Source organism: Megalops cyprinoides, chromosome 4, assembly GCF_013368585.1.
Source record: "Megalops cyprinoides isolate fMegCyp1 chromosome 4, fMegCyp1.pri, whole genome shotgun sequence".
Taxonomy (NCBI): domain Eukaryota; kingdom Metazoa; phylum Chordata; class Actinopteri; order Elopiformes; family Megalopidae; genus Megalops; species Megalops cyprinoides.
The window spans coordinates 14,599,822-14,654,568 of record NC_050586.1 but is presented as its reverse complement, the minus strand read 5'-3'; the positions used below and the strand labels follow the sequence as shown (position 1 = coordinate 14,654,568).

The 54,747-nt window shown below is 41.8% G+C and overlaps 3 protein-coding genes across 5 annotated transcripts; 2 read left to right on the top strand and 1 right to left on the bottom strand.

Annotated features, from left to right (window-relative positions):
* Positions 1-664: 664 nt before the first annotated feature.
* star (steroidogenic acute regulatory protein) lies at positions 665-5,896 on the top strand. The gene is made up of 8 exons (XM_036526584.1): positions 665-732; positions 1,108-1,215; positions 1,576-1,703; positions 1,957-2,115; positions 2,616-2,800; positions 3,372-3,465; positions 3,856-3,937; positions 5,701-5,896. The coding sequence occupies exons 1-8, from the start codon at positions 669-671 to the stop codon at positions 5,883-5,885; spliced, it is 1,005 nt and encodes a 334-aa protein (XP_036382477.1). The 5' UTR covers positions 665-668; the 3' UTR covers positions 5,886-5,896.
* A 407-nt stretch (positions 5,897-6,303) lies between these two features.
* ash2l (ash2 like, histone lysine methyltransferase complex subunit) lies at positions 6,304-17,837 on the bottom strand. 3 transcript variants are annotated; one of them, XM_036526581.1, is made up of 17 exons: positions 17,762-17,837; positions 17,126-17,192; positions 16,745-16,890; positions 16,500-16,588; positions 16,178-16,272; positions 15,803-15,898; positions 15,595-15,690; positions 15,047-15,122; positions 14,634-14,669; positions 11,524-11,617; positions 11,005-11,222; positions 10,610-10,777; positions 9,466-9,659; positions 7,970-8,062; positions 7,543-7,641; positions 6,717-6,776; positions 6,304-6,436 (listed from the first exon to the last, which is right to left on the bottom strand). In XM_036526581.1, the coding sequence occupies exons 1-17, from the start codon at positions 17,818-17,820 to the stop codon at positions 6,329-6,331; spliced, it is 1,794 nt and encodes a 597-aa protein (XP_036382474.1). In that variant the 5' UTR covers positions 17,821-17,837; the 3' UTR covers positions 6,304-6,328. The 3 variants fall into 3 exon arrangements, with proteins under 3 accessions (XP_036382474.1, XP_036382475.1, XP_036382476.1); XM_036526582.1 differs by having other exon boundaries at positions 14,634-14,651; XM_036526583.1 differs by lacking the exon at positions 14,634-14,669.
* Positions 17,838-20,285: 2,448 nt separating this feature from the next.
* On the top strand, positions 20,286-29,560 carry elmod3 (ELMO/CED-12 domain containing 3). The gene is made up of 13 exons (XM_036526804.1): positions 20,286-20,358; positions 21,814-22,779; positions 23,778-23,849; positions 24,055-24,132; positions 24,373-24,445; positions 25,734-25,796; positions 26,144-26,232; positions 26,343-26,466; positions 26,633-26,755; positions 27,017-27,147; positions 27,457-27,533; positions 27,767-27,894; positions 28,386-29,560. Exons 2-13 carry the CDS (start codon positions 22,744-22,746, stop codon positions 28,622-28,624), a joined length of 1,233 nt encoding a protein of 410 aa, XP_036382697.1. The 5' UTR covers positions 20,286-20,358; positions 21,814-22,743; the 3' UTR covers positions 28,625-29,560.
* The last annotated feature ends 25,187 nt before the right edge of the window (positions 29,561-54,747 follow it).

Genomic DNA, 54,747 nt, shown 5'->3' with positions numbered 1-54,747 from the left:
ACTTTTTTTTTATAACTTCCTGCAGCCAGTTAGTTCTAATCCATCCAAAAGTCTTATCAATGTACCTAATCTGTCAACAATTTGTACACAACCTTGCTGGCCACTCAAGTAGCTGAACATCCAAATATAGTGGAGGGAATTTACTGTACTGCAAATTCTTCATTTCTCAATGGATTCAGTCCTACCCTCACCATTGGCTCATCACTCATGACACAAACAAACTGTAACCTTTGAAGACAGCACTTGGGAAGATAAGAACCTCTGAACGGATGTGATGGTGTCTATGTGGTGCGAGTGTTCTAGTTTCTGTGGCTCTTACCTTGAGACAGGGAGAGCTCCCTCTCACATTTACTGGTGTAAGGTCTGTTTACCGGTGTGCCAACGTGCCCATGTGCGTTCTGTCTCCGCGCGAGGGAAGTGTAGCGAGCACTAGACGTTATCGGAAACAGAGTGTTTATGGAAGCCGCAGACAAGCTCACTGTGTACGTATTGCATCCTTGGCCTCCAGGGTTGGCATTACAGTTGAATGATGTGTGGCTTTATCTGACAGCACCGCGGCCTTGCAGTCTGGTTATATAGAGGCCGACGTCTGGCAACTCCCACAGAACCTCTACTACTCGCCTTCAGCACGCCTGCAGTTTTCCCTCCATTCAGTGACATACAACAGCATGCTGCCTGCGACTTTCAAACTGTGCGCCGGTATCTCCTACCGCCACACAAGGAATATGACAGGTAAGTAGCAGCCCTCTGCAAAGATTCAGATCTGTTGCTTTACAGTGTAATTGTACAGTAAATGTGTCCTAGAGAAATACTGTGTATGAGGAAGGGTTAGAACATAAAAAATACTGTGTATGAGGAAGGGTTAGAACATAAAAAATAGAGAACATGTTGGTAACTTGATAAGTATGGGAAATATATTCTAAGTAATAGGTGGGGAAATTCAACATGATATACACTCACTCTTTTGTTGCCATTTTGAGTTACAAAACCTACACAAATATTTACATTGATTGCCAAAATCCCTATCCTTACATACTGATGTAATAACATAGTAATAGGGACAGAACAAATTTCTGTTGTAATTCTCTGTTCTTTGTCTCTGTGCAGGACTGAGGAAGACGGCCATGGTTGCGATTAAGCACGAGCTCAGCAGGCTGTCAGGCCCGGGTCCCAGCAGCTGGATCAGCCAGGTCCGCAGGAGGAGCTCTCTGCTCAGTAAGGCCCCACACGCCTCTCACACATTGCCCTCCCAGCAGCAGGTCAGACACCTTTCAGACAGCATACAGTTAGACGGGGACAGTCCCTTTACCACAAGCTTCCACTGATGAAGACTGAAGTAAGGTGACTGAATGAGCTTAATTAAGGTATCCTACTCGGTGACTGCAGTCAAAAAGAAACACTCTGAAAGCCTGACTGCACATTTAACAACATACACACTCCTTCGTTATATCAGACAATTGTTATTCTATCAAAGGCTCTCACCATATCTAATGCGGTCATGACGCCTGGCTCTCAGGAGCTAAATGAGCTTCATAAAAGAAATTCACAGTCGACTGTGATTGTTTGCTGGTGCAGGCAGTAGGATTGAGGAAAAGCCCTACAGTGAAATGGACATGTCCTACATCAAGCAAGGGGAGGAGGCCCTGCAGAAGTCCATCAGCATCCTCAGTGACCAGGATGGCTGGCAGACAGAGATCGTGGCAGTGAGTACCTTGGGTGGGATCTGAATGTATCTGAGGGCGAAAGGTAACCTCTCACTGGATCAGTATAGCCCAGATGTATAACAATGGCATTTGTTCTCTAATTTCAATTTACGCATGATGCACAATTAGAGGCGTTTCAAATGTATTGACCTGAGAAATTCAAAACAATCTGACTTCCCCACTCAGGATCCCTCTGCCCCGCTCCTGTTCTGTTTTTGCTTCATACCTTGGGATCTTGCACTTGCAACTGCAGGCAAATGGAGACAAGGTCCTGAGCAAAGTGCTGCCGGACATTGGGAAGGTGTTCAAGCTTGAGGTGTTGCTAGACCAGCCACCTGACAATCTGTATGGAGAACTGGTGGACAACATGGAACAAATGGGCGAGTGGAACCCCAACGTGAAGCAAGTGAAGGTAAGAGAAGCAGTCATACCAGTCATGGTGGTGACAGAAAGACTGATCTTTGTGTTTTACCTTGTGGATACGGTAATTTGAGCAACATTGCTAAGTGAAATTTCACACATAGATCAGAAAAGCTCTGTGGCCCAATTTCCCTACCTAATGTGACTAAAAATTGAGTGGGCAGTGCTGTAAATACTGTTTTCATAAGGAAAAAATCAGCAGTACACACCATGTAAAATATGTTCATTTATCACATGTACGCTGTTGAGATGTCTTACCGCAAGACTGGCTGGTTTAGGATGAGATATGTTGCAATATTTTGAAAGAACTCAGTTTGTCTGACTCCTTTCACAGAAAACCCCCTTTGTATCATTGGATCTGGTTTTCCCAGTCTTTCTTCTTTGGTACAATTACTTGTTTGCATAATAACCACTCCCTAAGTGTTAAAGGCCTGCAATGGCAGCAGTGAAACATTTCCTTTATGGCCTACAACCTGTCGGCTACAACCCAAGATTCTCCAGAAGATCGGCCAGGACACCATGGTCACCCACGAGATGGCGGCGGAGACCCCGGGGAACGTGGTTGGGCCGCGGGACTTTGTGAGTGTGCGCTGTGCTAAGCGCAGGGGCTCCACCTGCTTCCTGGCAGGAATGTCCACACACTACCCAGGCATGCCAGAACAGAAGGGCGTCGTCCGGTAGGCCATTTACCATGTATCATTGTGTCCATCGTGACTATTACCATCAAATATTAGCGCTAATTATTTATCCATTCACACACTGAACTATGACATAAGTAAATAATACAGTATTTGCAAAAGAAAATGTACGCCTACCTCCTTGGGTCACACAGATTGGACAAACTGAGCAATTTACACAGGTTACAACTTTTACTTGTGTCCATCCATAAGCTTCGCAGTTCAGGTTAAATGCCTTGCCCAAGGGTATCATAGCAGTGCTCTACTGTGGAACTGAAGCAGCAGCCTTTAGGTAACGTGCCCTGTTCCTTACCACTACACCAACCACCCTGCTGCCCATGCCACAATATCAATAATATCCATGTCTGCACAACAGCCATAGTGCAATTATATTCATGTTAACTGGAAATAAACAGCATTGAACAAAATTGCCCATCACTGATACTTCAAATGTATGTTCACAGTTCAACAACAGCAACATCCTTCCCTCCCTGAAATGTTTTGGTGCTTTGCCTGTTTCCATATGTTCTACATGCAACAACACCCATCACCGTTTTCTTTCCCACTACAGCGCAGAGAACGGGCCAACATGCATTGTTATGAGACCCAGTACCGAAGACCCCAATAAAACTAAGTTTACATGGCTGCTCAGTATAGATCTGAAGGTAAGAAGGCTTTGACTTTCTGCATGCCAGACCATTACAATATACTGCTTGCGTTTGCAGCGGGATGGTTCGAGTTTGGTCCTACCTAACAAGGATGTGGACCAGGCACATTGCTTCTGTGATTTAGGATCAAAATGGAATACGTTTAAACTTTGGTCTGCTTCAGATAAGAAATTCTTGGGTTGACTGCAAGATTATGGAAACAATAAAAAATGACTACCCAGCTACAGCCATCAGTGTAAACATGTAAATGGGATGACGTGAGATAGACCGTGAGATTTGTTTATCCATACTATTATGTGGTCCATCAACAGTTCCCATAATTTATTCTTCCCAGTTTCTCTGAACTTACAACTGTGCGTTTTCCTCCTGTTCTTCTTGACCTCTCAGGGGTGGATCCCGAAGTCTATAATCAACAAAGTACTCTCCCAGACCCAGGTGGATTTTGCGCAGCACCTGAGACACAGGATGGGCAGCAGCAGTGTGGTGGCAGTGCAGGCCTGCTGATGCACCCTGTTCTCCTGCAATTCCGCCCAATCCCCCCCCACCCCACCCCAAAAACCACCCCGCCCCGGTGAGGCACGTGCACACTGGCAACAGCTCTGCCCGGCGTCCACATCAAGGCACGCACTTACCTGTTCACAAGTACAGCGAACAGCACTCAGGAGCTGGATTGCAGCGACTGCACCCCTCCAAATGAAGAACTCACAGCTGCAGTTTTCCTCTAACCTGGATCATGTGCCATTCCCCACCCGCAGACTGCACCATGCTCAAACTGGTGTTACCACTCGTGCTTCGCTTGTTGTACGTTTGCCTCACCAAACACAACTTCGACCTGCTTGAGGATTGGCAACCATGTTGTATTTCTTATGATTCTTCTATGTAGAAACTGCACTTTGTAATTTTATTGCCTGTATTTATTGTAAACAAACACCCATGTAAATCACCCTGGCTCAGCTAATAAATCATAACAGCAAAATCTGTCGAACATACATTGTCATGAATACTGCATACTACCTACTGTATTCTCAACATTACATCCAATTAAAATATAGATAAATCTTCTAACAGACAACTTAAATGTATATATAATCCATCCAACATCTATGCTCAACATGTAAATTACCCAACAAATATATTTTACCATATTTATGTTCAACCCCTTCCACATCCCTGACCAACTCCACTATATAAAAAAGTCACAGTCATCCAATATGGCACACCCACATATAAAAGTGCATCACAAGCTAATGCAAACAGCTGTTTGTTATTTATCATTTGAATACATGACTCACTATAAGGAGACTGCATACATGCCATCCACAAAGAGCAGGCAGATCTGTATGTTTAATTTGAGTCGGGGGAGGCAGTGAGGCATAGTGGTTAAGGAGCAGGACTTGTAACCAAAAGGTTGCTGGTTCAATTTCCTGCTGAGGCACTGCTGCTGTACCATTGGGCAAGGTACTTAACCCAGAATTGTCTCAGTAAATATCCAGTTGTATAAATGGATAACATTTAATGTAAAACCAATGAAAGTTGCACTGGATAAGAGCATCTGCTAAATGACAATGATGCAATGTAATCATGGCTGAATCAGCCATGTGAGAAAGCTTGTCACTTATATGTGCCATAAAGACAGAGCGTTAATGTGGATACTCTAGGCTCTACATACCTATTCGAACAGATTTCTTTATGAATAAAAGGAACTCGTCTGTAATTTGCTTAAAAAAAAAAAAAAAGAATTAGCACAACTTTGAATAAATAAACAACACGCTGCAGACTGACTGCCATAAGTCTAAGCACTTATAAAGTAATAAGTTCTCCAACTTGCAAAATCTCACAAAAGCCATATGCATCATTTATGTTTTTATTTAAAACCAGTTTCAATACAAAATAATGATTAAAAAAACCTGACAACCTGTCATATTTAACTTAAAAACAAGGCTTGTGAACTCGAAACAGACGCAAAAGACGTGAAACCATTCTAAGCCAGCATACAGCACAAATGTCTGCTTATGACTGTTTAAAACCGCTGTGGAAACATCTGTTGTCTTGAATATGAGGGAGGCCTTGTGCCCGCCAAATTCTTCACTTTTCCTTTGTTTAGAAAATAAAAATATCAAATGCCTTCCTGTGCAGAACTGACGGGCTGCTGTTTGCCAGGGCGAGCAGGTGTTTGGCAATTCGCATAAGTGAAAGGAACTCTGCAGCTCTTTGACAATTGCCCCCTGTCAGAATCACACATGCCAAGTTCAGAAGTAAAAGAAAAAACAAAAAAAAAAAAAAAAATGGGGCCTCGCATATGGCTAGTTATGCACATAATATTTTCCTATGATGCATTATGTTTTTTTGTTCCAAACATTGTGACTGGTTCAGATGTGCACAGGCCAAATGCAAAATTCATTTTTTTTTCCATCTGAAGTGATGTGGCTTGGGTATAAAATGCAATGGCTTGTTTATCTGAACATCTGCTTTGCTCACATTCCTATTTAACTTAAAATGTATGCACTGCATAAAAGGCTTACTGAGTTTACAGTTTGTTGATACACTTAGGCTAATAGGGTGATGTGAACCATTAACACAAGGTGGACAAATGTTCCTGATGTTGTTCCAAGCAGAGTTATAGTATGGGGAAAGTCAAGTAATCTACTTTAAGCCATCTGATGTATGGTAGCCAACCCCTGGTGATCTGAAGTATCTGATTCACCTTGATCTAGACCATTGCACCTGAGTTCACACACAGCCCGCAATTCAGTTACATATTCACATGTATGAGTGTTTGGTATGAGGAGAGTATCTTTCTGATCCTGGGTCAGGAGGGGTTATGGTGATGTTGGTGGTGGTGGTGGTGGGGGGGGGGGGGTTAACCTTCCCAAGGGGGGCTACGACGACCGTCCACCTCGGTCTCCACGTGGTACAGCATGTCTGCTAGCGTGTGTTCAATCACTGCTCCCCAGCCCATGTCACTCATCTGAGAAATGACAAAAAGAAAGAATACATAGGTCACATCTCCAAGTGCATCAGTAATACAAATGTGCATGTACTCCTGGGGCACTTTAGATAGACAAAACAGCTTGTTATAATAACTGAAGTAATAACAGCAAAGTTATGAGGAGCAGAAGGAAAAAGCACATTGCTGAACACTAATTTTAAAATGTAATTATAGAAAGTATGCTTTTTAATATCAACAGCTATGAACAGAAGGTCAGAAAAAAAAAGACAAAAATGTCCTGTAAGAGAAAAGAACTCACTGGTTGGTATTTGACATCTTTTGGAGGGTATTTGAAATGTGGTCCAAAGTTTACAGACACCTAAAACAGAGGCAGAGTTTAGATCTGTGTACTGTGCATGTATATTGTGACACTTTCAGTTCACAGGCAATATGCATTTGGAGACTGCTAAACAATCTATTTATTTTAAGGTAATTAAGTTCACATGCTTTTCAACACAAAATGCGAGCTGAGAGGAACGCTTTCTATTTTTGAAAACTACATCTCGGAACTATGCAACTGACGTCCACAGAACATTCCTTTCATCTGCATTCAACCAGATGCTTTTCCCATCCCGGTGGCACAAGGAAGGCTTGGTTAAAATTTATTTAATAATCAGCTTCTTCCCCTGTAGCACAGAGTGGCTGGCCCTACTGCTGGAGGACCCCAGACCAGCATGTCATCCTCTACCACCCATGCTTAACCACAATGATGTCAATGTCCTCTACAGGCAACACGGTCAGGGAGGTCTCGTATGCTCACATTAAAGGCGTGCTGCCCTTTTCTTTCTTTTTTTTTTTTTTTTTTTTTTAAATATACACTGAACCTGAGAGCTGGCCTCAAAGGCTGAAATATTGGTGGCAACCAAGAATAGCAGGCCTCAGCTGACATCAGCAGCCGCACAGCTATAGGATTGCTACAGAAGCACCGCAAAACCACTTCAGTGCGCCAATCACCAGTCATCAGGAACAGGCAAGCCTACTGCATGATGGGATTTCTGAGATCTCGGCCACCCTGTGCCTGAACCCCCGTCATTGGTCTTCCACAGAGGAGCAAGAACACCAGGCTGGCTGTGCAGGAGACTCACTGTGCAGCTTCTGTAGAGGGAGATGGCTGGGAAGTACATTCCTTCAAACAGCTTCTCAAAGGCCACACCCTGGTTCACACCGTTCTTATAAAATATCATCTGAGAAAAAAGAAATTCAGAGAGACAGGTTAAAGGAACTTAACAGCAATGCGTCGCTTTGACTTTTTGCAGGTACTTTGCCCATTATTTCAAAACCCTAGCTGCAGTAGTAAAGGTCAGTTACTAAGCTTCACATCTCCAATCTGCTCATCCTGTTTCACCGTCTCACATTTATGAACACTTACTGCTGCATTCAGATGTCCAGATTTCAATAGGTATGATTGTGGATTGTAAATGTTAAGGTGGACAGGTGGATTCTTCAGTCTTGAGAGACACAGGTGCTGTGCGTTGCTGGGGAATAAGGCACTTGCCAGTGGTAAATACTCACTCTGCTGGGGCTCACAGCTTTAAGGCTCTTCTCTGCCTTGTCAACATAGTCCTTCTCTTCAAAATACAGGTAGCTTTTGAACTTAATCAGTGCCTGTCAGGAAAAAAAAATCATCAAGAGGAAGCATGTTAAATCAACTGCTCGTCACACTACTGAATGGCATGACAATGACACAATGACCGCAACTATATGCAAGCGGTGCTTGAGATGAATTCTTATACAGATAATGAATTCAACTGGACAACTAAAGAGTGAAGAGGGGAAAAAAAACACAGAGGACCCTGAGACACACAAAGAGCTGACAGCACATATTTGCAGTAATGACAAAAATATGTCCACTGCTCACAGTAAGAGAATCTCGCTTTAACAGGAAACGTATTCAAAGATGTTTCACAGCCCTTGGCACAAAAACCACACTGTCTTAAAAAGTATGTAACAACAATGTTATGAACGTGTCAGAGAAATCAGCTACTAAATTTGCAAAAACAATGATCAAGGAAAAGACATTTATCATCTGTTCTACAAATGAATGGATGTCAAAATGAATTCTTGTAGCAAATAAGCTTAGCGGTAACTATTGTATGAAGAGTATTTAAATCAATCTACACACTGTTTCTTTGAAATATCTTCAAGCTACGGTTAGACTAAACTGTGCAGTAGCTAGCCGTTGTATTTGATTATAATGAGCTGATATATGTAACTTAGCAGTACTTTGAGCAAACACATGGAGGCATAATTGCTTCCACACCAAAAAAATTATAAAATCATAAATCCTACCTTTGCATATATTTAATTAAAATACCACCAAAGTAGGAGAAAGGTTTCACGTCCCTGTTGAAATTAACTACTGCCCAGGAAGTCACATATTGTCATTGTTTTCCCACCTTTTCCCAGATTTAGCAGAGTGGACTGCTCTTAAGAGCACTGTGCCTTACATTCAATGTAATACACAGCAACTGCATTAACTTAACCAAAATGGTTCAAATATGTATCTGCTTCATGAAGCACCAATAGATTTTCAGTTATTTTTTAAATCTTTCTCAACAACTTGGCAACATGGATGACATCTGTTATATACTGTAAGCTGTGAAAGCCAAAAATGTCATTAAGCTCAGAACACACATTCAAACACACAAAACAAATTAATGGATCACTTTGTAGCTGATATTGTGTCCAAAAACTGCTCCAAATGCACTTGCTGCACTATCTGTAAGAGAGCCCTATTTGCGATGATACCTTTCTTATTGAATGAGACAATTCCAATGGGGAACACTTGGAAGGGATATACTAAACATTTTTAATGAATGGTATTAAATGCCAGCCAGCCTGAATTCTTTCTTCTAGTCAATCTCAAGGTTAAACATTATTTCATGCAATCTTAACCTACACAGGTCCCATACTGAAAAGAGGTGGTGCATGAATAAGTGGAACAATGTGCTTAGGACACTTCGTACATGGGTTTAGAGACATTCCTACCCAAAGCCTTAGTGCTGTACCTTGTCTTTGTAGGTGTCAGGCAGTGCCTTGGCAGTCTCTGTGTTGTCTGGAAGCTCGATGAAGAAGCCCAAGATGTCTCCTTGCCCGTAGCCATCGGAGTAGTGCTTCCCTATGGACTGGTGGAAGCGGGTCCCCTTCTTACTGCGCCAAGAGTAGCTGAATTTGTCATAGCCCAGCGGGGCTTGCAGGTTACCTGTCCATGAAAAAAAGCTGTGTCAGCTCTAATGTCTCCCCAGTAAAGCACAGAACACCGGACTGGAAGCATGTAGAAGTACCATCCCCCTTCCTGATAAGATACCATTTAGTGTCATTACCTCACATTTTTGATATAACTGTATTCGTTCCTGTAATGCACACAAGACATGGATACTAGTTACTAGTTATATAACTGTATCTTTACACCAGCTGTTTTCTGAGAGGACTGGTTTCACACACTATTTTCCAATGGCTGGTTTACAAGCCAGCTGGCAGAAATCATTTTCCAGGTGAAAATGACAATGCTTTCTGCCTTGTTAGAACAGGAAAAGCAACGGCAGAATTCTGGGTGAAGTCTGGTTTGGAATATGAAATGAAGGCCTAATAAAAGCCATAGCCGCGTTCCTTCTCTCCCCTCTGGGGTCCAGTGAAATGAATACAAGCAGAATGAGTCAGAGTCATGGCTGAAGTCACGTCACGTCTCACCTCCCCTGAACCCTGCTGAGGCAACCTGCTCCAACCTAGACCCAGACTTCACCTTCCTCGCAACCCCACGGACGCACCCGATTACAGCGGCCATGGAAATCTTCACTGTCACCTCTCAGCTCCGACACATCTCACAGAGAGAGTGTTCTCACAAAAGTATAATTTTAGGCCCCATATGAAAAATAATTGACTGTGTAACACTGACATCACTCAGTGCCTCTTCCTACAAAGAGCGAGGGCAGTGTGGGGGGAAAGGACTGGAAGCCCTCCAACTGCTACACACTGGGACTTCGCATGAACTGCATGAAATGTTCTTTTCCCAAAACAAAACTGGCCTTAAAAATACAAAAATTTTTCCTCTGGGATCATATTTTTCCTTTGAGCACTTGGTGTCGCTGACGTTGTTTGGCTCTGGCCATGACGTGGGACTCAGGGTGGGGCAGAGTGTTTGAAGTTGCTGACCTAGAGGTTGAGACCAGCCCAGTCGAGCGGCCGTATCCGGGGGCATCTCGTCGATGGACACCTCGAAATACCAGGCCCCCTTTCTCACTCCGTGGGAGGCTCGGACCATGGAGTAGCCTTTCTCCCCTGTCACCGTCAGGCGATCGTCCGAGATCTTCAGCTGGGGCGCTGCACACCAAACGCACACCAAATGTAAACAACAGCCTGAGACACTGGAAAACATTTAGTGCCTTTTACAAGCCAGCTAGACTCAATTACATGGTAACAGATGGAAATGCTGCTCCTCATTTCTATTTATTAAATGCGAACGCATTTCACATATCACAGCACTGGCAGCTCTTCCTGTATGGCCTCCTCTGCCCCCGCGTGGACATGCAGGGGGGAACAGCGCTCACCTCTGTCATGCAGGGCGAGCAGCACCCGCTCGTACAGGCAGGCCCGGTACAGGTCCCCAGGGATGGGCTTCCCCGCCCAGCAGTCCAGCTCCAGCTTCTCTGGGTCCGGCGCGTGGGGGTCCGGCTCTGCCAGGATGTAACGGTACCCGTCCTTGTTGAAGGGGTGCTCCAGCGGGTAGCCGTGGGGGGGCAGCCGCTGAGCGGAGAAGAGCGGATCGCTGGGGAGCGCGAGATAATACAAAGACTGTGACCGTGACAAAGCCTCTATTGAAACTGTAAACAAAACACAAAGTTTTATTTACATGTCAATATATCAATTATAAACAAAAGCACAGCATACTGCCGTGTTAGCGCAATGCCATTTAAATTTGTTACCATTATACCACAGATCTAAAACATTCACACAACCAAACCTCCCATCATCTCTTACCCTTCGTACCACAGATAAACCAGGCTGCACGGTATAAATCACCTTCCCCCCAACACAAGTGCAGTGGGGGAGGGGATCCCCAGGCTTACCTGCGGGTTCTTTTGGCGGTCCCCGTCGTGCCCCCGTCTTGCTGCTTGCGCTTGGCTCCTCGGCCCTTTCCCGTCCCGCCAGGGGCCAGTGCACCTTTCACAGAGGCAGAGTCACTCTGACAGGTCCCACACTGCAAGCACTGCATCCTCACACAGCACCCAAACTGAAAGCACAGGTGCGCACACACACACCCAAAGCAACGGTGCGCCAGCACGTGGCACAAAGGCAGGAGAGCGGGGGGGTTCTGCCGTTTGATACTTAACAGAGAAAGAGCAGCACCGAAAGGATTCTGAGCCAAATTACATTTCTTGTATAGAATGAAAATTTATGATTTCAAGTACAGCATGTTGTGACTATGTCTGATATCTTGTAATCTCTGGGATCCATAGCATCCAAAGCTCAGCCCAGCATCTGGACTGAGACATACAAGAGGCTGTTCCACTAGGCCCATAATTATAACACTCTAATTTGTTAGCTATACAAGTAAAGGCATTTCTGCTGTTTTTTTTTTAATTCCAAAAGTTACATAGGCAGCCAAGGGCACCCACACATGTACCACAAAACATGAAATAAACAAATTCACCCAAAATTCAGTGTTAAAGCATTACAATACATATTCGCTACATGTTTGGCTGCAGTGAATTTTAAGATATTAGTCCCAGTGATGATTTGCCCCATTAGCAAATCATTAAACTGGGACATCCAACACAGCTTTCTAGCACCACATACAATAGATTTTGTCACGCTTAAGAAATTCAGCCACTGGTCCTAATCAATGAGCCAATCAGAGTAGTGGGTTGTGAGATGAGGACCATTTCCACTTCTGTGAAGTATACATCTAAATACAATATGTAGACAGTGCTTTCAGCATTCCCATTTCAAACATGAAGTGAAGGAAGCATATATAAACCATATACACAGCACTACAAAAATCACTACAAGAAACCATGAATGAGATACTTATAACTACTGAGTATTATCACAAACAGCATGTCCCGTGTTTTAAATTATACTGTGACATGCACCTCTATTCCGGCTAATTTTAAAAGACCTCTAGCAGATGATGCCTCCTTTGCTATCTCTACACCTCTTGTCTGTAGAGTGTCAAGCATAGCAGAGGTTTGACCTGAACTAACCCGGACAAACTCACAGATTTAGTCCTGTTTTTGTGCTTGTGTGTACTGCCCATAAAGAACAGTAATCTGACCCCAAGAATCACCAGTGCTGGCTCAGCAAGGGTTGTTGGGTTGCTGAGGAGAAGTCTTTAGGACTTGGTAATTGAAAAAGACCAGTGAAATGTTAATCACTGATTCAAATTCAAGAACTAAGTCAATGTTTCTGACCCCATGTGTAATGATATATATCTATAAAATACACAATATATGTGATACAGCAATTAATCAAAATGCTATGGATGCCATGTGACAATTCCTAAGAAACTGATCAAATCAAAAGAGAAATTATATCTGCATATTCATAAAAACTGTATCTAAATCTACTGCGACCACTGATTGATTTGTAAATGGATCTGAATAATTTTTTTACTCCAATTTTGCCGTTTAAACTGACTTTAGACTAACGTAACCTTGCTTCCTTCAGTATGGCACTAGACGGAAAAACTGAGGTATTGCCAAAGGCTTTTCAATCACAAAACGGCATGCAACAGACCCTGGTTAACCCCGCTGACAGGACAGATCTAGGGAAAAAGCAGCAGTTATGAGCGTGAAGAATTGGACACAACTCAGCGACAGACACCGTCAAAGACAAGGGCAGGAATCTGGCATTTCTCCACAGATTGCATGTGTATGCTGGATTACAAATGACAACTCACAGACAGGAATAAAGCATGACCTAGGGAACCTGCAATCATCATCTTTGCCAGTCTGATTTATAGATCAATGTTTTGATTTGACTTTTAAACTAAATCCACAGCACACATTAATTAACACTGCAAGTGTAATGTGTCAATTGTGATGTATAATACTGCACTACAGATTCATTGACCCTTTCAAAGAAACTGCAAAATGTAATGATCATCCTCCTCATTTACTTAAGCTTTACCTAAGTACAAACAGAATCACTCTGAGCCAGTCAGGGCGCAAGACTGCCAAATTCTGGCCCAAAAAAGAATTGCTGAGACAATTAAAATGCGCACACACATACTCAAATACTATCCTTAACTTCACATGAAACACAAACCAGGGTGGCTTCCTGCAAAGTGAAAATCTGAAAACTGCACTACAAAAAAATCTGACAGATTTTTAGAATTAATCTGAGGTAGTGGCAAAACTGGACAGAAATGATCTTGAAACAGAGGAAATACCTATAAACTGCTAGTTGTCCTGAACCTGTTCTTTTGCATGATCAACAAGTGTGCTTTGTGTAAGGTCCACCCATCAGCATCTAAGTTCTCTTTACTTGAGTGTAGCATTGACTTTCTAATGCTTGTGCCATTACTGTCAATATTTTAAACAAAACATTGACATTTTTGATAAAAAAAAAAAAAGATTTAACAAAATCATCATTACAAAAAAACAATGTCCAACCTATTTCTGAAACTGAAAATCATTTATTGTAATGAATTGCATATATTGTGAAACAAAGTTAATGCTACCAAATCACATGAAATCAAGCAAAATGAGAACTACTGTGGCTGTAGATGGGTTATTCTTATCTAAACTCACACACCTGACAAAAATGCAAACCAACCAAATACAGGTTCAGGGGTATTTACTGTAAGATTTCTGCCTCCCCTGTTTCACGCTACACTGGTGAACAGATATTGCACCGTGAACTTTATACCACTACACTAATGGAAATGCCTGTATTTTGATTTCTGGGGCAGTTTGGGGTGAAATGCAGCAAGGTCCGAACGTCGCTGGAGACGTTCAGTAAGGGTGTGTGCAGTAGCAGCAAGAGAAGGCAGCAAACACAGAGACGCCGGGATTAGTGGGAGCACTGGGAGGCTCAGGGGAGGGACCAGGCCCAGGAAAAGCAAGCAAAATGAAATCACAGTCAACCGCTAAATTAAAAAAAAAAAAAAAAGACAAAAACGACTTAGTAGCATAAAACAGCTTTAAATCCAGCTGCTAAAACACTGTATATTCACCTGAGAAGGCTGATCCACCTGGAACACAATGCACAGCTGTTTAGGGTTGCAAACAGCTATATTCAAGCATTGATATCAAACATAAACTAACTACAGTAATCTTAATATTCATTCAATAATACTTATTTCATTGCAGATAATGCATGGCATGTGTGGGGTACTCACGATGGTTGATACTGTTTTACAAATCTTGCAAGGGGTGCTTTGTTTTCAATTACAAGTAACTATATCTGACTTTGATTTCAATCTACATATGCAGTTCCTTACAACCAAGACAGCAGTTTTATCCACAGTCCAATTGTGAATACCTTGCAAAAATATACATCTGTTTGTCCATACATCTGAACAGAGTGATCAGCTTGCTGGTTGCTCCTAGGTACAGACCTGAGATGTTTACGTAGTTTGAATCTTACCATTCAGTCCTCCCCCAGTAGTAACAGAAGTTGTTTGTTTTTGATTATCATACGATGGTCCAATGTTGGCAAGATCCTGCAAACGACAATACACAGCAGGAGAGGAGTTATAAACCGAGACCATTTTTAAAATGTTATACTGGGAGAGTGCCTGTTTCCTGTGTATTTAAACGCTATAACTCTTTGAAAGATGCATTGGCAGTCATAAAAATGTCAATGGACAATGATTTCACAAAATAATTTTGACTGAATACTGTCTCTCAACACAGAAATTCAAAGTACAATATCACACATTATACCATTTAAAAATGTGAAACCTGGCCTGAGCAAACTCTATGACCATTTCAAGATATGCATCAACTTTCAAAGGACTATGAAAGGATCGTGTCAGAGGGTGTGTAGACTGTGCAAGGGACGACCCAGAAGAAAAAAGGCTGCCAAAATGTAAGGAAAAGATATCAATCATATATACGTGAGGAGCGTTATTAGCACAAACACCTTACTTTATGGACAAAAAATAGGAGACAATAAAAATACTGAGGCACTACCTGGTCAAGGAGTCCAAACTTAGGGTAGTCCTCTTCAGCATCTTTGCTCCCTGGGTCAGGATGCTCTTTAACCAGAAAAACATCCCGCTCTTTACTCTGAAATCAAACACAGGATCAGACATTATCTAGCATCCTTTTGGCATGGTCTTTGCCTTCCTAGAGCAGTAACAGGCATCAGCCCTTGGGTGGCGTGGGGACAGTGGCTCACCATGGTCTTTACTATGTTGTTTGGCCACGTCAGTTTCCCAGGTCTCTGCCGGGTCGTCATGCATTCCCAATATTTGTCGATGAATGGTATAATGTCCTGCAGGGGGAATAACAGGAAAAAAATCATCTAAAAGGCCTGCAGACAAAAACCTTACAGCATTACATGTATTTGGAAACGCAAAACAAGCATGCAATCCCCATATCTTTCCCCAAAATCAAATTCACATAGAGCTACATTAGAGGAACAGGAATAGAGTTCAGCCAGCTTGCAACAGTTGCACCCCTTGTGAAATCCTACATAAATATAGCATATTAAACACAAGGACAAATGGTATCAGTAAGGTTGCCTGGACTGTCTTCAGCAACACACGCTGACCTTATCTTTGGAGAACATGGTCTTCGGGTGTTCGTCCTGAGTCCGCGAACGCCATGTGAGATTGGCCAGAGCAGTGAGGCACATCTCCTTCAGATCTGGCGAGAGGGGCAGCAACTCTATGTTAGCATCACTAAGGTCGACAGAGCTTTGGGCTCAGAAATCTACAGCACCTTAAAGTCCCAATCAACTTATCACATATGGTTTCTTCATTTAAGGGGAACAATCAAAGAGCATAGCCTTCTTTCACAGACAATACAGACATCTAACATTAAGTCCATCTCACTAAGTCCAGTTGTAGATGCCTGAGTATTTTTGGACTTACTGGCTTGTTTCCTCAGGAAGTAGGTGTTGCCACTATGATGACACACATTGCAGTGGAACACATAGTTGGTCATGAATGAGAGGCAAGTTCTGCAAGAGACAAGCAAAAAAAGAGGTCCGTCATTTTGGGCCACGTAATTGCCAGCAGTTGAGCAAATAAGGACCGTTCCAAGCTGCTAGTTTTACACACACAGGGCCCTTCCGCCCCAGTTGTCCTTGGACAGTAAGCCACACAGGGGTACGTACGACGTGTCAATGCCAAATGTGTCCGCGGTGAACCACTTCATACAGAGCGCGCACTGCAGCTCCACCTCCCCCAGCTGCCGCCCGTTCTCCTCATCTCCTGAAACGGTCTGCGCATCGGCCGCCTCCGAACCTTCACCGGCGGTATCCTGAACAGTGGGAAAACACTCTGAGTCTCTCATGACGGGAGCCCTCCATAAATACTGGTTCTGCCGTCAATCATTTTATTTTATATTTAATATTCCGCTTATTGTCAGTGCATATTTGTGCCGAAAAAAAAATCAAAATTAAAATGGCAAAACTAAATATGTGGGCACGTTGACCAAGTTAAATACTGATTAAACCATAAAACAATAATTGCCTTCTAACTGTCTACATAAATACCATAGCTTCTTTGCCATTTGAAGATTCTGCGTCCATGTTTGTGGTCAAGTCTCCAAATGCAGCATCGCTGGAACGACAGGAACATGATATTAGCCAACTAGTCGTAGCTAACTGAGTGGCTATTACTATCTCACAAAGTCACTTGTAGATAAAGCAATATTTTGTCCACGACAGCTGAGGTAGCAGTTACATCAAAGCTAAAAGGTAACAAGAACATTTTGCTAACCACTAGCTACCAAGCTAACATGCTAACCACTGGGCAATATATCACGTAGCTAGAGGCAGCTAGCTAGCCTTGCACCAGGATGGGTGGACATTTAGTATCACTAAGTAAAATGCATACAAGTGCAACAGCAAGATAGCCTTTAGTATTTATGGAGGAAGCACTAGCTATTAATTGAATGTACTCAATGTACTTCTAACTAGGAAGCCAAAAATTCAATGCAACGACAAAACGGTGCGAAGTGGATGTTGTTTTCATTCATAATGCAGTCAGTGGCGAGAGCTACACTTTGAGGTAAAAGTTGATGGAAGGCCAGCGTTGCGTTTTTTTCACAGGTCTGCAATGTGATGGGGAAAAATAATGATAATGAATCTAAACTGTCAAGCGTATCATATTAGCTACTTTTTACTCACCTTTCTACAGCCTCCGCTTCCACCAAAGGCGCACTATCTGCCTCGCCTTCTGTCGCCATCTTTCAAACAACAGTACACTTCACGCGAGATTTCAAAAGTATCGCGAAACTGCTGCATGACTACAGTTGTAGTTTTCTGTCCGTTCTGTGGTCTTGGAATTATTTATTCTTCTGTAACAGCGTAAGTGCTCCAGCAATCTGATCACGAGCAAGGTATAGGATAGGTTATCAGAACTGTGAAAGTAGCACATAACAGAATGCAGTGCAGTATGGCTCTATTCACGCCACAAGGGGCAATTTCGTGCTGGGCCACAATCGCATACTTAGTCAACGGGAAACCTCCTCGGCGCAAGTAAGGCGCTCACTCGCACGTGAGTGACAGAGATGAAAATGATGTTGAACATAGAAATGTCACATTAAATAATTTAACAAAAACTTTGATCGGACTTCAGACTCTGTACTTCTGCACCTCGATCAGTGAAAACTGGCAAAATCTGCAAGGTTGTGACTGAAATTTACGTTTTTAGTGAATGGTTACTTTTCATTGACTTGGGGGACCTAAGACCCTATTTGCTCATGACCAATGAAAATAATTAAAGAAACTTCAAAACCGCTTGATATCCATATACAGGAACTCTAAAGAGAAATTACAATGACAAGGAGCGAGGAGTGTGCATGCTCCGAGTGTCTCCAAGAATTGTGGTAAACCAAGGGCAACCAAAAAAGCTGAAGGCTAACATAGTGCATAATTGTGTATTAGACAGAAAGAGTGGAGAAGCCATTTCATGTAATAAAATATTGATGGAGGGAAATGTTATCAGAGGGAAACAAGTTATAAATATATTATTAAAATACTCCACACAAAGGCAATCTTGGATTTATAGCCAACTCAACAAACAATAATAATTAACTAACAAATCATATTTTAGGTCAACATTTCAACCTTACAGTGAACCCAGCTTTAAATAAAATGGGCAAAACACAAACCAAAAGACAGCATCTGCATTAATCAAACTAAACTGATAAGAAGAAACATGAAGAAACACTTCATTTTTTAAAACCTTCTCATGGATAATTTATTTCTTAACCTCACAAGAATTAATACATTTACAATTGTACTATCCACTCTAATATAAGATCATAGCCGAAATCAGACATTTTTGTCTGTATCTGTGAAATGCCTGAAGCCAATACACTAGTAATTATATAACTTGGTTATAAAAAGAACCAAATCCAAAAACAAATAAATGAGTGTATCAATAATTTCACAGAGATAGCATGTACAGTTTGGGAAAGTTTTAAATGATGAGAACTAATTAAAACAGCAAGTCAGAACAAAAAGGTTTAAGCTGATTGTTATGCTTGTGCCTGTGTCAGATTCTCTACAGTAAAATTCAAAGAGAAAAAGCCGACTTTGACCTAAACAAAGCTGTATGAATAATCATATATGAAAGAGGGGACAGTAATTACCCAGGATCTCACAGAAATAAACACAGCCTTTGTCAGATTTTTTTTTTTATTTTGGAGATATGTTCCTCAGAAATACAAGACTACACAAACAAGCTTGAGAATTTCCTTTCAGACATTAACATTCCAAAACTAATAGATGAACAGAAAAGGACATTGGGAAAAATATAACTTTGCAAGAAGCAATTAATACCATTGACTATTAAAAATAAGTCAATGGTATTGGCTGGGTCCAGATGGAATTATTGCAGAATTATGTAATTGTGTTGTATTGTACCTCACTTGTAAGTTGCTTTGGATAAAAGCGTCTGCCAAATGAATAAATATAAATGTAATGTAAAATCAGCTGTTGTGCCATTATGATTTAATACACATGGACCAAACACGCATAAGGAAACGTGTTTGGATACTGGCAGAAAAATATTCTTTTTTATCAACTTACAAAAAGCCACACTCACTTGACTATTTCCAGTTTGTCGTCTACAAGAATAAATTGGTGGCTGACCTCAGTGACAGCAGACTCTGGTATCAAGAGGTTGGTTCTCATTGGAAAAAAAAATGTTTTAGGCACCTCGGAGACACCATCAGCTTCACCAACTCATGATGCCACAGATTAATTGTCTTTTTGGTTAGTAACGGGCTTTTATTTCAAAGAAGGTTCCAATACATACCATGACGTTGCACAGGAAAGAATAGGTGTGACTCACATGGAACTGGACAAACGTTTTTTTTTTTGGTAAAAAAAAAAAAAAAACTGTAAAGCATGGAATAACTGGGGCAGACTGCTGTGATGAAATGATTTGCGTTACTTGCGTTATGAGCTAGGTTGACTAGGAACTGGGGATTGCGAGTAATGAAACTTGATATTTTGGGCGTCTTGCAGAGCAAATGTTGCGTACATTCACCAGTCAGAATTATCTGATGGACAATGAGAACTGAAGGAGCCATCCAGACTATTTAAAGATCAGTAAACCTGTGCAGCACTTGCGCAGCGTGACGCTCTGAAACGCATCGCAGATATTTAAACCGGAAGCATGCAGCGAGCAAACTACGATTCCCAAACGCTCCCTGGAAATTACTGTAACTATCGAAGGGGGAAGGGGAGCAGAGATTGGAGGGAGTGAAACTGAGGTAAAAAAAATCTGTGATTTAATATCAGAAATAAGGTAAATACAATAATAAGAATAGTCAGGAGACTGAAGGAAAGTGTATTTAAATACGCGTTGTCCATAACTAAAAAATATGTCGCAATACTATACACTGCCAAAGTAAATGCATTATACTGCTAACGTTGTTAGCCGCTCTCAGTCAGAGGGATTGTGCAAAAGATTTAGCCAGTTAGCTACCTAGCCAACCGCTAGCGTTAGTTATATAGCTAAAGTAGATAGCCAGCTATATAATTTACATAAAAGATTGATTACCATAACAATGTGCATAATTTGCAGATGAATGTAACCCAGGAAGTGTTAATTTAAGTCTCAGGTAGCTAGCGATTCTGAAACTATTCCGTTTTGATATTCTTTTTTTGTGTATCTCAAATAGTAACATTAGCGTATGTCGCTAGCCAGCGCATATGGGGAAAAAAAACATTTTCCAAAGCGTTAGCTTGCTAACGAGACAGGTCAGTTTTTATGACTAGACGTGAATTTATTTTATGTTTGCTAATGTCAGCTCGACTAGCTAGATATGTAAGAGCTAACGGTAGATACGATAACATATCCTGCGCAGCTAAAATTAGTAAGGAGTGTGAAATCTAGCAGTCAAATTTAAGGTGAATACATTTCGCTGTGTAGCTGGCTAGTTAGCCATATTATGATTTTTATACTTACTAATGTGTACTAGATACTAGCTTTTAGCTACCTAGTTTAGCTGGCTTGACAGTTAGCGAGCCAGCTAGCCAGCCATTTCCCCTGAAATGAGCTTCGAGTTTCTTTAGCCATCAGGCTGGTGAGTAGCTAACCAGCCTGATGGCTAAAGAAAAGGTTCAGAATATGACTGAGGTGAATTTGCTAGCTAACTGGCATGCAGGAAATAAAAGCTTTGCAGACGTTATATTAGCTAAAAAGTAGCTTGCTGCAGAATAGACTGCTAGTTGGTGTCGCTAGCTGTAGCAAATTAAACTGTCACCACCGGAAAATGGTCCCACTGTCATTTATCACTATGCAGCGTTGTCTGCAAATTTGGTATCTTAGCTGGTGTAATCACTGCTTAGATATAAAGTGGATGCAGTATGCTGTAGTGGTTGGGAAACACCTTGTAACTAGGTTGCTGGTTTGATTGCTAGGTGGGGCACTGGCGTCCTACCCTTGAGCAAGGTACACTAAATTGTTTAATGTTAGTGAATAGCTACCTTGCTAAATACATGGATGCTATCTCAGTCACACTGGGTAAATGTGTCTGCCAAGTAAATGATAAACAGACATTTACATCCTGCTAAGTTCAACCCAAAATGTACAGTTTAACAACCATGGCTCCAAAAGAGCTGACATTAGTTCGGTCTCTGTTATTACTATCATGAATTATTAGTCCTAAAATTTGCATTTTTGTCAGAAATATTTATACATATCTCCTTCTACTCATTTGCAGGTATGCCTTAAGAGGGCAGCTTGACCAGGACGTCTCTTGGGACGGCCGCTTCCTTGCTCTTTGAGTTCCAGCTTGTCAGACACAAAGCTGTAGTTAATTGTAGCTAACTGTCTCCTTCAACCTCCTTGGTGGTGGCACTGAAAAGAAAGCTTTGCTTTCGACTGCCATGATGCATGAACATCTGTTCCTGACCAAAATGGGCCTGGACCAGGAGAACTAAAGGATGATGGCACCTTTATAAATGGGTCCTGACACACTTGAGCCAGTGTAAGTGAATTCCACTTGGGAAGTCTGCTGGCACCCAGGACGTCCTGATAGTGCCAACGCGATGAACCTGTAGGTGAAGGAAGGGCACGCTGCAAGCCAGTCTCCCTCTCTGGTGTCATTTTCTCACAGATGGCACTGCTGAGTGGGCCCACGGACATCACAGGGAATCCTGAGAGGGAAGCAAGGGAGGGGAGTCAGTGGTGCCTGATGCACTAATGACAGACTGACACATCTCTGCAGTCCTGGACAGAGGAAGGTTAAAGAGGGTTTGTTCAAAAGGCGGCCCTACTTGTCCTATTGTCTTTGGCTCAAGGCAGCGACCGCCTTGTGGTCGCAACTCAGAACGGTTGCACTGAGAGCCGATGGCTTGCAGCATGGACTTCAGCCCTTGCCCCCTCCCTGCTCTGTAACACCTCACCCCTTGTCAGAGGCGACTGGCCCATGCTGAAAGAGCGCTTGGCGGCATAATCTACTGAAATCACTTTATAGCTCTGCCGTTGGGTCAGGGCGGATCTACAGCGGCTGTGTGTGGAGGTGGTGGAGACTCCGAGTGATACGTACCCACTCTGAACACTATGTGCATCTTTGTGTCACCCGTCCATCTCATGGACTCGGTGAGTGAAGACGGGCTTTAGGTGGCAGCTGGGATTGTGGGCTCAGGCCATGGAAGGGGACACCATCGTCACAGCACGCACAGCGGTATGTACTTGAACCTTGGATAAGCTCCAGGGTTTAACCTTTAGCTCAGTTTCCAGAGTCCTGATAAACTTGAAACGGGCTGACTGCAGTGTGTTGGAGGTGGCATTTGTTGCTCTTTCATAAAGTCACAGTATACCTTGATACTGAGTTACTGTAATTCCATAGCTCAGCAGAAATTTTGACACCCATTTCAACCTTCTTCTGCATACACACGGCACAAACTGCAAGCAGCCTCCATATTTAATGGTCTGCTATGTCACTAGATGAAGTGGAGGAAAAGAAAAGGGAAATTAAATGTACTGGCCAAGCGCTTCCTCCACACCTGTGCTGCTCTCAGCTTCATAAAGTAAACGGTTTACCCTCTGCGTAGCAATAATCTTCCCAACCTCTTTGAACCGGTGCCAGATCACAAGGTGAGAGGGCAACTGTCCGATCCTAACCCTGCTTGTGCCAAATATTTACAATCCACCAAGCCTCCATGTGCTGTAGGCATAAGGTGACATTGATACAAGCATATAGAATGTTTTATTTTTTTGTAATGGTTGAAAAAGTATTTTTGTTTATTAACATCCTTTTTGGTCCCTTGGTGTTTTGTCCAGAACAATAATAGTTTACCTTAGAGCCATCAATGAACATGTATGTTTAATCAGAGTTTGAAATGAATTTTTTTTCAGTTTTCTAGAAAAAATGTCAAAAGGTTCTCTCAAAAAACAGGTGTTTGAAAATGAACATCAGAAAAAGTGTTTAGTTTAATTTGCCAAGTACTCATGTTCTCACAAGTTGCACACCAGTGATTTTTAAAAGCTTGGTACATGCAAATGGATCGCTCTTTGTTTTATGACTGAGGTGCTGTTAAAACTGGTTCTGAAGGGTGTTCTTCAGGTACAGTATGAAAAGGGATGTCCACGTCATGCTGTGCAGATTATGCAGCAGATTAGATGAAGCAATGTGTATTGCTTTGATGCTGCCCTCTTCTCACATTGGGTGACGCTTTGCAGGGTTTGAATGGCTTATCTCAAGAAAGTAAACCGGTAGAGGATCTAACCAACGGCCGCTCCAGTCACAAACCTGTAAGTACAGACTAAGAGGCAAAGCGAGACCACAACTTCATATGTACACTGAAAAGGGGAATCTCCAGTATGGTAAAATAATATTTACATATTGAGAGGGAAGTTAAAGGTTCGCTCGAAGTTGGAGTGTAACCAGAAAGGAGCTGTTGTTGCAGTAATGGTTTCTCAGTGTGTGCAACGCTCTGATCTTTCTCACTACCCACAGGGACTGAATGGATTGACCTCCGAGGGCCACGGCCTCAAAGACCATGTGAATGGCAGTTCAGCTCTCAAGTCTCTGCCGGTGAGTGAGTGAGCAGGTCATGCCAGCAGGCTAAGCCTAGACCCAGGCTGTGTGCCGTTGAGCTTGTTCCCCTGATAACATACCAGACAAGTTCAGTTATGCAGAGTGACTTGAGGCAGAGGAAATTCAGGCAGCGAATATGATATCAGTGTTACTGAAAACTAAGATATACTTTCATTGGTAATAAAAGTAAACTTGTGCAGTTTGTGCTTTACTCAGTGTTTTGTTTTTTTATTACAGATTTCAGCTCTGAAGCAGAATGGACTGTTGCAGTCTCTGGCAGCAGGAGGGGAGCAGCAGCCAAAGAAGGAAGGTGCGTTCCTCCGGTCGTGCTCTTTGTTTCCATGTCACCGCACAAAGCAAAAAACCATGTTGATGAATGACATGAACTACATCTCTGTCCATTTACCTTTTAAAACCATAAATAATAACCATGAGAGCTTCTAGCTGTCAATTAGCTTCAATTAAGCAAATTCATATTTTTGCCCAGTATGAGGGGTTGATGACCTACAGTTCATCAACAGCACTGTCCTCAACTCATAAATCAAAAATATATTGCAATATACCAAAAATGGTAGTCGTTTACATATTTTAAATACACTAATGGAGCTAAAATGTATTCTCTAAAATATACATTCTCATATATATATATATATATTGTGTGAGAAACTCACACATAGGGTCATTTTTTAACCTCTGAGTGATTGCGGAGCTCAAAACACAACCAAAACTGAATTGCTTGTGGATGGGGTCCTCAACATAGTTACCTCATACGTTTCATGGATGGAGAGCACAAAACATTGTACTTTCTGTATGCTCCAAATCCGGGGGGGGGAAGAGAACAGAGTTGCCGTAGAAGAGCTGGAGAGAACAATGAGTGATAATCTATGTGTTGTTTATTTAATTTATGTTTAATTCGTGTACCATGCAGCCTGATATGATGTAACGGGCTGAAATTGATCATTTAGGTATTTCAGTGCTTTTAACGTTGGAAGGAAATCAAGTGAAATGGAGCTGGCGTAATTCCTGCGTCTGGGTGCAGCGCAGACCCAGGCGGAGCTCACGCTCTCGCTCCATTTGTCGAGCTTCGTTGAGAACATGGGCTCTCAATCATTTTTGCAGACTTGGGGGGCGGGGGGGGGGGGGGGGGGCTTAGGTGTTAGGATCGAACTGTAAACCACATTTTGCGTTGAAGCCGTTCTCCCTACTTCCTCTCCGGGGCGAATCGCGGTTGTTCGCGTATGCCGCGGACTCTGAACGTGAAACCAAACGCGCATACACGAATGCTGTCGTGCAGTCGGCGCATGATTTTGTTTCTCCCCCCCTCGTGAGAGAGAGGCGCTGCACACGTGTGAACGCAGACGTGCGAACTTCCCTCGCTCCCCGAACGACAATTCTCTGTGTCTTAGTTACCAGCCTTCTTAACCCACTGGGGAGTGGAGGTTGTTGGCTGTGGGAGTGAATGGAGGTGGAGGGTGGACGGCTCCGGGTTGGGGATTCTGGGGGAGAGAGCGGTGCGGTGAGACTCCTGGAGACCCCGCGCCAGGGCAGGATGAGCCGGTGGCTGAGCGGCTTCTCCTCACAGAAATTTGTGGTTGCAGAGGAGAGTGCCGAGGTCCAGCAGGCCCGCCAGCAGTGGGAGGCTCTGGAGAGCATCCAGCCAGGTGAGCTCATCTTCCCCACGCACCTGTATGGAGACAGAATAGCTCTGCTGGGATGCAGAGCACATTTATTTGCTTGAAGTTGCACTGATGGACAGAGTGGCGATGGTACATTTTATTGGTGTAAAGGTCCGTAATGCTTCTTTGAGTTACAGTATTGTTAACATACATATTTTGTTATGTGAAACTGTTGCCATGGAGAATGATGTTACTGCTGTAGCACGTGCTGATGTGGTTATGTAATAGCGTGTGACGTTGCTGTGAAGTAGATGTATGATTGATGCAGAATACTGTGGTGCTGTGTGCTGTTGCTGTGAAGTATTGTGGTTTGAGTTTGGTCTTCCTTGCAGCTCTCCCTGAGGACTTGACTCCCACCCCTCTCATCTCCTTCAATGAGGCCCTGCAGCACTTCCAAACGACTGACCTGTCTGAGCTCCTGGTAAGCACCAAGCCCCGTACCCCTTGAGCAAATGACCCTAAGACAGAGGATATGGAGTAATGGGCTGTTAGCAGGGATTGACCGGGGCCTGTGTGTTCGCTCGCTTTCAGAGGAACATCCAGCCCACCCTGCGCAGAAGCGGCCTGGCCGCCATCACGCACTTCCTCTTCGGGCCGCCCCGGCTGCACCGCGAGCTGACGGAGGAGAGGGACCTGGTGTTCGCCATCGCCCGCTGTGAGTGCCCCGCCCATCCCCTCCCCCTTCCCATCCCCTCCCGCGGCCACCCTCGGAGCAGCGGAGCTCGCTCGTCACGTTCCGCTCGCCCGCATGCCGCCTGCCTTTGGAACGGGGCCCAGAAGTGAGACAGGATGTTCTCACTGCTATTAACCTGGCTTTGCAGGCTCCCTGGACAACAGCCAGAAGGTCCACACTCGGGTCTTACAGACCATCTACAAGAGGCTGACGGGCAGCCGGGTGGATTGCCCCCGCTACGGTCCGCACTGGGAGACGGTGGGCTTCCAGGGTAAGAGCTGCCGAGGACACACAGCTCTGTGTGTTGCCGTGCAAAGTGAATTCTCAGTAATGACAGTGGTGGTGGTCATTCCTTCTGGTACTTGTATGAGGGAATCGTGTTTTCCGCTTAAGTGTGGTTGTTGTTGCTCATTTTACTGTTTTGTTGTGCGTCCCTCTCCGTATATCTGTATGCATGTGTTGCATGTGTGTGCATCTGTGTGTGTGTGTGTGTGTGTGTGTGTGTGTGTGTGTGTGTGTGTGTATCCTGCAGGGACAGATCCTGCGACAGATCTGAGGGGGACTGGATTCCTGGGCCTCATGCACACGCTGTACCTGGTTATGGACCCAGAGATGCTACCCTTGGCCAGAGACATCTACAAACTGTCTCAGCACCCCACGCAGGTCATCATTTGCCGCCTAAAATGACATGTACTGTATATTGTAATGTGAAGGGAAGGTACTGGTATAACCCCTTCTGGGGCGTCTTACTCTCCTGCACTATCCTATGTATGTCTGTATTACTTTTAAGTATTTCTTGTTAAACAAATCCAGTCAGACAGCACATTTTTTTAACATCACTTTTTTAACCGTCCCAGTGTTGTCGAGGAAGACCCCGATAGTGTGAGGCCTGGCCTGAATGTGTCAGACTGATGCACCCTACAGCAGGTCTCCTCTCTGGGTCTCTACCTCTGTCTGTCCTTCTTCCCCCAGAACTTCCCCTTCAGCGTGATGTCCTTCAACATTACCCGCATCGCGCTCCACGCCCTCCGAGAGGAAGCCCTGACCAGGTGGGTTCACCACTCCCTTTCAAGCCACTCTCAGACCAGCACACACAGCAGCCAATCCAGGAGGCCTGTGTCCAACCCTGAGCGTATTATTTAAAGCAACGCTGCTTCATTCAGTGGCTCAGAATTCTACAGCTTGCAGAGGCAAGAGTCCTGAGCAATCCTGCTCTTGTTTTGTCGGCGTGTCTTGGGGGTTCATCATTAATTTCTCCATTTCTGTACCTGATCTCTGTTAGGGAGTGTAACCGACGGCAGCAGGTGGTTGGGGTGCTGAATGAGTTCTACGTGGCCACTTTCCTGCACCTCTTTCAGCTGTGGAAGTCCCAGCAGAAGACTATCTCTGACTCAGGCTTTGTGTTGAAAGGTAGTGGCAGGTTTTGAAGATTTCTGCAGGTTGCAGTTGGTTGACCTTAATTCTTCAGATATGAGACACTGTTCTGTCCAACAATTTCTTCTGACAATCCAAATGGAGAGGTGCAAGCTGCTTGACAACTTGCAAAAGAGGTGCAAAGCATTTACAGGTAGAGATTCTTTGTGCCATTATTCAAAGATTTCTGTCTTCATTATTAAATGGCTTCTCCTTCTCCATGTATCAACTGTCTAATCTTAGAGTTTTACTTTAATAGTGCACTATTTATTCATGATGTCCACCTTAATTCCTCTCTCCCAGTGTGAGAGTTTATAACTTTTATTCACCTTTTAGGCAGGTATAGTGTATTACTGATTATCCAGTTGGTGAGTCTGTGGAGGCTACTTAGACATTTTTGTGAGACTAATTATATCAGTGGGTATTTTGCGGGCAGTTGCACTGATTGTGTAGACTGGCTACAATTTGTGTTTCTTTTTTTGATACAGAAGTGGAAACCTTTGCCAAAAAGAACCCCAAGCAGATCCTAAGGCGCTTGGAAGGGTTCCTGAAAGAGAGGCGCGCAGGGGGAGGGGTGAGAATGTCACCCGACACCCCTTCCCACAACCCGTCCCCTCGCAATGGAGGGCCTCGCCTTGGGCCATCAGGAGCCAGGGGCAAGGAGATGAATTTCACTGGTGTGTGTGAGCTGCCACCAGAGATGGAGGGGGAGGCCAGACTAATCTGAGAGAGAAACCCCGCCCTGGGAGAACTTGCACCCTCACGGCAGATAGTGCCCCCAAGCACTGATCCAGGGTCAGCTAGTGTAACCCTAATCCTAACCGCCAGCTGCTTGGTGAACGAGACCTGGGGTCAGTGCTTGGAGGCACCGTCTGTCTGCACTGACCTGGGCCGTCATGGCTCTCCCCCTCCATCTGTGAACATGCTCCATCCTGCAGAGACGGGGAAACTTCCTGCAGCTCCTCCAAAGGCTCCACAGGTCAGGACTCCAGCTCACAGAGGGTTCCCGTCCCACCCCACCACATGGCTGTCCAATCACACTGCACGTTCAAACCTCTTCAGTAAACTGTACGCTAGTTTCAGAGCAGGGGTGCACAGATTTTTGACACTGAATATGCTCTTGTCCAATCTGTGTGACATACTGCCTTTCCTTCCACCTTCATGAACAACAGAGGCTGATATTCTGGCTACTTTTCCTTCCTAATATCTGTCTGCAGATGTATACATAGTAAGAACCAATACAAGGGCAAAAAAAAGTTATTTATATGAGAAATTAATGCCAAACATCGGCCAAATTTGGCCCATGGGCCTTAGTTTGGATGTGCCTGTTTTAGAGTGTCCCTGCAACCCTGTTGGTAGCATTAGCCAAAAGAAAACATGGGTTATTTTTTTCCAGTGTTATCGTTCAGTCCTTTAGCTCCACAGGCCTGGGAAAGGAAAAAAGTAAATGAAAAACACTAAAACTTCAAAGTCAAGGAAGAATCACTTTATTGAGATTTGCAAAGGAAAGGCCATGCTCTGTCCGCTGAGCCAGCTGATAGAGCAGATTAAACCTCTGTGTGCTGTACAGTGTAGGAGTGTGATTTGTGGGCTCTCGGAGGGGGGCCTCTGAGGAGATAGCCAGGAAGCTGCTGCATGGAGTCTAGCCACATGGAAGTGGAAAGGAGTCCATTGAGGTAGTCCTAAAACTGAGCTCAGAGGAAAGGTGTGGGGGGGGGGGGGGGTGAGAGCACAGTGCCCATGGATAGGACTGTAGAAGCTCAGAGAGAGAGAAGCTCTTCACACAAAGGGCCTCTCTTTGTGGTTTCTTGACAAACTGTAAAACAAGTTTTCCTTCAGGGTGTGGAGGCTTGTATTTCAATTAGACTGGTTCAGTTGTAACTCCTTCTTTGAAATCCGCCTTTTGAGCGTACATAAATCTATATATTGGATATAAAGAGTTTAACACTATAGCAGATTTACTCTGTCCAGTGTAGTCCAGGGTTTAGGTTGCTCACTGAGATCAGCAGGAAAAACAATATACATTTGTGTAGATTCCCTTTTCCTGGGCGTTTTTCAGTGCCGCTTAAACGTGATCAGAGCTCCCAGTTTTTGGGGATATATTTTTGAATAATTTAAAACTATTTTAGTCCTTTGCGAAAGGATACCTTTCACAAAAATAAATGGCACTTGAAGATGACACTTTAGTCCAAATTAAGATGGATTTTTGTGTTAAGGAACTTGTGGACATCTTGTAAGTCCTAGATTTGTCCTAGATTGTTTTGGTGAGTCAAATGTTGGAGTCAAACCAAAGTTGACTGAATGACTGATGCAGGACCTCTTTAAAATAATAGCATTTGTTTGCTTCTTCCCCTACCGTTAACAGTATTTCCTCCGATCTTGATAGACTGCCTAAGCTCAGTGCACCAGTAATGTAAAAGTGAAAATGTGAAACGGATTGTCCGAATACATTTCAGTAATGAGGGAGACTTTATTGTGACTAGTAAAGCATTGTATGGTGTGAGTCAGTTTCAAGGAAGTCCCCCGTATGTGGTGAATGACAAGCATCCTGTCACAGAAACGACAATAATGCCGGGCGCCTTTTCGAGGCTTTGGGAAGCTCCAAGAAGATGTAAGGTAGACGTACATTTTGGGTTAAGGAAAATCAGTAAGCTTTGTACCAGCTGGCTTGTGTTATGAGAGGGAAAACAATCCATATATCGGTCTATTCTGTATATTATTGCGGGTGAAGTTGTGGACCACAGTTGAGGTATTTTGTTGGTAGATTCCGGTACTTCTGTAGAATTGTCTCACTTAAACAGGATAGATACTGCAGTCATTTTCTCAGTAGCATGTCAGGTAGCACTAGAATTGTAGCATCTAATATTGTTGATGTTTTTTTCCTTGTGAAGCTTGTAATATGATTGAAATGGTCATGTCTACTCAGTTACAAAGTCTTAGTGTAAATGTACAGCTTGCAACTGAATACAGTTTCTCTTTTTTTCCCCCTTTCTACAAGTTACACATTTAGCAACTCGTTTGGCAGTACGTAAAGCTGGTTACATTAACCATTACTTTTTAAGCTTATCTTGTATGTTATTTACGTTTGTAGTGAAAGCAGAACCACATTGGGAAAGGCATTTGTAAAGGAGCAATGGTAAAGCTGCAGATCCCCCCCACTAATTTTATTTTTTACCGTTAATATAGTTTTATTGGAGTAGTTCAAAGCAGCTCACTGAGCTAGATTTTTGGTTTTCTAGGCTGGTTTAGGGCCTTCTAATCTCTGTCTCTGTAGGTGGAAAACATTGCTCTGTCAGGATAATTTAGGCGTTATTTTACCGTAACGCCTCATTTTTCCGTTAAAGTAGACATATATGTTACCAACTTTCTAATGAACACTAGTTTTTTCAGGTGTTTGTTACAGTTCCCCCACATTTTTGTAGGATTCAGAAGGAACATGGCTTAATTACTTTACATAGCCTTGTTAAGAATTTTCAGTTTGACAGCTATGGAAGCTTTCATTGCCCTGGTGTGGAATGTTGACAGTGCCTAGAATTGTTGTGAAGGGGGGCGAGTCATTGTTGTCTTCTGTGTCATAATGTAGCCAGCCTGCATAGAGGAGAGAGCTGTCACACACTAAGGGGACCTTCTCAGGCCCCATTGTACTTTGAGTAACAAGTTCAAACAGAAGTTGAATGTTTTTCCTTGCCCTCTATCTGCTTTACTGAAACAAAATTGGACCCATCAAATTAGTGAATTCATCCGCCTACGTCACCACCCTGTCCCTGGCTCTAAATTTTATTTGGGGGGGGAGGCTTGGCTTAAGTGAAATAATGTGGAAGTTTGTACATAGAGAATAAATATTGATTGTAACAGTATGATTGTTACCTGGGCATTATATTGAAGTACATTGCTTACCTCAGACTTGAGCCAAATCTGTCTCTCTTCCTCTTTATATTTGTTGAGAACAGCAATGATTGGATAATTTAATAGGTTCACTGACATAGTAGCACAAACTGTATCTTATCTCCCTTAGTTATCTATTTAACCTGGAAATGTACTGTGTATTTCATACAAGAAAAATGTTTTATAGAGGGAAAGGATAAAGAATATACATTTAAAAGCCACAGTGTGAACATTATATAGGCTTACACGCTCTGACAAACATTGCTATAAATCTGCTTAATTGGAGCCTTGCTTAAAGGACTTTAACAATCTTAGCAAACAAAAATAGAACAAAATCAAATAAAATAAGCTGTTTTTTTGTGGCAGAGTATTTGCTTTGTACGCTTAATTGTTCTCGCTTTTGAGAATGAGGAATTCTCCAAAACAACGCCCTGAAGGGTTCTAAACTTAAATGGCACGCAAGTTAGATCGCAGTTAGTCTGTGCCTGAGTGAAGAAACTTCTTGTAAACTGTAAAACCCACTTTGGATTAAATTACTGGACCTCAGTCTCATTTCAGAAAATACAGTTAAAAGTCCAGACAGTTAGACTGGTATCATGAACTAAGTGGATTTCTGAATCCCTGGTATCTGACTTAAAGGGTAACTTGACTGCACATTTAGGGTTTAATATGTTGTTCCTTACCTGTACTGTAGTAGGCAGCCATATTTAACAGGTCTTCATTTGTGTAAGTAACTAAAAAATGTAGGATAATTTGAAATCACTTTGTGGTTTCTTTCTCTAACCCCAAAGGTCAGAGTGATTTGCTCCATTTCGCTTTTGTTGGATTGCAGCAAATGACATAATTACTCTTACTTTAAAACTGTTCTTGATCAATTTATGAAATGCATAAGAGTCACCGGAAAAAAGATGCTGTAGATTGCTGTCTCTCTGTAAACTGAGCTGGTGTTTCGTCATTGTGTGAAATTAGGATTTACATCCATTATAGGAATGCAGATCAGGTGCCTATTTGTATTAGAGAAGGATGATGCCACTTATTGATTTTGAGCATGAAGGAATTTGGGCAGGAAGTAGAGATGTCCTTGATCTGAGAAGTTTTAAATTTTCAGTTCTCATACCTACTAAACTATAAGATAAGGAGGAACATATTAACTTTTAGGTTTTTTGGTGAAAATATGCTTTAAAAATAAAAATAAAATGTCACTTCCCCCAGTTTCTTACTCTTTATTTGATGCTGTTTATTGTTCTGTTGTTTGTCCCTCAAAGCAATTTATGTATCTGGATTGTAGAAACCCTATTTTATAATGAAAGTTATTCCAGAATATATGCGGTTGTACAGTAATGTATTGTATGGAGAAACATTAATAAATGCCATTTAAAAAGCATTTCCAGTACGTTTGATTGCATGACTGTTAAAACCTCATTCAAAAGTCATAAAGACGTTTTTTTCCAAAACAAAAGGACAATCCACAATGTAAGTCTTGTCTGAAAACCAGACAAGCAAATCAGTAACCCCGCTTTGCACAACATACATTTTGGGTTCAACAAAAAGATATTCGTGCCAAAAGTTCGAAATGAGATGTTCATGCACATTTAATACAAGGACGTGACACCGTATAATTAATTCAATTTAAATGGAGTATTGAAAATGAGGTAAATAAATGCGAAGCGGAAAGTGTGAAAATGTGACTTTTTATATTACTAGGGGTAAGTTTTATCACTTCACATGCTGTGTAATGCATGCATTAAAACACACTCTGAACGTTAGCTGTTCAGTTGGCCAGGTTTATTTAAATTAGTTTTCAAAGAAACATAAAAATTTGTCATGCAGTACAGGGATGTTCATGTATTATTATAATCACCACAAGAGAGCGCTCTTAATGTATTTTATCAGATGTCCACACGCATTGTATTATTAACAATATAACTTAAATTTTATTTGACCGCAGAATCTGGCTGAAATTAATTTGTAAGCAAAGTCAAAGCAGTTTAATGAAGCAAACTAATTTTGAAATACAGTACTTGTAAAACATCTAAAGAAGATGTTGTCGCAATCCTGTTCTTGTAAAAATCAGAGGAGCCGGTTTTATTGTGGTCATAATCTATGCTTTTTGATACACAGCGAGTTTCTTACGCTGTCAGTGCTTGTTAATGTGAAAAATGATGTTTGAGGACATTTATCATTCCCAGTTCCTAAGTAATTTTTAAAATAATGAAGATAATGGCAAATTCTTTGGTCAGTTGACACCAAAAACCTAACAAATGGACGTACTACACATCACGTGCCCTCGAAAACGGCACAATATAAATCTGCGCGATGTCTTTTACACCACGCAGTTGTTTTTGTATGGATTGATTTGCATACTATTGATTTTTGAAAATCCTCTGCCACTTAAAAGAGAAAATGATCTTTGAGACATCAGAGGCTGTGTGGCACAGAGATGGAAAGACTGAAATAACACGTGGAGCACCTGAATTCCACTAAGCGTGGAAAAGAAAGCAAGGGAAGGTGTTTGAAAACCACTACCACTATTTTCTTATCCCCACCTTCATGCACTTTTACTCATCTCAGATGGAGTCCTTTTACCAAGGATCTTCATAAAGGGTCCATTTTCAGTGCTCTGGTCTTTGCAAATTACAATAGAATAGATAAAATGAGTTTGGAAACATTATTCTTCCATTAATCCACATAATTAATTTACAGTCAACATACTAATAATATACTACACTGTACTCATTTACAGTTGACATACTAACAGCATACAAAAGGGAATGTAAATGATGATTGTTTTATATTTTTGGTATTGCACTAGGTATGCATTGCTGTTACACATTGTTAAAAGGAGGTCATAGTCATGTGTTTTCATATAGATTAATTATCGTATGCATTTTGTATACATTTCATTGATGTAAATGAACTTTATTACAATGTTCCAATGCATATGGTTGACTTGAGTTTATTTTATTAAATCCAGTTTAAAACACCCTTGCCAAACTGCCTCTGTGGCAATGGTGGTTTTTGGATAGAGAAAAAACAAATTAAACTTTAAAATCTTTATAAGCTTAATGGAAACAATACATCCCCCATATTCTGCCCATTTAAACAGTTCCTGCCAATTTGATGCTGCCAACACACAAGCTTTTTATAATTACACTTGCATTGACCATGAAAGGTAATCATCCTGATCTATATAAAGAATTCCTTCTGCATATAGAAAGAAAGCACTGTGACCTTTAAAGGGAGAGGTCAGTGAAGGTGGTTTAGGTAACAATTTATGTACATCGGAATTTCTCAGTTTCAATTTACTGTAAGTTTATATGTAACAGGTTGCATTACATTACATCCATTTAAAACGCTTGAATACTATGCGTGTTGTAAAGATATTTGGGCAACAGCATCACTATAGAACAGAAGTACTCCAAACAAAAACCCAAAAATACCAGTGCCTCACATTGTTTCCAGATTTCTGAGCTCATGTGAAAACAGGAAAGCCTTTATTTATGTGTTTGGAAAGAAAGAATTTGTTATAATAGTTTTCATTGAATCCAGAAACTGGGTTCTCTCTGAGATTTTTCTGGAAAATGGGTTGGGGACACAGCAGTAGGGCCGGCCTAAAATCACCTGAGTAAATACATTATTATTTTACAGCTTTTCACAATTCAAACCCACATTGTGTATCAACAAGACTAAACCTGAATTGTTGGTTTGAGTTGTGATTTCTGTGATGCATGTTTTATGATTTTTGACTGAGAGTGAAAAAATAGCTTGCTTTTGCTGCTGTAAACAAATATCAGAGTGGGGAGAAAATAGAAAATATACAACCTAACCAACCTCTGTGGTTGCAGCAGTATATTTAATAAAGCCCATGAGCAACTTAAAGGACTGTCAATAGTAGTAAATAAGGATTTCAGAAGGGTTCTTGTAAGCTACAGTCAGTTTTACTTTTTATTATAATTGTGTGACACAAAAGAGCATTAAATGGGGGACGTTATGTTCTATAAATGTATCAAGATATTTTGACACAGGGTCTTCTTCAGAATTAAAACTTCTTAATTGTAATAGTAATTGGTGAGAGCATCAGATGTACCAAAGATAGTGATGATGATAGATTGACGTAAAAACTGCCACCATGTGAAGTCCACCATGTGAACCCCTGTCCAGCACACTGCCTCTAAACTTGAATTTATGAAATGTATTTTTCATGCTATTCAATTGTTAACATTTTCCAAGAGTTTATCCCTTTTCCCAGGGTCAAGGAATAATTTTTTAGCTTTTCTCCAACTGGCACTGGTTTTTCTGGGTTGTTGATTCCCTCTGAAAAAACACTATGATCTGTGTCCAGAGGTTCGTGATCATTTCCATTGTAAAAATGCTGTAACAAATAAAATTTGATCAATTGATTTTATAAATCAGAGCAACTGCTCAAACATATATACATCAACATTTTTAGATGTGTGCTACCTTTGGGCCTAACATGACGTTGTCAGGACACAACATCCCTAATTATTATTCATGCTGTTCTGATGCTATTAACAATGGTGTCTCTCTTGGTGTGTCTTCTTGACATTCTCAGCAGTCTTCTGCAGTATGAATATCAAGACCTAATTCGTGCATTCAGATGAAGACCTTTGTATCAAAACATGTTAATGTATGAGATAAAAGGTAAATAAGGTGTCCAAAGTGCAGCTGTCACCATGATTTGTGCACTGGCAGTTAAGCTCACACCTTGCCCACGTTACATGATTGTAGTGATTTATGGACCTCACACAAATGTATTAAGTGTCTGACAGAAGCCTAACATGCAGATGTGAACTGTGATGGCAAACCAGTGACTAGCCGTTATCCCACTTGTTGATTTATTTCTCTATTGTCAGTAACCGCTGTCTAATCTCTAAGCAAAATACTTTCATCAGCCATGATTACAATACATGCTTAAGTCATGGTTTACATCCAAGCTCACAGCAATTTCACAAAGCAGAGACCTTTCACATGATAGTGAGAGGCTCCACTCTGCTTGTAATTCTGTTACATTAGAGTGCACAGAACCATTAAATGGAGGGACTTCACAGCTGAAGTGTAGGTCTAAGTGATGTGCTGCCAGTTGACCAGAGTTCATTTTTATAGCCCTGTCATCTTTCTACAGTAATTCTATCAAGTTGCCAAGTAACAGACAGGACTCCTCTGTACAGTTATGTTTTGGTAGTGATAATGTTTCCAAAGGGGTATTATTGTAATGTTGTCACAACATTGTGAACTTTGTGCAGATACTGCAAAACCAGGCCAATATCCCTGGTGAAAAATGAACAGTGACATATAGATATTTATATTTTGTAATATATAACTTGTAACTATATAAGTGATACAACCATGTTTCATATATTCAATTGAAATTATAAACATAAACATTACATATAAGAGCTCTCACTGTTCATTTCATTGGCTTGAAGCATGTGTCATGGTATTGATGTCAAGTTCCAGGCCTGCTCTTTTGGATATTTTTCCATGTTTTTTCCATCTATGTTGCCAGATATGTGTCATTAATTAGTGACAGATATTCTTTTCCCGGTCTTAGTGAACATGCATAACAAACTAACATGTTTTATATTTGGGGTTTTTTATTCCTCTGGTCCTCCAGGGCTGCAGGGATTTCTGGTTCTCGCTCCAGTAGCCTATTAGTTTAACTAATTTGTATGCTCAACCCACGGTGCAGGTGCTGACTTCATAAGCCCAATAAAACTTCCAGCTTGCGGCGGTCCAAGAGATCACAGCTGGCCGCATTGACCACTTTACGGTCACGGATGGCCATAGTCACAGAATGGAGAAACTCTGGATAAGAGTGTCTGCAAATTGATGATAATGTAGTATTTAACTTAATTAGTGACATACTGACAAAGATGGGAATATCATTTTGACTCAGAGGTATTTCAAATGAGATAAATTTTCATGAGAGAGTACTCTGACTCATTACTTGGAAGTAAACAAGAACAGACCATAGACTGTTTTTTATAACTACTAGTCATTATATAAAGTGTTTTTTTAGGCATTTCAATTTTGTTCGAACTGTATGACTACTCCACACTGCCTGTATTAAGTACACTAGATTAAAAAAAGGTAGTAATTCAAACACAATTCATGTCCCCTTTCTCAGACGGTGTCAGCTGTAGCAAAGCATGATTATAACAGCAACCAATATTCCAGCTTTAGCACAGTCCTTTGGAGTCCTAAGAGGTTCCTTTCTTTTACTCATCAGCACCCGCTCACGGGTCCAAAATCCAAGTCTGCTGTACTGGCACAAACCTGCTGGCGTGTGACTCCCTTCCAGAGTGCCGAGGTCCTTACTCTAAGCCGCGTCGCCACCACCAGTTGTTTTTGCAGTCTACCCTTCCAGGAACGTCTGAATCAGCTCTGGGGTTTGACAGAAGGGACTAATACATCTGGCCTGGTCACTGCCAATGAAGCAGGCAGCGTGCACTGAGAGCAATAAAGAGGAGTTTAGTGGCTACAGTGAAAGTGAGTGAAATCTGGTGTAAAATGGCCCGTCCTCTCAGTCCTGCCACTGTGACCATGGAAGCAGTCCCCCCCCCCCCCCCCCCCCAGCCAATCCCACAACTTTCATTGCATTTCTGTTGCTGCTGCTTGCCAGTGTAAGTGGCTCTAGAATCATCACCATGATCTATCTCTGATCTGCCCTGTTGTCATTATATGGTCCACTCATAATTCATAGACTTAAAAGCTGAGTCAGTGCGTTTTCCTTAATGTACCACAATGCATTGCATCCCCGTTCCACTGTTTCAGCTAAAACATCATGAGTGTAATCCTCCAGACATAAAATCAAAGTCAACCTGAGTATAATTTACACTCAGCTAAACCTACACGTCACCAACATTCATTTCTTTATAATCTACAGTATTTTTCCTTTGATACTCCTGGCATGACTCTAGCCAAGAATGTAAGTGCTTCTCTAACCTGCCAAGACCACTGTAGGATCTAAAATGCAGAGTTCAGACACATATTCAAACTGCTTGTTTGAATATTTCTTAATGTGACAGAGACAATTAATCTAATGGAATATTAGCTTCAAGAACCTGAGCATCAATCACACTATGTGGATGGCTGGCTCTACCACACTGTAAAATACGCAAGTCAAGTAACATTTTACTAGAAGGCCTTATTTGTAATAAAATAAAGTTGTGATACCTTTTAAAAACTTTACATGCACATAAACGCACTATTATGTATGAGTCAACTGGTGGACACACAAACACAACTGGACTTCATTCATAGTTCAAAGCTACCCTTAAGGCAAAGCCATATGGTACAGTTGAAAATAGATACATCTTGCAATATTTTGCTGCCCATATGTCTTTGCTATTGTAATTTATGCGAATATACATTTAGAATGCATACTTAAGAGTATTTTGTCTTGGATCTATTTCTGAGAGCGTAGCACTGAATCTATCATTCATTTAGGATCACCTGTGTAAAGCTGTGACCTGCTTTATGCATTTTGTCACAGATCTCAGATGAATGAAAAACAGAAGCATTTGGAAGTAATTCTTTTCATGCACAAATGGTCCAGGGTTTGTGAATTATTAAGGTCAGCATTCGGAGAGGCCTTTCTTGTCAAAGCCAGTGAAACAGAATGTATTGATGCTTTGGGCCTGTGTCGGGCCGGGCTGGGGTAAGGCTTAGGGAGGGTTTGTCTGGATCTAGCCCCATTTCCACAACTGGAGCCACAAACCACAAGCCCCCAAACAAAAAGCTGAGCAGGGGTCCCATTTGTGTTTCCTTTGCATTTCCATTTTCCTACCTACCAAAGGGCCTGACCAATCAGGGGAGCTTTATCAGTAACAGATTTCTTTACTGGCTGACTATTGGCTGAGCACAGTAATAAATCGTTACTCTTGGAGAAAGATCTGCTGTCTTTGAACTGCACGTAAGCCAATGCTTCATTCTTTCAAAATTAAAACAAGCAGTGCTTAAATTAGAACCAGTGCAAAAACAAAACAAAACACAGCCTTTAAACTTGACTGTGTATATGACCTCTTCTAATCAGGCTTATCAGCACTTTTGTTGTGTGCCTGTGTAAGAGGGAGTTAGCTTTTACTCATGAGTGATTGTCTTCTGGTTACATTTACCTTACTGATAGCTTTTACAAAACTGTCCAATATTGGACGGTTTTGTGCATACTCGTGTATCCTACTAAAATCCCTTACATGAATTCAGTGTAATATATCATATTCAGGCTGTATCAGGAAAGGACAAGGATGAGTAGAGTGGGATCGTCAAAAGCCCTGCTTAGCCAGCAGTTACAAAGCCAAGCCTGGGAATTCCACTTAACACTATGTGTAAGCTAAGACATGTGAGTGCAAAGGTGATTATTGTCAATGTTTCCAAAGCTCCAAAAGCTTGCCATTTCCCCTCCTCTAATGCTGAGTAACTGGCCCTTTCATGAGGCCTGTTACAGCTGAAAAGGGTCATTCAGTGGTCTTCCATCTCTCCATCATGTAACTTTCAGGGGTAGGGAAACATAACTAATGAGTCTCAGGTTACAGTGCGGTTCTTCGGGCCATAAAAATGCTATATGTTCTGCGACCTACGTAATTTGTATCTGTCTGACATTTAACATTGTTTGTGCTGAGACAACACTTTGATATTCCTGTTCATGTTTAAAATGAATGTTCTGCTTTGAACTTTTCCATGTGCTTGCGCGTGCTACAGTTGTACATGTTATCCTGTATAATGGCATGTGCCAAATAAATAGAAATTGCTTGTGCAGAAATTCTCCTCTGGTGTCTAATGGCCTTGTATCAAATGTTGTAGAGTAACTCAGTATAAATGAATGTATATGGGAGCACTGCTTCAGTTAGCAAGTCATTTGGGTACAATTTGTGAAAGCTTTAATATAACAGGTTAATATTTCAATCATATATGGCTACCATATACCTATCATTCAATGCTTTCCAAAGCAGTCACCTCTTACTCATTTTTCACTGCTCTCTACCTGATACCTGATTCTGCCAACACACTGCGCCAGCTGCACAGACGAATGTCGTAAAGATTGGCAGCTAGCCATTGAAAGGTGATTCCCCAGCCAGCAATTATATGGCAGTATTCAGTAAAAAAAAACAAAACAAAACAAAACAGAAAATGCACGAAATCATCTTAGCAGACGCACATCTGTCTGTAATCTAGCATCTGGTTTTGGGTCCTCTTCAGATGTCTGACAGCACTTTGAATAACCTGCAATAGAGCAGATGGTAATGCTTGCTATTCTCAGTGGAGACATAGCTATGAAAGCCATAAAACGTCACAGGTAAACGTATTAGGAGACACACACACATTGGTCTCAGTTCCGCTGATGAAATCTGAAGGTGGTACGTCCATCATCCTCACATTCACTCTGTATTTCACTTCAGGGAGATGGATATGAGAGATGCAGTGGAAAACTGGTGATTTTCCCTGAGAAGAATTCAAACCTGGTCTTCCTCAAAAGCTTTTTGGAATTTTGCTTACATAATCAGAACCTACAGTATTTCTTTGTTTCAAAGGCATGGGGTAAGGAACAGAGAAGAAATTTATGTTACACAAAAACATAAATATAAGTAGAGGTGTGGCAGGCCATTCTCCTTACCAGTTCATGTTGCTTTGGTGACTTTTGTTTTCATAAAATGGTTCTATAAATGACTGCTACAAGTTCTAGAACAATAATCTCTGTAAACACTTTTTCAAGGTGTGACGTCAGTATCAACCACAACCGTCCAGTCATGGTGATGGTATTGTTGGCCCACTTTCAGTGCTTGACGCTTGTTGACTTTTTTTGCTAGCCAAATGGTAACACTGTTTTCCAGAGAGAGCTGAGAAAGGAGAGAGGGAGGGTAGACAGCCAAGCAGAGAAATATGAATCACACCATATCCCAACTTTAATTACAATTATAAGGTAAAGCCACAGCACAGTCATGTCAGATGTTCAACCTTGTTTATTTTATTAGAAAGAGTATCTTAAAACTGATTAACGACAAGTTTATGTAGCCATTTCTACTTATTGTTGTTGCTGAATTCAAATGAGATGAATGGTGTTTTGGAATGTACCTTTGGCAGCCCTCGGGCACTAAAGACATTTTCATTACTCTCTTTGTCTCCCTCCCTCCCTCTCTCTGTCTGCCTCACTCTTTCTCTCCGACCTTCCCTTTCTCTGTCCGTCTCACTCTCTGTCTTCTTCCTTCAATGATTAAGGCAGTTCAGTTAAATCTCCTTGCATAACCTTTGGCTGTAAAAAGACTCAGAGGCAGTATAAAAACTCTTCATTCCATCACTGCCATGTTACATCATAGCATATTTGGATGGGGGCCAACAGCAGTTTAAATTATGAAATAAAAAACTGATTGTGAGTGAGAGAGTCAAAAAGTTGATTTTCAAAAAAAATATGCTTCCATTTGTACCTGGAGGGCCTTCTGGAACAAAGACTCTCTCTCCATCTCTGATCTCATCGCTCCCTTGCACCTCTCGACGGAGAGTGCTGTGGAGATCAATCCTGGATCAGAGCCTTTCCTGTCAATGGTGAGGGAGGTTGCAGGTGGTGTTTACGCAGCTTAATCGAAGGGGGTGGGTGATCATTTGGTATGACACCGTATGCACCGTTACCTCACTACTCGTATATCTTGTACGACAAATGTCCTTACAACAAGAATTTTAGACGTTTCACATGATTCCAAAATATGAGAGCGTTATGAAAGAGTCCATACTAAAATGACTACCCCCCACCACCACCCGACCCCTCCCAAAAAAAAGTGAAAACAATCAGTTTCTAAGAATGAAAGTGTGTTAGACTGTTCAGCAAAGTGGTCTCTTGGAGCCAGTATTTATTAGATGAAAAAAGATAATAGGTTTTTAAAGACCTGTAAGATGGTCTTTATCAAGAAAGCGTGCTGACAGCCCCATTTGTACAGCATGCATATCAAGGGTCATTTGTGCATAATAAGGCCGTTATGGTTCTCAGCCGTTCTGCTGTCCAAACTTCCAGCTTGTAGCTGTGAGTCACTGACCCGTCCCTGAGCTCTGTAATGAGCATGAATACTAGCTGATAGTGTCCCTGCAGACTTCACATTAAATAATCACAGTCTCACAACTTGACAAGGATCAGCTTTTTCCACTCTTTCATTTTAAAAATGTGAGGCACATGAAACTGCTGCAGATAGACCACAGCCAGGATTGACCCCACTGAGAAATCTACTGTGTAACTCATTCATAGGATACACATGTGTGATCTCCATTGCCTTTTGATGACGACACAAGAGAAGCTGTCACATGGTTGTGGCTACACGTGGCACAGACCATAACAAAACGTGGCCATCAAACAATATGAAGCCTATTCTGTCTGGAATTTGGCCTTTTGGCCACACCACTGAATTTTCTGGTCAGACTGAAGCCAAATGTTCACTCCTAATTTTTCTATCCTCTTCATTCTAGTACAGTTATGTTTAGTACAGTGCAAATCTCCTACTTCTACACTTAAAAGGCATATAGCCATCGTGGCATTGTGGGAAAATGTACAAGTCTAATATCCAGCTGGTTTCTGTATATCACAAACTCCCATGGAAAAAAATCCTCATCACTGTCCCTCATATTCTTAAATACCCTCCTTGCTCAAGCTGTCTTAGATTGTCAGACCCTTTTTGAGGAAAAACTCAGAAACTACAAGGCAAATATACTTCTCTTTCAGCATTCCTTCCAACTAGTCCATGAGAAATGAAGCACTGATGTATGTGGACATGAAGCATGAGGTTGTTCTGAAAGTGTAACTGAGGCTTTCTCAGGGAGATGAGCACGCAGAGGGGGAATGTTTGTTTCTCCCTCACTGTTCATGGATGATCAGTCACAATGGTGTGGGTTAAGGATTTCAGCAAAGTTAGAATGGAAAACAAAATCTGAGTGGCCAACTGTTTTTTTTTGTGGAGGAAGAAGGGACTCGGAGTGGAACTGGATGACATTCAGAATGAAAGCAGTGATTTCATTTTTCCCAGAAGCCCTGCCTCTCACACTACTCAGGGGAACATGGTGAGTCCCAGACTTGAGCAGAAGTGTGGTCCACACTCCCAATATTATATATCACAAATCCATCCAAACACAACTCAGTAGATATGAGTTTTAATAATATAAGGAATAGGAAATCGGAATAGGAATAGAAAAAAAAAGGAGACAGGGTGGAGGAGGGATTCCATGAATAGCTGAGATGAAAAGGAAGTGATGAGTGGGTTTTGTACTTGAAGATGGGGACAGTTCATTAATTGCATAGGTGATGTCTAAAAATTCTCCTCCTGAATCTTTTTTGGAACTTCAGTTAGTCTTAATTATTTATATTTTGTGAATTGTTAGAAAATGTATATTTATAAAAGCGCATCAGACTTGTAAGGAGGCAGTACCACTGCACTGCTTCCTTATTAAGTAATATCAGAAATGTGAAAAATAGAATGTATTTTTTTTTTTTAAGTGAGGTTGACGTCATTCCAGAAGTGCCCCTCATCACATGCTCTTACCAGGCACATGTACACCAGACCATCCCAGTGCTCACCAATTACAACTGCAGATGTGTTTCTTTTCCATTCCTCAATATCAATTTGTAACTTATTCCTTACAAAGCACAGTTCATTGTAAGTTATCAATCAATGACACATCTCCGAGAAATAAAAAATGGCACTTGTTTGATGGATGTAGTTGTGATTCCCGAGGTTTAATCTGTTAAGATGTTTTGGATTCTCATGGAATTGTAGCCACTGTGCAACTCACGCTCAGCATAGCACCATCTTCATGAGCCCATTACCTGGAAATGGTTCCCCTTTTTGTGATCCTTTCATCATCTCATTTATATTCCTTATCATTCATGTACACTGTGCCTTTGGGCACAGCGTGTGAAACCAGCCCTGCAGATTTAGCCAAGTGATTACTGTTCAGGCTTAAGGAACCTTAGCCGTTGATATTAAACGTGGAAGCACTGTTCAGAAAAGCTGGTTCTGTGAAACAGATGTACATGTGCTTCTCTAGCAAGATATGGTAACATGGTTTTTGGTTTTTTATTTAGTTATAACCCAGCTGGCTCGCTGTGAGGTAGTGAAAATGATGTGGGTGCACACAGTATGGCGGCTGTGCAAAACACAGCAAGGGTTTATTCACAGGGGCGTTCTTTTCTCACAGTGGTGAACCCCAATAAGCTCAGATCAGGCCGTGGTTGTGGTCAAAAGAATGATGAATAATCCACACCCACAAACCTCTGCCTCAGTGTTTCAATGTAAGAGTTTGATTTACTGGGAATGTTAAAACTAGCTGAGCTCATTGAAAACTCTTATCATGAACATCTGCACTACGCTTATCCTAAACATGCCTTGTTCGTTAACTGGATATGATGCTTCCTCCTTCTTCAAAATGTGGCGTTGTTTTAAGTATGCTCCTTAACTAAGACACTTCACAAGTCATATGTACAGGTCAGGATGTGTCATCCTTCTGTCAAGGGATGATGAGTTCTTGGTTTTGGTTCCAGCGTATCACACACGCCCATACAAACCCCAGAACATTCTATTTTACACATACATACGCAATCTTTGACTATCATTATATTACAGTGGCTGTAATCAAGTTGAGATATACTATTTTATACTATTTTAAGCTCCAACTGTGGACTTTGGGGCAAACTACAATGGAACTATGGATGGTTAGATGAAAATGGCATTCCATTACAAATATTGTACAGGCTCAAATGAAATGGGGTCTGTCCCTCAGCTAAATGTCTGGCAATGGGCAATGGCAATGGATGAATGACAGAGATAGGACAATTGCCGGTAGGACAATTAGCTCTGTCCAGGCACAGTACCACTCTGCGTTCTACAGTGCACCCTAGAGGCTCCTGCGCTATGTATCTTATCAAATGCATGCCCACAGGAAAAATCAAGTTGTGGCACATATATAAAATTCTCCACAGCATACACCATAAAAGGCACTGCTTGGTAATATGTTTTTTTAGGCATAAAATAACCAGGATTGCTTCATTTTGTAGTCATTCACCTACATCTTTGAAAACAAGAACCCCCCGATCAACACAACAATCAACTTCTGCATTACTTTGGGAGACTGCTATATTTCAGCTGTAACTGCAGATACGCCTATCATAAAAACTCAATATTACATCTTGCCAACAATAATAATTCCATACAAATGTGTGGGGGAAGACTCCGAGATGTCCCATGGACAAGGTCATGAGTCTTCACACAGCCGAGCTTTTGCAAGTCATAACAGAGTCTTTGACGCTGCAGTTAACTTGTGAGACATTCCCTGGACGAGATGAATGTTTACGTGCTCTTTCAAAAGCATTCTGGCAATGTACCCCTGTAAGCTTATCACTAATGACACCACTGAGAAGCTGTGCCAGAGAAGGTCTGTTTATATGCAAGGTCAGCTGTGAAACCAGTTAAAAAGTGTCACTTCCTTAATTTGCTAATCAGGCCAGGTTTCCATTCAACACAGAACTTTCTTTGACAGATTTATTCATTCCAACAGTTGATACAGAGCCATAAACAAAAAGACATGATAAAACGGATAGGAATTTCTCACTGCTTGTTCTCACAAATACGGCGAGCAAGCTCAAATGCACTTTCATTAAAATAAGAAAGGAAGAAAAAGCTCCATGTGATTTTAATTAGAGCGCTTTAGGGAGAAAAGAGGACTTTCTCCTACTCAGATTTGAGTCATCTACATCCAAAGTTTTATCTGCTCCTTATGATATGTATTGATTGATTGATTATGATATGTAAGCACATATCTGGTCAAGAAAGCCCTCCAACCCCTGTTCATGGAAATTCACAACTTGATATCCACACAATCCAAGCTCTTTGAAATCAGACTTCATTGCCTTTTCCCCCACATTCGTTCCTTCTTTTCTGTCCTGCTTGAATAAGAGGCAGGGCTAGACATCTCCCTGCATTTAAAAGCTGTGTGGTTGCCCAGATTTCTTGCAACATGCACCAGGCAGAAGAGAATGGGGGGGGGGGGGGGGGGGACAGAGCAAGTAACAGGAACACCTATTCTCTTCTGCACAAACACTGACTTTGGAGCCTGTGCCTTAACTGTTCTGGGAAAGATTTTGCACCAACACTGAAATTTTTGAGAGAATAACCGAGCATAATACAGCAGTTAATATTTTCTAAAGTATATTTTTGCATTTCACCTCCATTTGTTTGCACTGGGGATCACTTGTGGAGAACTGATCAGAATTATTAATTTTATGCCTATTGCTTTCTCCCCCTTTCCCTCGGTGTGCATTCTTTGCATGTCCTTCAGTTTTCTCTCTCTCTCTCTCTTCCTTTCCTTCTATTCCAAGTCTCCACCTCTGGAATTCTACATCTTGGGAGGCTTCCCGCCCTCTCTGTGAAAGACTACAGAGGGGATTATAGGGAACTGTGTTTTTGAGGAAATGGGAAGTCTGCATTGCTAATCTCCAGAGGACTCACTGGAGTTTGTCTGGTGTGCATCTTCAGTTCAGCACTCTGTCTTCTTCTCCTTTCATTTCCGCAACAAGGTGCAGTCACATCTAGACTGTGCCTGGAACATTCCTGTCTACTCACTGTGATTTTCCTAAGAAACTGCGCTCCATATCAAACAGGATCCAAGCAACAGATTTCCTGGATTTCCTCAACTTGCTGGACCCCTTGCATTTTCTGCCTGCACGTTCAGAACGGATTTTGCATGCAAGGTGTCATCTCTGATCTGGTTTTATTTGTTGGAAACCCGTCTCCATTCACTGGGAGTGATTGCACCAAAAAACAAAGCTTTTCTGTGGACACCTTCAAGACCATTGCGGGTGTCTAGTGCTGACAGAGCCTTCTATTTTTTCACCAGCCCAGGACTTCTCTCACTCCTACCCTGCCTGAGGTGCTGCCAGGTGCCCAGCGAGACCGGAGATTTCTCAGGAGGAGTGAAGGCTGTGCAGACTGAGGATGAGGGGCGGTGCACTGGTGTGGTGGGCCACTCTGCTGGCTCTGTGCTGTGTGCTGATGCAGGGTGGGGGAGCGGGCTCACATGCAGTGGCCCTTAGCAGGGACGCCCAGGGGGGTGAGGGGAGACGGGAGGGGGAGCTCGTGCCTCAACGGAAGGAGGAGCAGCAAGATGAGCCTGGAGACGAGGGGCTTGTGGAGGACCCTGATGCGCCCCTCAAGAGGAGGGCCGATAAAGCCAAAACCAAAGCCAAAGCCAAAGCCAAGAAATCAGTGGAAGAGGCATCAGCAGGTAAAAAAGACGTACACCACTACATAACTGTCTATCAGATCAAGACCTAATGCAGGGAGAAAACTGAAATGAATGGAAAGAGCTGGCTTTTGAGTCTAGGCGTGTCTTCAATTACGCATGCATCAGATGTCTATTCTGACAGTTCCAGTGAAGATAATGAGCTACAGCCTCACACCTGACTTCAGTAACATACATCTGGCTCAAAACTCACATAGCTGTGCCTCAGCCAGGACAGATGAATATTCCCTGTGTTGCAACAGCTTTGTTTGGATAGTAGAGAAAAGTAGAGAAAGATAGTAGAGAAAGCGTAGCTTGTAAGTGAAGCTTTACAGTATGTTTTAGCTGTTCCTGTTGCGCTTGTTGTGTTTCAAGCAATGGAAATATTGTTTCTGTGTTCTGCAGTGAAAGGATAGGGTAGGTGACAGAGGTAGCAGAGACTGCATGAGCACATGATTATTTTAGGAGTATATAAGCTTCTATAACCCCTCTTACTCTTGATTTTTTTTCCTCCATTCAAACTGAAACAGGCAAACTCTGAAGGGACACCAGCCATATAGATAGCATGAAGTTTACCCCAAAATGCCCACAAACATTTGCACGTCTCGAAGCGCTTGATTTAAGATGCCATTTGGAATCACTCTGTGAAATTTCCAACTCACGTATCCACTGGTGTTGTTTTACAGGGGAAAACTTGATGATGGAATATATTTTTTGTGTGCTCCAGTGGAAAGTCGAGCATGACCTGACAGAAGCCTGATTGATATGAGAGTTCAGCTGGAACTGGAAAACAGTCAAGTGTCACAGCTACCGCGTATTTCTCTCACGTAAATAAACTGCAGACTTCTGCTGGGGTGCATCATATTTATATTATTCCCTTTGGGAGATTAAGTCTGAATTGTTTGAGCTACATTTAATTTAGGGAAGTAATGCTGATTTATGAACACAGGCACAGCTGCACCCTTAAATTTAAAAGCATTTACAATTATTTCTACATAATACCTGTTCATGGATGAGGTATGCAAATGTAAAATTAGAATGTATAATATGCTAAATGACAAACAAAATCCATACATTCTGAGGCTTTTCAAATCTATTATGGTAGTCCAGTCATTAAAGAGTTTGGGCATTCACTGTCATGCTTCTGAATAGGGCTACTGTGCCAGACAGCCACTGTTTTATTGTTCTAAGAACACCCCCAGAATGCATAGCTTTGATAGATGCTCATTAAAAGTACATTTATAATGGCAAGAGCAGCTCCCCAGCTCTGTTGCTGGGTATAATTCCCTGACCAGTCTCTGTATAAACAACAAGTAACAGGAATTAAATCATGGCCAAAAGTGATACAGGCTGTTTCTGGCTTCAACAATCATCGCTAATAAGAGCTTGTAGGACATGCAGACGAAAAGTTTCCAAGAAAACAGCATTAGTGTCCCTCACTTTCCCTCAGAACCTCTTCATCACTGGTACCATTAGATGTAACATTCTAGGAAAATGAGAAAAGGCTCAACATTTCAATGTCTGATAAAACCACAAATGTTTCACCACAATCGTTCATTTCCATCTGTTTTCCTAAAGTTAAAACTAATATCCTGAGACTACCATGTTTAACTTACTTATTATGCAATATTGGACACTTTGCTATGCTTCTCATGGAGTAAAACAAACTGAAATGGACCAACTTTCAAAGGTCAAATAGGATCAGGCATGAAAATGAGATGGTACTCTTTGTATTTAAAGTTGAAGTATGTTATAGATATGCTGCCTCCTGCAGTTTGCTTCAGATGTGAGGGAGTTCATTGTGGCACATTATTTTGATAGCTGTTCACAGTTGCCAACAATCAGTATCTGACATAACTGTGAGGGAGAAAACCAGACAGGTAACTGGAAGAATGCCATGGTAGTTGGCCTTTGCGAACACCCCATGCAGCAAGCTGTGTGTCTGCTCCACGAGTGACATGATTTTCTCCCCCTTCCAAGCCTTCCCCTCTACTGGCATGTAGACATGAAATAATGGGGTCTGGAAAAGAAAGGGAAGCCTGTTATACACAGGGGCGTATTGTTTCTTAGACTCTTTGCTGGTCCCCTGTTCTGGCAGGCTATGCTCTGATAGGCTATACCTGTTTGCAGCAGGGCTCCTCACACACACCAGCTCTGTCAGACTCAAACTCAAAAATATCTCACTGCTCACTGCAACTTCCTAGGACAGACAGCAAAGCACTCCTCAAACAGGCAGGGGCTAGTCTGAAACATGAGGCCAACACACACACACACACACACACACTATACCTAGAAACAAACCCCTGAACTTCATCAATTTTAAAGTCTCAGGTTATGTCATGTTATATTTTTTCTGTTTGGTGATTTGATTGAGTAGCTCATTTTGATTTAGACTGGTAAGTTATCCAGTACCATAGTGTGCATCACACTGGTTAAAGTCACAATGACGTCATTTGTTTGTGTGCTTTACGTCATTGACTTTTTCATTCAGTGTTTAATCCTCTTCAAGAATAGTTCTTCATTACAACAGACGGCTACAGTAAAACTATGCCAAGAAACAGAGAGAATAGAGTGAATAGTTAATTGGCTTGGGCTTTTATTTGGCTTTGCAAGGATGTTGACATTACAGAACTCTGCTGAGTAATCCCAAAAATGGAATTATTTCCAAGATGCATGAACTGCTCCACTGAGAGAGAACAAGACAGATTATGTGTGTGTTGGGACTGAGCATCTGTATGTTAATGGAAAAGGCGAGTCTGTGTCTGATTAAAGACTGGTTGACCATCGGGGCTTTAGATACTCACCATGGTGTTGAACAAGCTGGCTCTGTTGCAAGATCAATGGCCTGTTTATGTGGGACTCACCATAGCTCTGTCTTGAAAACTGATCTCAGACCTTTTCACTAGTGCCACCAAAACAGAATAAGATGTATAACTTTGTGGAATGTACAGGTTAGTCTAAATTTATGAATACTACATACACACCCTAGGAACAAACACATTTAAAGCTTGACATCCTATGAGCTGAGCTCTCTCAGAAAAGTAATATTGACCTACTCCTGCCTGCACTTGCCTGTGGCCCTGTGCCATTTTATTCAAACAGGAAGCCTATTGCTTTGGGCTGATGAGGTTCTGTCAAGCACCTTTCAGCATGGATTCTTTACATGTGAGTCAGTTTGAATACATGCAAAGACAATGTGTTAAGTCAGCATAGATTTTTTTCATCTTATAGCCTGAGGAACATAACCACTTTATCATAAATACATGCATACAAGGACAGCCCAATCTTTCAGATTCTGTCCTAGAGGCATATCCTACTGGTTACACAGTTCTGGGTTCATACTGTGTTAGAAAGTGTATCACTGTGGTAGGCCAAGTTACCACAGTCCTCACACATGCTTTCCAGTGATGTTATTCATGGTCTTGAGGATGTGTCAACTCTACACTGCAAAGAGATGCAAGGCATTCTGGGATTGGTATTATTTCTGTTTATTCTGTGCTACCCCCAGCACGGGCAAGGAAGGCTGCTGACAAGGAGTCCAAAACCAAAGAACCGAAAGCCCCCAAGCCCACCAAAAAACCAAAAGCCCCTAAACCAACAAAGAAACCCAAAGCCCCTAAACCAACAAAGAAACCCAAAGCCCCTAAGCCAACCAAAAAACCGAAGGACAAGTCCACCAAGAAGCACAAAGACAAGACCTCCAAAAAACCCAAGGAGAAAGAGGAGGATGTGCAGACACAGGCGATGCCAACAGAGAGACCACCAACCACAAGACACAGCCTAGAGGAGGAGGAACGCGTTCCAATCGAGCTGGGCTGGGACAAACGTACGTACCCCTCCTCGCTTGCTGAGTCATGAGTAACGACAAACCAGATGCTCAGATTAATGTTTATCGCAAAAACCTGTTCTCCACGCCCATTCTGGACTCTGACTCAGTCTGCTCTGAGCATATTGCAACATCTTCTCTTCATCAATGCAAGGCTTCTCTCCATCTTGCAAAATCTTATTTCATAGTGGCGTAACGTTGTTTTACAAGTAGGAGATCATGGTTAGACTGGAGTCAAAAGCACAGTCCTTTAACTATACTGACATGCTGATGTATTTAATACTAATAACAACGAAAATATTAATCAGTAAAACAACAGCATGTTTAATGAGCCAATTGATCTGTATTATCAAAAAATATTCATTGAATTCTACTGATGGTTTGCTCACATTTTCCACAGAAAACAAGATTATAAGACAGACTATAGTCTATAGTCTATAGACTAGAGTCTATAATTTGCAGACAGACGTGATCAATCACAAAGAGTTGATGACCTTGAGACTATCTTAAGATACTAATGGACACAAAAGCCAGAATCACCTCTTGTAATATGTTCAACAACCACATGGTGCTGTACAACCACAAAGGACCTGAAAGCACATATGAACACAAAACTCCCACTCGGAGTACAGTTTGATATGTGTACTGTCATGTGTTTATGACTAAAACAGCACTGTTTCTTTACTGATCTCAACAGAGGCTCCCACAGTAACTGAGAAGGAGGACTACCCTTACCCAGACTACGGTAAGAGAGAGCAGCCATCTATAATCAGCTGCACTGCAGTTGCCTAATACATCCTTCCAAGAATGTAACAGCCCATATGGAGTGTGTCACTTTAATGTTGTAATAATAACGCTGAGTGTATAAATCACTCCATACTCATTACTCCATTCCCAAGACAATTGGTTATCTGTTTTGGCCTGGCTTGGAACAAAGTAAAAGTTCCCCTGAGCGGCAAATCAGTTCTGCAGGAATGCAATTGCACTTAAATCTCTTTGCTTTGTGTCTACTGTTCACCAATGCAAAGCTTCTCTCCATTTACTTGCAGAATGCCATCTTATTTTACAGTGGCATAACATGCTGTTTTACAAGCACAAGGTCATTGTTGTGTGATTAGACTGGAATAAAAAGCACAGTCCTTCAACTATTCTGGCACTGGTTATATATTAAATACTAATAACAACGAAAATATTAATCAGTCAATAACAGCATGTTAATAAGCTAATCAATCAGTATTATCAAAAAATATTCATAGTCTTAAGTTTACAGATGGTTTGCACAAATTTTCACAGAAAACAAGCTTCTGAGTGTTGCAGATAGACATGATCAATCACAAGGAGTTGATGGCCTTGATACTATCTCAAGATACGAATGGACACAAAAGCCAGAATCACGTCTGGTAATATGTTAAACAACCACAAAGGACCTGAAAACGCATATGAAAATGAAATTCATACTTGGAGTTTAGTTAGATATGTATTTTGTCAAGTGTTTATAACTAAAACAGCACTGTTTCTTCAGTGATCTCAACAGAGGCTCCCACAGTAACTGAGAAGGAGGACTACCCTTACCCAGACTACAGTAAGAGAGAGCAGCCATCTATAGTATAATCAGCTGCACTGCAGTTGCCTAATACATCCTTCCAAGAATGTAACAGCCCATATGGTGTGTGTCATTTTAATAAGCTAATCAATCAGTATTATCAAAAAATATTTATAGACTTAAATTTACAGATGGTTTGCACAAATTTTCACAGAAAACAAGCTTCTGAGTGTTGCAGATAGACATGATCAATCACAAGGAGTTGATGGCCTTGATACTATCTCAAGATACGAATGGACACAAAAGCCAGAATCACATCTGGTAATATGTTCCATAACCACAAAGGACCTGAAAACGCATATGAAAATGAAATTCATACTTGGAGTTTAGTTTGATATGTATTTTGTCAAGTGTTTATAACTAAAACAGCACTGTTTCTTCAGTGTTCTCAACAGAGGCCCCCACAGTAACTGAGAAGGAGGACTACCCTTACCCAGATCACGGTAAGAGAGAGCAGCCATCTATAATCAGATGCACTGCAGTTGCCTAATACATCCTTCCAAGAACGTAACAGCCCATATGGAGTGTGTCACTTTAATGTTGTAAAGACAATGCTGAGTGTATAAATCACTCCATACCCATTACTCCACTCCTGAGGCATTTCGTTACCTGCTGTGGCCTGGCTTGGAACAAAGTAAAATTTCTCCTGAGTAGCAAATTAATTCTGCAGGAAATTGCACTTAAACCTCTTTGCCTTGTGTCTCCTGCAGAGGACACCTACTGGCAACCAGTGGAACCAACGTACCCTGACACAGTGACGGAGACTGTGGTTAAAGAGGATGATGATGACTACTGGGATGCCAGATGCACGTTTGAATCCATAACTTTTGTTAAAATGCTCATATGGCTGAAAAATGGAGAATGGGAAATGGTTTGATTTGAGAGGGTTTGGGAGCATTTGATTGGTGGACATGAGATACAGCAGATCCTATGAGAGTAAAGGTGGAAACACAATTAAGAAGTAATGATGAAAAAGATAATAATCAATTAGGGACTGCTGCTTATTTGTAAATTACATCCACGTAACAGCCCACGTAGCATGCTGCATTTTCAGGCGTCTTGAAATCATAAATTGTAAATTGTGTCCCTCTCATCCATTCCCCAGTTCTCAGACACTCAGAGAATTGGCACTGTCGGAGAACATCTACCTCCCATTCTGAAGACTCCACCCTAATCTCATTGTCTTGTTTCCCCTCGTGGCAGATGAAGTGCCTGAGCCTTTCCCTTTCCCCGATGGCAAGGCAGTCATCCCCACAGAACGCTGGCA

Excerpts from the sequence above, each read along its gene's own strand:
- elmod3 (XM_036526804.1), top strand. The coding sequence starts at position 22,744 with ATGGAAGGGGACACCATCGTCACAGCACGCACAGCG. Across the intron at positions 23,850-24,054 it reads GCCGCTCCAGTCACAAACCT|GGACTGAATGGATTGACCTC; the intron begins GTAAGTACAGAC and ends CACTACCCACAG. Across the intron at positions 25,797-26,143 it reads TCTGGAGAGCATCCAGCCAG|CTCTCCCTGAGGACTTGACT; the intron begins GTGAGCTCATCT and ends TCTTCCTTGCAG.
- ash2l (XM_036526581.1), bottom strand. The coding sequence starts at position 17,820 with ATGGCGACAGAAGGCGAGGCAGATAGTGCGCCTTTGGTGGAAGCGGAG. Across the intron at positions 15,123-15,594 it reads AGTTTGGACTCCTTGACCAG|GATCTTGCCAACATTGGACC; the intron begins GTAGTGCCTCAG and ends TGTCGTTTGCAG. Across the intron at positions 10,778-11,004 it reads GCTCGCCCTGCATGACAGAG|CGCCCCAGCTGAAGATCTCG; the intron begins GTGAGCGCTGTT and ends TTTGGTGTGCAG.
- star (XM_036526584.1), top strand. The coding sequence starts at position 669 with ATGCTGCCTGCGACTTTCAAACTGTGCGCCGGTATCTCCTACCGCCAC. Across the intron at positions 1,704-1,956 it reads GGCAGACAGAGATCGTGGCA|GCAAATGGAGACAAGGTCCT; the intron begins GTGAGTACCTTG and ends TTGCAACTGCAG. Across the intron at positions 3,938-5,700 it reads GCACCTGAGACACAGGATGG|AATCACACATGCCAAGTTCA; the intron begins GCAGCAGCAGTG and ends GCCCCCTGTCAG.